Source organism: Phascolarctos cinereus, unplaced genomic scaffold (assembly GCF_003287225.1).
Source record: "Phascolarctos cinereus isolate Bilbo 61053 unplaced genomic scaffold, phaCin_HiC Scaffold_1;HRSCAF=81, whole genome shotgun sequence".
Classification (NCBI taxonomy): domain Eukaryota; kingdom Metazoa; phylum Chordata; class Mammalia; order Diprotodontia; family Phascolarctidae; genus Phascolarctos; species Phascolarctos cinereus.
Genome location: NW_027555514.1, coordinates 266,786,805 through 266,850,776, shown reverse-complemented (window position 1 = coordinate 266,850,776; position 63,972 = coordinate 266,786,805). Strand labels below are relative to the sequence as shown.

General features: G+C 39.1%; 1 long non-coding RNA gene across 1 annotated transcript; it reads right to left on the bottom strand.

Annotated features, from left to right (window-relative positions):
- Positions 1 to 26,560: 26,560 nt before the first annotated feature.
- LOC110221720 (uncharacterized) lies at positions 26,561 to 40,548 on the bottom strand. Its single transcript, XR_002328208.2, has 8 exons — positions 40,330 to 40,548; positions 38,315 to 38,442; positions 31,325 to 31,462; positions 30,822 to 31,038; positions 30,684 to 30,719; positions 28,907 to 29,038; positions 28,644 to 28,728; positions 26,561 to 26,800 (listed from the first exon to the last, which is right to left on the bottom strand). It is a non-coding gene; the product is annotated as an uncharacterized LOC110221720 (long non-coding RNA).
- Between the last annotated feature and the right edge of the window lie 23,424 nt (positions 40,549 to 63,972).

Genomic DNA, 63,972 nt, shown 5'->3' with positions numbered 1-63,972 from the left:
TTAGAAAATGCTGTTACACAAGTATAAATTGATAGGAAGTAAAGTCATTATTGATCCATCTTAGCATTTGTATTTATTTCATAGGATTAACTCTAGAGAATATCTTTATATTTAGTGTTTGTACACAATTCCTTTCATAATTAAGGGAAAAAGACATTAGCTATTTTACTGTCTTACTAAGCAGAAGGAATAATAAAAATATATGAAATAGTTACGTGATTATAATTCTGGAAGTGGAAGGGACCTCAGAGTCGTTTAGAGTTTATATTTGAGGAAACTAAGGCCCGGACAGGCTGTGACATTCCCAAAGTAGTTGGATCAGAGATCTATAATTGAATGAGATTTCAGAGGTCACACACTTTACAGATGAAGGCAATGAGATCTGAGTAGTAACATCGATTTGAGGTCCAAATCTATGATCCTATGGATTGATTTGCCCAAGATCACATGACAGTAAATATCAAGGTGGAATTTAAACCCAGGTCCTCTGACCCCACAGTCAGTGCTTTTTTCATTTAAGAATTTGAAAGTTTAGCCCCATAGTCTCTCAGAACTAGACACATTGTCAGAGGTCCCATAATCTAGCATACATCTGAACATGTACCATAACCCTCCTAATGAGTGATTGACCAGCCAGCCTTCATTGAAGACCTTCAGCAACAGAGAGAGCATTTCCTCCTGAGAAAGCCCGTTCCAATTGTAATCAGTTCTAATAATAGGAAGCTTTTCCGTACTTTGAGCCAAATTATGTATCTGCACCTTCTGTACTCAAATGGATCTATGGTCCAATGCATATCCTAACACATTCATGCCTCCCTTTCCTGTGTGGTTCCTACGCATGTCCTTCCAGAAGTTCTCTATAGGGCCCACATCCAATGCTCTGGAGGTCATCTTTGGTTTCCAAGCTGCCCACTTCTCATCTCTCCATCTTACAACATGACCAACCCACATTCTCTTCTGTCACTCAATTCTTCAATGACATCTTAAGCTCTCCTCTTCTTCAGAATTCCTTGGTTTCATTTCTTCTTCCTGCAACCAAGTAAAACAAGGCTCATCCCTCTTTCACATGACAGCTGTCCATATACTTGAATAACCAATAAGTTAATTTAATTCATTAGCATTTATTAAGTACCTACTATGTGGTAGTCACTGTGCTTGGGCACCTCTCCCAATTTTTCTTCCTTAGGCTGATCATTTCTACTTCCTACAACTGATATTCACAGGGTATGGTTTCTAGTCACCTAAATATCCTTCCTCTGGAGCTGCTCCTATTTATCAATAAAATAGGATGCCCAGAACTGAATATCATATTTCAGATTTTTTCATCAGGACAGAGTGCCCTTGGGATAAATTTAATCTTACATTTAATTAAAAAAAAAACCATCCACTGCCCAAGTACTGAAAGAAGAAGAAACAATGTGAACAAAAATGTCTTGGTGTTGTAATGGGCTGCCAGCTCAAAGGGAGTCAATGGTGACATGACAATCAAAGAAACTAGGGCCATCTGATTCTACATTAAAAGAGGTGTAGCCTCCAGAGTGATGGAGATGATCAGCCCATTGCAGCATTACTGTTCTATGGGTCAGGTGATCGCCTGGAATGTTGGCAAAGCTGAATACCAGGGTAAGAATCTGTAAGTACCGGACAGAATAGTATCCTGTTCTCTCAAAATGTAAGGGGGACTGAAAAATGGCTTGAACTTGTCCCCTTCTTTCTCCAGCTCATTATACAGATGAGGAAACTGAGGCAAATGGGATTAAGTGGTTTGCCCAGGGTCACACAGCTAGTAAGTGTTTGAGGCCAGATTTGAATTCAGGGAAGATGAGTCTGCATGACTTTGGGCCTAGCACTCTGTCCCCTCTGTCACCTCGCTGCCCCATTACTACTACTATCACTGCTGCTGCCACTACCACTACTACCATCGCCGCCACCACCACCATCACCACCCCTACTACTAAATAACAACAACAGCAATAGCTGGAGCGTATAGTATATCCCTCCACTATATTATGGGTTCCATGAGAGTGAGGGACCATAGTTTATTTTATAGAATCACATACTTAAAGAAGAATGAGAGTGGGAAGAGATCTTAGTGGCCATCTATTTCAACTCATACCTGAAAGGAATCCCCACCAAAACATATCCAAGAAGTGGTTGCCCAGCCTCTGCCTGAAGGTCTCTAGGGAGGGGGAACCCAACACCTCTCCAAATGGCCCATTCTACTTTTGGACAGCTCTGATTGTTTTGCTATTTCCTTGATAGCAAACTGAAATTCACCCCTTGACAACCATTCTGACTGCTCCTGGTTCTGAATTCTGGGGCTAAAAGTCTAATCTGTCTTTTGCATGAGAGTCTTTCCAATACATGAACACAGTTATTCCATCTGACCAGAGTTTTCTCTTCTGCAGAGTTAATGCAGTTCCTTCAACCAATTCTTATATGACATGCATTTATTTAACTTTGTATCTCCCTCAATACTGAGCATAATGCAAAGGGGATAGATAGATAGATAGATAGATAGATAGATAGATAGATAGATAGATCGATTGATAGATCGATAGATAGATCGATCGATAGATATATAGATATAGATAGACAGATAGATAGAGGAGTTAGATTAAAGTTTATTGAAATGAATTTGTTAACATTGAAATATGTCTTCTCAAGCTGAATTGAGTAATGAGCCAGGGGTCTATAATTTGGTTCATAAATGTGGGTACCCTCTCAATTGGTGCAGATTCCATTTCATCCCTACTTTCTTACCTGTGTGATTCTTGCCCAGGTCTTTCCAAAAAATCCTCTATGGAGGCTCTTCAGGGCATTTTAGTCTTCGGTAGGTAACAGTGCAATATTTAGGTTATCTGTCAGATATCTCTCTTTGCATATCCTGCTCATTTCCTTTTCCAGGTGCACACATCCTTGAGGCTGTGTTCTGTCTTGTCTCCTGCATACCAGTCATTACTGGTAATATTTGGCAGCCTGCATACACCCATCATGGATCTTTCCATTTGCTCTTTGGCTTATCTTCCATTTTGATCCTTCTGAGACCGTTGTCTTTCTCTACACAATTTTTACCCTGAGATTTGCTCACACTGTAATAATCCAGGGTCACCTCCACACCATGAGGAAGCATTGCAGGGAGATTTTTATGGAGGTTGTGTAGGGTTGAAAGCAGAAAGAATTTACTGACAGTCACTGTTGTTCAATACTCCCAAGAGGTTACTATTGAACTCCATGGCCTCTACTTCTCTGGAGATATTTTCAAAATAGAGTTTCATGTCTCTGGGAATCTTTAAATAACATTCTAGAATGATGCAGGATGATAGATTTTTGAACCATTCAGTGTCTCTTCCAGTGATATATTTTATCCTCCTTTATCTGTTTTCTTTAGAGTTTATCAAATCAAGCTTACAACAGATGAGGCTTGTGTTCTTTTATTCGTGGGAGATGTGGAGCCCAAGGAATAGTGGTGTCTAGGTGACTGAGGAGGGAGGAAGCGTGTTAGAATGGAAAGAACCCTGGCTCTAAATAAAGGTAGAGTGAGTGGGTACAAATCCCACCCTCTGAGGCTTATTACCATTATGATATGCATAAACCCCAGTTTCCTTATGTATAAAATGAAGAGGTTTGATTAGATGATCTCAGACACGGCTTTCAACTTGAAAGTTATGAATCCTATGAAGTGCTTCTCTTAAAAATAAAGCTTGGATGACTCCAGTGGTGGGAACTTCATTTAACAATGAGGATGCTTGAGGCATATAGAGGTTAAAGGAGCTGCCCAGGGTTAGGGAGCTCATAATTCAAGCATTTATTTTAATTTTTTTTTTGGCTAGGCAATGCAGTTAAGTGACTTGCCCAGGGTCACACAGCTAGTACGTGTTATATGTCTGAGGCCAGATTTGAATTCGGGTCCTCCTGAATCCAGGGCTGGGCTCTATTCATTGCACCACCTAGCTGCCCAATTCAAGTATTTATTTAGCAACCTTGCTGCCAAGCACTCCGCCCCATGATGTGTATATATTGATCTAAGACAAACCAAAAAAATAGTCTGTGTCAGAGACTTAATTTCAATCCAGGTGTGACGCCATACCCATCATTCTATTCACTACACAGATACATATCCATAACATTGTTTCTTTAAAAAAAAAAAAAGAGGGTCTGTGTATTGTGTTGTATGAAGGGGTTGAAGTCAGGACTTAGAATTTGGATAATCCCTGATGTGGAAACTCACTTTACTAATGTAGACAGGCAACTTAGTTGCCTAGGAGCAGCAAGAGGTTAAGTGACTTTCCCAGGGTCACTTAACCTGCATGTGTTAGAAGCAGGGCTTGATCTCCAGTCTTCCTGACTGCAAAAGTAGCTTGTCATCCAATGTGACATGATGGTTCTCCACTTTACCAGAGATGAAGCAAATGCTCATTTTGTTCATTGGAGGTAGGAAACTTGTATCCAAAGAATTTCCCCAATTCTTTTGTACCACACCTGTGACTATACTCACAAGAAAACTCCTTCTACCAAAGCATATTGACAACTATTTTTCAATTTATATCTTAGAGAGTTACCTAGAGGTTAACAAACTTTCTCATGGCCACCTGCTCAGTCTATGTCAGAAGCAGAACTTTAATCACTCTGAGGTCAATTCTCTATTTACTATACTTATGGTGTAAACAGCATAAAATCTGCTTGCAAGTCACCATTTTATATGTGCCTGGAGAAAATCTCACATTCAAAGGGTTAAGTAGGCAGCATAGATGTAAGTAAATTTCCATTGACAACCTCTGAATATCTCAGTTCTGAAATCAAACATCAAATGACAGGAATATAAAAGTCTGAGCATGATATGAAAGTCATATCCCATTATGCATCACATTTTAATTACAGAGAATGATATCTGTGTTAATAATATGGGCAATTTTGTAGGAGCTCCTACATTATCAGTAAAATACAAACTTGCAATAAAATTATTGAAGAATGAAGCATCACACCTTTGTTGCAAAAGAATCTACATTAAGCTTGAAGAGAGCAAATAATGAAGAATGAAAGGAGTCTTTGTTACTCAGGGATTTCTATGCACTGCCAAAATGTCAAATAATCCATTTAATCAATCAGAAAATTAAGGGATGTGGCAAATCTCGAGGTAGTTTGAGGTTACAGCTGTGCAAAATTGTTCAGCTAGAGCGCCGAGCTGATGTCACAATAGCAATCACTTAATGATTCACTTTGTGTGACTTTGTTGATGTAAAAATACAATTTATGTTTCAAATTAATTGCAGCTGCATTCCAACTTGAATATCATGTGTTTTATCCATAAGGATGTTTGTATGAATTCTTTCAATTCCAGCTCCAGAAAATTTCTTTTTTTGGGGGGTGATGGGGGAAGTGGGAGGAGGTTGATTTAAAAAAAAAGTACTCAGGATTTCTTAGCCAAAAAAATGGGACACAATAAAAAATGGCCATGTGGTGGGATGGAAACTTGGGAACCCTTGGGAAAGAAATCATAGGAAATTTTCTCTCTGTAGACATGGATTGACGAGCTTCCTAGGACTATAACAGATAAATCCTAAGGAGCTGTCCAAAGTATCTCATCTATCCCCGTTGTCTTGAATATAGCTCCCACAATGGAAGTTATCATGCTTTATTTTTAAGGAAAATACTTCATAGTACGATGGATTAGAGTTGGAAGAGATCTCAGAGACCATCTATCCAAATATCCTCACTTAGGGGCAGCTAGGTGGCACAGTGGATAGAGCACCGGCCCTGGATTCAGGAGGACCCGAGTTCAAATCTGGCCTTAGACACATAATATTTACTAGCTGTGTGACCCTGGGCAAGTCACTTAACCCCATTGCCTAACCAAAACAAAAGAAAACAAATATCCTCACTTAGAAAACAGGATCTCATGGAGGAGAAGTGACTTGTCCAAAATCAGAAAGGTAATGGGTATCAGAGATTGGATTTGAACCTACATCTTCTAGTTGTTCACACAACCAGGGAGAATTGGAGGTTAGATTTGGATCCAGTCTTACTGATATCAAGACCAACATGTGATCTGCCATGTAACACTGCCTCCATAATTTTGGTTAGCAAAGTAATAATAAGCACTATTCTCCAATTTAGTACAGAAGCAGGGCTGCCATAAACCTTGAGAGGGAAGTATTTTGGAAGGGGTTGGAATGGAGAGAGCTCTGCAGCAATAGAAATGACACTTAATTTGGAGTCATTGGACCATGTTTCAAATTCTGGTTCTGCCACTTATGGACTATGCTAGTGCAAAATGAAGGAACTGGACTCAATGTTTTGTCTGGTGCTTTTAATCTTTTGATCTATGATCTTATTAATATAAGAAGTAGAAACATTTATGGTTTATTTAATGAGAAGGATTTTCCCAATTGCAGTTCAAGAGTTATTGAGCTTTTACACATCAAGAAAGGGAAAATAAGCTCACACAAAATCTTTATTTGAGGTAGCAACATCCATCCTGAATTTGATAGCTTTTCACATCATCTTTTTTTATAAGATAGTGAAGTAAATGGAAAGGTATAAAATTATCATAATTTTATAGATGGACAAACAGATTCAGGTAACATAGGCAACTTATACTATAATTGTGCCTTTAGTTAGTTGCTAAGTTAAGGAAAAGCCCCAAGACTCTGACTTTCTGCCTTCTATTTCCTATCCTAATGCTGTTTGTTCCAAATAACTTTGCCTCCATGCTGTTTGTTCCAAATAACTTCATCAGTATTATAATTAAGTAAATGACTGAATAGTAATTTCCACTGTGATGTTGTAGAAAGAACACTGAATGTGATTTTAAAACCTTCTTGTACTATTTACTCCCTTGTTTACCTTGGAAAAGTCACTTAACCTCTTTGTTTCTGAATTTCTTCATCTCTTCACATTCACAAATTTAGATATGGAAGGGTCACCTAGTGTGACTGCTTCCATGTCTAAATTTGTGAATATGTATACACACATAAGTATTTGTAGTCAACAAAACTGACACCTTGATTCATTAAGTATGTTTTCCCAATGCTTATCTAGTTATTTATTGGTTAGGAATTAATACAAATAGTCAAATAAATCTGTGATCCATTCGGAAATTTCCTCCAGTGATGCAGATAATAGCCCATCCATGAATGGCCTTCCTAGGTGACCCTTGTCCATATCTTCCCATAAGTTTGCCACGAGGGTCCACTGAATATTCTGGAGGTCTTCCTCCTTCTCTGTTGGCATTGTGTGGGTACCTATTGAACAGTCTGGCTGTCTATCTGTCATCTCTCACCCTCACCATATAACCAGTCCATTTTCTCTTCCTGTCATACAATTAATTCCTTAAGGACATATTTTCCTTCTCTCGTTCTTCATTGGTTAGGCATTGCAACATGTTCACATCTATCGTGCATGTCTTTCATTTTTAATCCTTAAAGGACTGTTTTCCATGTTTCACTGCTATGTAGCAATAGTGGTAAAATGTTGGTGCTAAAAAAATACAGCTTTGCTTTTGTGGAGATCTTGGGGTCATTAAAGGAGCTTTATAATTTCCCAAAGGCAATTCAGTCTACTCTTCTACTCTTGAAACAAATAGAGGAAAATAATTTTTTTTTCCTATTTGCCATTCATATTTTTCAAAAAGAGACAAATGCCTGCTTGGATCATATAACATATGAGATTCTTCCTCCTTGTCTACTATATTCCTTGTTCTTACTCCACACCTGTCATCAATTAGGTTTCTTCTAAAATATCTTGTGGAAAATGGCAGGCAGTATAGTATTGTGGTTGGGGATGGGATGGGAATGAGATATTAATTTCTTAGGTATAGGGAACTCCAATATGAGAAATTGAGCTCTACCATCTGAAAGTTCACTTCCCAATACTTGCTGCAGGCATGTTTATTATGCTTGCTCAGGGTGGGCAAAAAACCCAATAACAATAATGACAACAATAGAATAACAACACAAGTAATTTCAGCTCTGGTTTGCAAATGCCTTCAATAGAGTTGAAGCTCCTTTCTTTTTGTCCTGTATCCCCAATACCTAGCATAGTGCTTGCAGTGTTGTAGACACTTAGTCAATAGACATTTGCACCAGGAAATGTGGTAAGTGCTGGGGATATAAATTTAAAAAAAAAGACATTCACTGCCCTCAAGAGGCTTACAATCTAGTGAGGGCTAAAGCTCTAAAGATAAAGGTACAGGTGAGGGGGGTAACTGGTAGGAGCAGGGGCATGATGGAAAGCACAAAGAAGTGTATCAAAGTGAGAAATGGAGATATGCCTGGCTTGGGCACCCTCCTTAAATGGAGATTTATGAAGGAGCTCTTACTTTTGCCTTCCAATCAGAGGTGCAACAAATGCTTGTTAAATCGAATTGTTCAATATCCCACCAGGTACTTTTTAGGCATCCCTCACTTGGCCATTTCTGTACTCTTCAGTTTCCCTCAACCATGTACACATTGAGGATTGAGAGAGAAAGGAACTCATTTAGAGTAGAGGACCTGGGCTCAAAATCGAGGCCTTTAACTTTGTAACTATGTGACTTGAGGCAAGTCTCAACCTCTGCAGGCCTCTGTTCTTTCATATATAAAATGGGGTCTTGAACTACATGGCTTTTTCATGTTCATTAAAGCTCTAAAACCATGATCCTCTGATCTTTGCCTTACTCCATTCCTTGTGGTGCCTCAACTATTCAGGTAGAATATAAGCTTGTTGAGAACAGGGCTTATATTTCTTTTCATTTTCATCATTTTATCTCCATCGCCAAGCACAATGCCTGGTATGTATTAGGCTCTTAAAAATGCATGTTTAACCAAATTTAATTGAATCCAAAGAGTCCAAAGTGTACTATGAAGTTGGGGATCCCCTCAGACAAGTATGGTACATGTCAAAGGTGATAGGATATCTCTCTTTCCTCTGCTTTATCTTCCTTACTGTCTCATCTGTCCCAAGCACTAAATTATCCCTGGCAAGATTTTTGGAAGTATATGCCCAGAGCAAAGAGAAAGGTGGGAAGAAGATGAATGACCATTAAGTCTGTTATGTTTGAGGATCAGCTTGTCAAAGACATCCACTCCAATAATAAATTTTCATGATACCTTTCTCTGAGAAACATAAAGCCCTTTATAGACCTTATCTACTCATCTCTGTTCCTGTGAGAAATGTAGGGGTTGCTGTTATTACTGTTAAGGTTAAGTGATTATGGTCACACAGCCTCACACAGCCTATCTCCAGAAAAGTCAGTAAGAGACCAGAACACAGGTTACTTGACTTTTCAATCTAGCCCTATGGCTGTGGGAAGATATTGACACATATGCTTCCTTGTGTTTCTTTAAGCACAATTTCCTTTTTCCAATGAGAAATTCACCTTCCTGTTATCAATTTATTAAAGTTGCACTTGTAAACTCTACTTTCCAGCCAGACTAGACTACTAGCAGGCCCCTGACCCCATGCTCGATTTTCTACCGTTAGTACTTGCCACTAGACATGCCCCCATGGCTGGTCTGCACTTCCTCCTCCTCCTCTACAGTTCTGAGATTCCTTCCCTTCCTTCAATGTTCAGTTGCCACTTCCATTGAAGCCTTTGTTCATGACTCTATATGGTTCCTCCTGCCTTAACTTTCCTAGCTGTTTGCCTCAATTTCCTTATCTGTAAAATGAGCTGGAGAAGGAAATGGCACACCACTCTGGTATCTTTGCTAAGAAAACCCCAAATGGGGTCATGAAGAGTCAGACACAACTGAAAAATGAATGAACAAATAAAAGTGAAACTTCTTGAAGGTGGGGACCATCCATTTAGGTCTTCATATCTCTCCAAAATAGCACAATGCCTTAAATACAATAGTTTTTTTTTAAATAAATGCCTGTCAAATTGAAATATTCCTTCGGCAATGGAAAATAAATCTTGTTTTGAATTATAATTGTTAATAAACAGACCCATATGTAGTAAGCAGGCTACAAGGGAAGGTTAAAAACATCCATCCACCTACAAAAATTTTATTGGCCCTCAAACTCTCTGCTGAGTCTTTCTATTCTTCCCAATGTGAATGAATGAATAAAAAACCACTTATTAACCAGTTAATTTAGACACGGACACAGAATCAAAATGATGATGCATCAATAATCATAATACTAATACATTTACAAAAAGGTGCTTCAAAAGTCAGTGTGTTTTTAAGCTATCAAAGCTTTTTTTAAAATTATTAATGCTTAAAACTGCACTATACTTTTTGCGATATCCTATATAGGACATAATGGTTTGAAAGCACTTTGCTCATAATTCTCTGAACAAGTAGTATAAGTATTATTATTATTATTATCATCATTTTACAGATGGTGAAACTGATACTCAGAGTAGTGAAGGGATTTGACCATGAGCAATTAGCTACAAAAGAGAGGTGAGGGGTAGGACTCAAACCCGAACCAGATTTTCTGATTCCAAGTTCACTATATTACCTTTGGTGCTGGGGCTAGGGAGTGAGTGGAGTCACTCAATGTTTCCATTTTGTATGAAGCCAAGCTCAAAGGCAGCCTTGGATTTAAGTTTGAGCAAAAAGAACCTGGGTTCAAATCTATGTTCTGCCACTTATTACTTGTGTGATCGTGGGCAAGTCACTTAACTTTCCTAGGTCTCAGTTTACTCTCTGTATAATGAAGTGATTGGATTAGATGACCCCTAGACTTCTTTCCAATTCAAAATTTATGATCCTAAAGTCACTTAAGGGATTCTTAGTATTTGAAAAGATTTTATTATGTTCAATAGACATTTTTAAGTATGTGTGTGGGACTCACGTGCCACTCACACATACATACACCACATACTTTTGACATGTTTGGTAGTAGAAAATGAGAATCTAGATAGGATCTTTGTTTATTGGCACACCTGTGTAATTATCTACCTAGATAAAACATGCTAGATATGATGAAGTAAAAAGGATGCTGGATCTGAAGTCAAGGGACATGGGTTCAAATCCCAGCCTTATTACTAGCTACTTGGCTGACCTTGAGGGAGTCATTTCTCATCAATTTCCTCTTCTGTAAACTGGAGTAGTTGGACTAGATGCCTCTTCTGGTTCTACAGCTAGCATCCTAAGACTATTTTTGGAATGAATGTGGGATGTACTTGGTTTTGAACCCTCCCACTGGGTAAATTCTGTCTACCATGCAGACTGATACTCGGTGGGCAACTTCTAGTCTTAGAACATTGACTGGGGCACTGTGAGATTAGACTGGCTAACAGTCACAGACAGTGTGTCAAAGGTGGGATTAGAACCTGCCATCAGTGTTCTTGACTTCAAGTCCAGTTCCCTGCAAACTCTGTATTGTTTTTCTATTCCAAAATTGTTTTCAACAAGATAGCTTTCTTATTTCCAAATTCTTTCTTTCTGATTTCTGGATTTCAAAGCTAACTAGGAGTGTTTTGTTTGTATGTGTTTTAAAGTAACATAAGCCAAATTCCTTTGATAGACTAGAGCTCCCCATACTTCCTGAAAGGGGGAAGACATGTTATATAGTACCTACTATGTGCCAGGCACTGTGCTTTTTACAATGATCTCATTTTATCATCACAACTGCCCTTTGATATAAGTGCTATTATTATCCCCATTTCGTGAGTCAAGGTTAAGTGACTTTTCGAGAGTCATACAGATTTGAATTTGAGTTTTCCTGACTCCAGGCCTAGTGTCCTATGTGCTACATCACCAGCTGCCTCAGAGAGATGGCATGAAAGCAGACAGACAAGGTCAGACAATTCATAAGCTCACGTCAAAAACAGAGTGCATTCTTTTAGATTAGAGAGTAGGAGGCTAGTGACATAGGCAGGTGGGGTCCAGGAGCAGCTACCCACAGGTTCATGTTTTTACTAAAACTGATACTGTAGCCATACCTGAAAGAAACCAAAAGCAAGAACCACCAGGCTAAAGTGAATAAATAGTCTGCATGCCCATGGCCATCATCTCTCTGATATCAAACTCCCTTTAGTTCTGTCTGGACCTAAGGCAAGTTAATGTAGCTGAGAGTAATTTCTACACATACAATACCTATGAGAAACTAGAAAAATTCATTGATAGTGGTTTTGGTTATTTGGTTACCACTATTAATTTAGCTATTTGTTTGCTAGGCAATTCTCCATATTCATTTGTGGTATAGTAGATTGAGTGTTGGCCTTGGAATCAGAAAATGAAGTTAGATTCAAATCCTGCCTAACACATTTATTAGCTGTGCGATCATCAATGAGTCATTTATTAAGCACCTACTGTGGGCCTGAGTGAGTGGGTAGACAACCGGTCTTGGATTCAGGAAAATCTGGATTCCAGACCTGCCTTTGACACATACAGACTATATAATCCCAGGAAAATAATTTAACCTCTTGATACTCTAGACAACGTTTTACTGGAATTCTTAACCATTTTTGTATCATGGACCCTTTTACCTAGCTGGCTAGGCCTATAGACCCCTTCAATAATTTTGAAATGCATAAAATAAAATATATGGGATTACAAAGAAAACCAATTTCATTGAAAGATGGTTATGAAGATATTTTTTAAAAGTGCACAAACCCCAAGTTAAGAACCCCTGAAAGCCAGTAAGCTTGGGAGAAGGTGCTGACTTTGCATTGATAGAAGGATTTTCCTCCTCTAGGAAATCACAGGTTCTGTCCCTATGCCTACTGATCCTACTGGGCTCATGTGAAGCTTGGATGAGGTAATGTCCATAAAGGGATTTGCAACTATTAATGCACTTCATAAATGAGGGGATGGAGCTATTCTCAGAGTCTAACAACACATTAAAATGTTTCTGAGTTTCCCATAAGTGTGCTAGAATTCAAGACCTCTGGCACTTAAGGCAGGGAATTAGCCTTAGCCAAAATGTTCACATGCAGGAAGTGTGATCTATCAAAATGTCAGGTGAAGAGATCATGGAAGGGGATGTGGACGGGGGTGGGGTGGGAATGGGTTGCTGGGTTTTTATCTTTCAGTTGCCACCTCATTTTCTTGAGGCAACTGCTGTGAAGTTCCAGACAGAGCAGGAACCTTGGGCAACCAGGCCACATGTAGTGATCATTTCCTATGTCCCCAGCCCTACATGGCCAAGTAGGGGGTTCTGTTTACCTTCCCATACTTAAAACTGCTTTCCCAGAACATATGTGTACATTTTGTGTGTATGTATATGATACAATATATGTAATATATTAAATATGTAACATTATACATACACACATACATTCACACATATATTGATATAAACATATGTATATATATATATATGTATTCACCATACATCCACTTGGGTATATTTATGTGTGTATATATTTATGTATGTGTGTATAGACATATACACACATTTTGTTGTTCTTTGTTCTCAAAGAGAACCAATGACATCACAATGTTGGGACCAAAGTCCAACGTGTCCCACTATGGCTGACCAGATCCATAGGAGCTTGGAAGGATCCACTACAGGTTGGGCACAGATTTGAAGTGTACATGTCTCTAAATTTACACATCTCATGTTTCTTTTGAACTACCGCAATTCTGCTTTGTTCACAGACACAGACAGGCACACACACACACATACACACACATACGGGATTCCCATCAAGCATATTCTAGGCATAGCGTCCTAATTGAGCTAACATCTTCAAGATGAGCTTTTTAATTGTCTTGAGCTGCTATGAACATGAGTCATTGTTTGGGGTTTAGCAGCAAGAGTCAGTGACCTTCTCTGGTTCACAGTTTCCTCATCCGTAAAATGGCGATAATAATACCACGCAGGGTGGCTATGAAAACCAAATAGGAGAAGGTATTTCAAGTATGATGGAAGCCTTTAAGCTCTGTGCTGTAGGGGATAGAATTCTAGGTTTGGGAACTACAATCTCAGACACTTAGTAGGTGGGTAAATTGGGGTAAATAGCAGTCTCTCTGAACCTTTGTTTCCTCATCTGTAAAATGGGGATAATAGGAAAACCTAGCTTACAAGATTGCTGCAAGTGTCAGAGGAGATAATGTATAAGTACTTTACAAACCATAAAGGTCAAGAAGCATGAGCTGTTAAGGATTTAGAAATAAAGCCTCTGCCCATCAGTGGAGGAATGAATAAACAAGTTATAGCACATGAATATATTATGTCAAGGATGGGGCAAATACAAAGATTTCAGAGAAACATGGGAAGACCTACATGAATTGATGCAGAGTGAAGTGAGTAAAACCAGGAAAACAATATACTTAGTGACAGCTGCGTAAACATGAGGAACAAATCAGAAGTAAATGCCCTATAATTATAATTGCAAAGCTTAGCCCTAAAAATCTGTCAACAAAATGTATCTCTTCTTCTTTGCAAAAATGGGGAGGCGGACTGTCAGTGCTGAATATTGCATATTCTGTCAGATACTTCTGATGCATTGTGTTGCTTTTTTTTTCCTGAACTGCTTCTCTCCCCCTTCATTCTTTGTTTAAAGGAATGGCTTATTGAATAGAGGAGGGAAAGGGATATTGTGCCAAAAGAAGGTTATATAATCAGTCATGAATCAAAAAGTACCCTACTAGGAATTGGGAAGAGAAAGATAAAATGAAACAAATAATTACATTTAAAAATGAAGGTTTTTCCCAAGTATTAAGTCTTTCTTTATTTCTACCTGTCATCTCCCTGCCACACACTAAAATAAATCATTGTAACAAATAACCATAGTCATGCAAAATGAATTCCCGTATTGGGCATGTCTGGAAGCACCTGTCCCATTCTGAGGATCAGTTTATCACCTCTCTGACGGGAGATGGGTAGCATTCTTTATCATCAGTTGGAATCATAGTCAGTCATTGTGTTGATGACAGTTCTTAAGTCTTTCAAAGTCATTTGTCTTTACAATGCACATGGTTGTTATTGTATACATTGTTTTGATTCTCTTCATACAAATACTGTTCTCTTCACTTCATACAAATACTTCCCAGGTTTCCTTGAAACTATCCTTTCCATTTATTTATTACAGCACAATGGTATTTCCATTAGATTTATTTACCAAAATTTGTTTCACCATTCCCCAATTGATAGGCACCCCCTCAGTTTCCAGTCCTTTGCCACCGCAAAAGAGCTGATAGAAAGATTTTTGTTCATATAGGAACTTCTCTATCTTTGATCTCCTTGGAGTACGGACAAGTTAGGGGTATTTTTGGGTAAAGGATAGGCACAGTTTAGTAACTTTGGAGGCATAGTTCCAAATTGCTTTCCAGAATAATTGGACCATTTCACAGCTCCACTAATAGTGCATTAATGCATCTATTTCCCCACAGGCCCTCCATCATTTGTCATTTTCCTTTTTTTTTTTGGTCAATTTTTTCCATTCTGATGGGTATGAGCTGGAATCTCAGAGTTGCCTTGATTTTCATTTCTTTAATTATTAGTGATTTAGAGCACGTTTTCATGTGGCTATGGGTACCTTTGATTTCTTGCCTTGTGAATTGACTGCTCATAACCTCTAAGCTGAATAAGTACATTAAAAAAATTACAGTGGCTATAAAACTTTGTGCTAAGTTTTGAGTGGGAATCCAGAAAAGAGAAGAGGTGCTGTGATAAAGTAGAATGAGAATAGAACTATGTCAGAAGACCCAAGTTCAAGGCTTATCTCTGCTCCTCATTAGCTGTTTGACCTTGAGAAGTAGTTCCCCATCACTGGGCCTTGGTTTCTTTATCAGTAAAACAAGCATTAAATTAGGTAATCTCTCAGGTCCCATCTTAGTGCTAATGTTCTGTCATCCTGATTCACTGAATCACTGGGGATGTTAAACAAGAGTAAAACCATCTTAAGCTTCAAAGGACCTTGTGTAGATATGTATATGAGATAAAAGCAATGAGTAATTTTGTGCTCTTTGTGTGGGGGGAGAGAAAAGCAAAATATATTTTTATTTAAAATACATTTTCATTTATATCATTTGTTTTTAAATACCTATATTTCCTAATCATTTCTCTCTGCCACCCCCTCCCAGAGAATCATCCTTTATAGTAAAGAATAGAAAAATAAGGGAGGGGGAGAGAGTGAACAATTCAGCAACACTAACCTACAAATAAAAAAATTGTCATCAAGAGTCCATAATCTGGCACTTGTGAACTTTTTTAAAAAATACGTGTTTGGATAAGTGTATTTCAGTATAATTGGTTTCTGTTGAAATCATATGCATTTTTATTTTATGCATTTACAATATTATTTTGAGAAGGGAGTCATAGGCTTTATCAGTCTGCCAAACAGGTCTGCAACACAAAAAAGGTTAATAAACTTTCATAACATATAGTGTTGCACATCCATGATCTCCCACTTCTGCAAAGAAGCAAGGGTAGAAGTCTCCCCTTCTTTGGGGACAAATTTGATCACGATGTTGCAATGTTCTCCTTTAATTGTGTTGTTCTTATTTTCTGTCCATTTACATTGCTGTAATCATTGTGTATATACTTTCCCTGGTTCTTCTTACTTCACTTTGCATCAGTTCATATAAATCTTCCCATTCTTCTTATAGCACAGTAATATCCCATTATCTTCATGTACCATGACTTGCTTATCTTCTTCTCAGTAGATAAGCATCTACTTTGTGTCCAGTCCTTTGCTACCTCAGAAAGTGCTGTGATAAATATTTTGGTGTATATAGGACCTTTCTTTTTGTCAATGACCGCCTTGGGGAATATACCTAGCAGGTAAAATACATTTTCATAGTAATCTATATTGCACTCTCCACAAAGAGAAAATGAGGTCTTGTTTGTATGTATCTAGGAAGATGGATATCTGTCCACGTCTGGTGCTGCCCAACCCCAATGATGGGAAGGACACAGAGATAAATGTACACTTTAGGTCCATCTATTCACTCCCATGCATTTTTTTTGGTGACAGCCAATTTGTGTTAGCATTAGGAAATCACAAAATGGAGCTCCCAAGTAAGAGCATCATCAATCTTCATTTTCCTGAAGTTCTAAAAGACAGGGCAAATGTTTCTATGGCCTTCTGTGCCCTGGAATTTTAAGAATTACAATCAGAGGGGAGGGGGGAGGTAGGAGGGACCAGGATGGACAGTTAATGGGGAACATCCAAAGAATTCTTTGAATTAATTTGAATGCTTGGAGTCTGTGGTAAGGAGAGCTGCACCCTGCCTTTCTGTCCTTATATATGATCTCTACCAATTTCAATGCATAGAATTTTGGCAGAGTGGATGGAGGCAAATTCCATGTTCTGGTCACCATTAACCTTGTGGGATCGTTGTCAAATCATTTAATTTCTTGACATGTGAGTTTCCTCATCTGTTAAAAAAAAAAGGTGGGGGAGAATAATAAATCCTGTGGTAATGAATGTGCACTCCTCAGGGTTGTGGTCCATTAGAAAGAGCACTGGATTTGGAATTAGAGGGGATGGATTTGAATCCTGTCTCTGCCACTTATTATCTGTATAATCTCAGCTAAGTCACTTAACCTTTTTTCTTCTCTCTATGCTCTCTCTTGGGGACCTCATCGGCTCCAGCAGGCTCAACTGTTATCTCTATGTTGATGACTCCCCTACCTACCTATGCAGCCCCAGCCTCTCTCCTGAACTCCAGTCTCTCATCACCAACTATCTACAGATTGGAAATTTCAAATTGTAAACATCTCAAGATCAACAGGTCCAAAGCAAGGTTAATCATATCCTCCACTCACCCAAACCTATCTTCTCTTTTATTTCAAGGCATGACTATCTTTCCCTTCACACAAGTTTGCAACCTCAGTGTCATGATCAGTGACCTACATCCCACTTAGCTAATCAGTTGCAAAATCTTTTTCTTCCTTTACAATATCTCTCAATTTGGTCCTCTTCTTTCCATTTACTTAGATACCACCCTAGTTCATGTCACATCACCTGTCACCTGCACTTTTGCAATAGCATGCCAATTAGTCATTTTACACTGACCTTTCTTTCTCCATTATCCACAACCTACCAATTCGATTTTCCTACAACACATCTCTAACCATGTCATCTCCTTACTCAATTCCAATGGCTTCCTATTTCCCCTACAATAGAAACCTAACTCCTCTGTTTAGTTTTTAAAGCTCTTTACAACCTGGTCCCAACCTCTATTTCCTGCCTCATTAGATATTACTCTCCCTCTTGTACTCTGTGATCCAGCCAAACTGGATCTCTATTCCTCAAACCCAACACTCAAGCATCTATGTCCATGCTTTTGCATTGACCATCTCCCATGACCGGAATATACTTTTAGGAGTATGCTCCTAGCCTCATTCTTTTCCTGAGACAGCTCGAGCACCTTCTTCTTGAAGCCCTTCCTGATTCCCCCTTAAATGCTGGTGGTCTTTTCCCCAAACTACCTTGAATTGAACTGTGTTGTATCTATTTGTATTTATTCTTTGTATATCCATACCATATAGATTTACAAACAGGTTGTCTGAAAAGTCTTAGTGCAGTTAAACTCTTGAGGCTTCTAACTGCACTAAAACTTTTTGGACAACCTGTACGTACGTGTAGGCTCTGTTGAAATGAAAGCTGACTGGAAATAAACATTCTTTCATTTGTTGCACTTGTATCTCCAGCACTTAGAACAGTGTTGGGCGCATAGTAGGTATTTGATAAGTGCTTTTTGACTGATCAGTTGTTTGATCTGTATAAAACTTGTCACACTCTGGCCCCGACATAGCCTTTTCTGGACTTAAACATTGCTTGTGGTTCAACCAAATTGTCCTCCTTACTGTTTCTCCCACGTGACACTCCTCATTAGCATTGTCTGTTCTGTATACCTGGAATGCTTTCCCTCCTCTTCTCTGCCTCTTAGGATCTTGAGTTTCCTACAAGGTTTAGTTTAATTGCTACTTACTAAATGAAGTCTTTCCTGATCCCTCCAGCTGCTAATGCCCTTCTCTCAAAATTGTCTGGTACCTATATATGTGCATGTTGTCTCCCCTGGCTATAGACTCCTTGAGGGCAGGGGCTATTTTCACTTGTCCCTTAGCACCTGGCACAGTCCCTTGAACATATACCATAACACATATTTAACAAATAATCTAATTGGCAGATTGACTTTCTGGGCTTCAGTTTCCTAATCTGTAAAGTATAGGGGGTAGAATAAATGGCTTCTAAGGTAACTTCTAGTTATTTTATTTATCTGTCAATCAATTTATTTCTTATTCATTCATTTTATTATTTTTTATATTTATTTGTTATTCATCCATTCATTTGTTTATTCATTGATTCATTTGTTTATTTATTTGAGGCAGCATGATATAGTGGAGAGGCAGGCAGCCTTGGAGTCACAGAGACCTGGATCCAAATCTTGCTCTAAATGTATATGTCCTATAATCCATTTCGCACAGACATATATATATATATATATATATATATATATATATATATATACATAGATGCATATATGTACATATATAAATTAAAATTTATATTTTTTCTATACATATTTATGCACACATATTTTATAATACATGCTTATTATAATATTAATGTTAATATTATTGTTATCATAATTATAATATTAATATTCTATTTAATATTATTTGAGGCAGAATGACATAGTGGAGAGACAGGTTTGGTGTCAGAGAGACCTAGGTTTTGCTGCTGACACAAACTTACTATGGGACCATGAATAAATCACTTAATGCCTTAGTTGCCCAGACAATTTTTGTAAGAACATAAATTGCAGCAGAAATGCCGATCTGCATGGGCAGAGGAGTTTGAACATAGAAATTCCTCTATATTGATGAAATCATGAGTCTGGTCTCCACTTGGGCTATTATCTTCTCCATTCGAAAACTGGACTCCACTTCCACAACCACCATGGGTTCTAATACACTGACTTATGTCTTATCTTGCTTGAATCTGGGCCGCCAATACACTTTCCAGACATCTCTAAGCAATGTGCGCTCTGATCAGGCCATCATCTTGACTTCTTCCTGCTTTCTAGTTTCCATTTATATGTTGTCTTCCACCATTAAATTATTTCCTTTTGACATAGTGCTTGACAGTGTGACATAATACTCTAATGAGTTGACTTAGATCTCAATTCAGGACATGTTTTGTGAGGGGTCATTAGGAGGAATGAATTAAGGCAGCCTTGGCTGGCTAGCTGGAGATCTCACTCTCTTTGGTGAACCGACTCAAATGTACCTGGGTCCTTTTCTCCAAACCTTACAAATTCGAATTCCCATGTTCTTCATGTCCCATTGCCATATAAAATCCTATTAATTATAGGGCCCTTAGCAGGACTTGGGAGAGAAATAAGGTTGGATGGCCTATGCTGCTTCTTCCTGCCTTGCCTACCCATCTGCCCTTGCATTCTTCTGCCATGCCCTCCAGAGCATCAACGGAGGCTTCAGGCTCCACTTGCTTACTGAGAGGTTTCAATTTTTTGTTCCATTGGCCAATGGAACCATTGGCCAGAAATTTATGTGCCATTTATATAGGAACAAATTAGTATATGTATTTCTAATAGATGGCCCTGAAAAATAGCCTAGTGGGAGATACAGTCCCCTAGGCTGCCTGCTGATGTTCATCCACTCATGATGGACTTGAGTCTTACCCAATGGTCCTTAAAGCTACAGTGATCGGTAAGGTATCTCAATGCAGGCATTCACATATGAAGGGGAAAGGAATGAAATGAAATGGTGGGGCAAGCATATGAGGACCCGTGAGAAAGCTTTATGGGCTTATAGATTTAGAGCTGGTGAGGAAAGTGAGGGCCAGGGAGGTAAGTAAGCTCCTTGAAAGTAAAAGCGATTTTATTTTATGGTTTTGTCTTTGTGTCTCTGGTGCATGGCACATAGTAGGTGCTTAAAATGCCTCTTGGTTGATGTGAATGCTTATAGAATGTGAGTGCCTTGAGGGCAGGAACTATCTTTGGCTCCCCAGGGACCAGAACATAAAGAAGGACAGAAGCACAATCAGGACAGTTTTGTAAGTTACGTATTATATACTTAGAAGCAAAGCAAGTTACATAATGAGGATTAGTCATGTCTGAAAATGTTAAGTCTCGTTCTTGAGTCCATCAACTCTCTATCAGGATGTGGGTTACTTTTAAGTTTTCATAAATTCCTTTTTAGACTTTTTATGCCCCTCAAAGGAAGTCATTATATTGAATTAGTAATTATATTAAGGCAGTTAGGTGGCACAGTGGATAGGCTATCAGGTGTAGAGTCAGGAAGATTCATCTTCCTGAGTTCAAATACAGCCTCACACTTACTAGCTGTGTGACCCTGGGCAAGTCACTTAACCCTCAGTTTCCTCATCTGTAAAACGAACTAGGGAAGGAAATGACAAACCACTCTAAGATCTTTGTCAAGAAAACCCCAAGCAGGGTCACAAACAGTCGGACATAATTGGAAAGTGATTGAAAATAGTTGTTAAATTAAAAAAAAAATCATGGACCCTCAAGTTAAGATTCCCTGCATTTAACTGGAGGTCTTTAAAAGCAATGTGGATGACCATTTATTGGGAACGTTGCAGTGGAAATCTTTGTTTTGATACTAGTTGGACTAGATAGACTTTGAATCCCTTCCATCTCTGATATTCTAAGTGTCGACGATTCTGCTTACCTGGTCTATTTGCTGTTCCTCATGTACAGTACTGTGTCCTATCTACAAGTCTTTGCACAAGGCTAGAATGCTCGCTTTCCTCATCCTCTAGGGAATGGTCCCTTGAGGTCTTGCCCCAAATTTCTCGGTTTACTTCCACCCCATTCCCACTATTCACTTTGTATAATGTCTTTTACTTACTTATGTTGGAGCATGTTGTGTGTCTCCTCTACCTCCCCTCCAGTAAAATGTAAGTGCCTTGAGGGCAGGGGCTAGTTCATTTTGATCTTTATATTCCAAGAACCTAACAGTGCCTGGAACTTAATTGGCACTAAATAAATGTTTGCCGATTGGCTTATGGATTGATTCTGTGAAATTCCAGTAGCCTTTCTTAGCAGTGCAGTAGGTATTGTGTCTTAAAAGATTAAGTCTAGTTTCAATCACTCTTACTTTTGAGTTCAACCATTTGTATATCTGCCAAGTGTCCTTTTTTGAACAACTAGCTCACAGTTTTGGAAATCCAAGTCTTCTTAAGGGTGAATTTAGACTGTGTCTATTTAATTAGTCTTTGTATCATGTTACTGAAAACTCTTAGATCACATCAACCTGCTATAGTATAGATAAATGGAAAATGTATTTTTTCTTACTATTCATCCTTGGTCCTCAGTTTCTATAGGAGATGATTTTTTTTCATTTTTTATCAGCTCATTCACTTTCAGGGCTTAGACCTCATTCTTTTTTTGAAAAAAAAAACAACAAAGAAGCAAAAATATTTGTAAAAGTTTTTATTATTGTGCTCTTAGGAAAAAATATACAGAAAGATTGTAGAAGGAATATAGGTGAGAAATCCACAAAGAGTCTCAGAAGGGTTCTTTTTTTTTTTTTAAATCACTATGATAAAAAGAGAAAATATCTTCCATGTATGTACTGTAATGAAACCTTTTGGGTGATGGTATCATTCCAAGTCGTTTTTGTGGCCGTCTTTTCTCTCTCAAAGGTGCAACTTCTGTTGCCTTGTTTTTAGACTAGAACTATGGAAGGAAAACAATTCCAGCTGAACCTACTACTTACTTGTTAACCCACCCATGACCTATTACTCTTTGAGCTTGGAAGTAGAGCAATCTGGACCACGAGCCCAAAGGGGGCAGCTTTGCTTCATTCAGTTTTAATTTCAGGAGAAACACCATGCAAATTGAGAAAGAAGTCAGGAGAGGATTTTAGGTTAGATACAGGGAGAACAAAGTATTGGTTAACAGACAATGAGAAAGGAACAACTCAGAACCAACTGAAAAGTTCGAGCCTTGAACGCAAATGTCAATCAGTGATTGAGACGATGAATCACCTTCCATAACCTAGTTTCCATAATTGTCAGATTCTAAGAGTGAGGGATGAAGAAACTAAACAAAGAACAAAAGAATAAAAAGGAACCAAGCATGGAAGTTAGAAAAGCTCCATACTACATCATTTGCCAATCGTGTGAATAACTCCACAACTAGGATATTTTCTATACTGATGGCCCCATCTTAGGTGATGACATTTCACAATGTATTTCATGGCTTCCATCCCTACATGAGACTTTATTACTATCACATAGGAATAAAAAGCCATAAGACACTAGAGTGAATTTATCTTGACCGGATGCAATAATTATTTTCTTCACATGATTTCACAACCATTTCGAAACTAACCAATAATTTCATGCTACATTACTTAACATTTCAAACTACATTGAAGAGACAGGGAACACACTTAAATTGTGACATCACAAATTAGTGGGACTTGGTCCCTCAGAGACATCCCTAGCTACAAAGACCAGGGGAACAAGGACTAGGGGACACTCAGAAACACATAACCGTTAGATTCACTGAAAACAAGGGACACCAAAGGTGAATGTCACAAGAAAAAGAGATTCATTTCAACATTTATCTCGGAACACACGAGGAAAGACAAGAGACAGACAAGTCACTGGTACAGAGCGATACTGGGAGAATTGTTTTCTAGTCTTTTACTGTGCTTCACATCTTTCCCATCCTCCCTAATATGCCCACTGCCACCGTAGAGACTTGCCCCTGGGGATCGGGGGAGAGGTGAAAGCTCAGCACCCCTATGGCCCTATGCCATGGAAGTGTGAAGCCAGCTTAATATAATTGGGGGGAAGAAAGATACCAAGAATAGAGCTCAACCAGTAGACCAAAGTGGCCAACTACTCCGTGTGTCTACCCTAGGACAAACTGACACATATATATATATATAGCTTTTGTATCCACTGGAGCAAATATTCTAAATAGGTCGGCTAAAGTAATGTATGAGTCCTCCAGTCATCTGTGATACTCCAGGTCCCAAGCCTGGTAGTTCTTTATTCTTTATTAATGTTCTACTGCTGCTGCTATCCTTGCTACTCTTGTAATTGGCCATGCTGAAATACAATTCTCTAGGGTCATTCAAGACTCAATGATATCATTTAAAATGCCTTCTCTGCCCTTTAGAAAATAACATGGTTTGCATATTTACCAACACATTAAAGAGCATTTCAGATTGGAAAAACACAGTTTTTTAAAGGAAAAAATTTCCCATTCCTCCAATTCCAGTAAGATGAATAAGGAACCTGATTTCTCAGACCAAACCAAGTTATTTTCATCTCCTTACTACTATCTTTCCTAACCTGTCAAATATCTCTATTATTGTTATCAATGTTATTATTATTATCATTACCTTGGCTTTGCTTAGGTGGAGAACATAGGAACGAGCAGGAAATAATTAAATGAGAGGAAGTGCATAAATAAATTCAATTATCATGCATGAAACATGCAAATGATTTAAGGACTGCATCTGAAACTCTTAGTTTATATTCATTAATCTCAGGTTGCACTTTTGAGGGAGAAAGAAATGCTAATTGGGTCCAGATTAATGCACTCCCAAACCTTTCAATTTGTTTTTAGGTGAGGGTTAAATGATATGTATTAAAATAAACACAGCTGCTCATCTTCTTGCACCTTTTGCACGCCTCCCCCACATTTCCACCCGCCCAACCATACTTCTCTCTCCTTTGTTGAGGAGAGTTCAGAGAGACCCCACGTTTCCCCTGGGAAGACCCCATTCCACCTTTTGCTTTTGTATCTTTCCTTTCTTCCCATCTACCTCCCTCCCCCAAAAGCCTCTACCAGGGGAATCATGCTTAACTGCTCCCACTACATTTCAAAGGATGTCCAGATGTAGCAGCAGGGATGGATGAAGGGACAAAGGAAGATTTCTTCCTGGGCCAGCAGGTAGGGGGAAGAGCTGAGCTTTGTCTAGGTTCAGGCCTGGGCTGTTCACCACCCACTCTGATGAATGGGTTTCAAAGTATCTGGGGGCATTATTGCTTTCAGCCAAGGTTCTCCTAGGTTGGCATGGTGATCCCATGGTTCAGTAATGTGAGAAACTGGAGGCAAGGGGGAGACCTTGGGGGGGTTTGTTTTTTTGGGGGGAGGTTTTGGTTGTTGTTGCTGGCTCTTTGGACTCAGTCAGCCAAGAGAAACTGGCAAAAAGCAGACCGGACGCTGAGCCAAAGTTCAATCAAAATATCTTTTGAAAGTAGCCCTTTGCTTTCTTTCTTTCTCACTTCCTGTCCAAAAATGATACACTTACAAGAAGGAGGTCTTCAAAAGTTTCCACTAAAGCATTATATACGTTGTATTATGGTTTATATAAAATACATTTTATATACTTTAATACAGCTGAGCTTAACTGGAAAAAAAAAAGTAGCAGTACAATGTTGTGCTAGTATATGGAGGTGGCCAAATGTTCGCCATATTGACGCATATTTGTATATAAGTGTATTTTATATGAAAAAAACTTATTCTAGTTATATAAAATGCTATGAATGCATATATTTTAAACCGGGGCAACGCTTTGGGGGGCAAGCAGACGGCAAATGAAGAATCCTTCTTTTGAGAAAAGTAGACACAGAATCAAGGGCCTGGGAAGAGGGTTTAATAATAGAAAGTGAAAGAAAAACTCTGATCCCAGACCTATCCATTAGAATAAGAAAAAAGAAACAGAAGACAGGCTGCAGGCCGCTAGGGATGACCCTGGGCCTCGGACTGGAACGGAGTTCAAGGGGGCTTCTAAATGAGCACAGGCACAAAGGGGTTAAAGCAGGCAAACAAAAGACAGGCAGTCAAACCAATTTCACACTGAAACTGATGTTTAATTGGAATTATGATCCCCCCAAAGGGAAGGTGGGGCAGGTTAGTGTCCTCAGGGGATGGCCCCCCTCTGTCCTTTAACACGGACTGGAAATTAAGATTGGTCATTAATTATCAAGGTGACATGCATCTTTTCTCTTTCTCCCCCCCCCAAAAAAAAATCACACCTTTGGTCCTTCCCCAACCACTCCTCCACTCCAGGTCAGACAAAACCCACCTGCTATCTAATCCGCCCAAGATATTTCCCTAAGGAGGGGACAAGGACATGAACAAAGATACATACATACACACGGAGACACCAAGTACTAGACAGATACTCAAACAGATAGACAAATACACACAGACAGTGGCAGTCACTGGCTTGGGGTTGTCGCTGAATGAGATTCTGCTTCTTTACAACTTGTCCTGAGTAGAAGAAAACCACAACAGGGCCCCAGAACCTCCATTTCCTACGGAATCAGTCACTATCCCGAGAGATGCTTGGAAAGAGACAGAGCTTTGGTTAGGAAACACACTTGGGATATTCATTGCTCCTAAAAGAGAGAATGATTATACAGTAACTAAACCCTAAGTAAGAGCTAAAGATATTCACCTCATGAAGCCATATCTCAACTAGCCCCTTGGCACTTGCTGGAATTATCTCAGCACGAGGCCCACTTTTTCATTTTCTGCTGACTCCATGTGGGTAATTTCTCTCCCATGATTAAGAGTGAGCTCGGCAAGCCCTTCAAAGCATTTTTTTTAGGTGTGGCAGGGCTCAGGAGCGAATCCTTTGTCTCACAAGATGCTGGCGGAGTGTCTGTGATCATCACCGGACCGACACACACCTAAAATGATTTCATAAGGGGGAAAAATGAACTTTGTGGATCTCTTCATATAAACATGTTTTATACTGATCTGTACAGCTGGTACATGAAATGAACTGTTTACCTTGGAAAGAATAGTCTTTTCTTCTCCCAATAAGCATTCAGGCCTTTCTGAATGTCATCCAAAAGTGATTCCGCCTCCTCCAACTTATCCAGCATCTGGGACTGTGAGATAACCCTCATGGCCCTGGCCCCCTTCCCTCACTCCTCATTATTAGCCTCCTGGTGGGTGAGATAGAATACAGTGAATGTAATAACCATACTTCACACAACAGGCCTGCTCTCTCTTTTAAATTGAAAATCCCCTTATTACAAAACAAGAGGTGGGTTTTTTTTCTTCCACCTTTAAGTAGGAATGCCACATTCATTGCTTTTTACAAAAACGCAGCTGCTTTTTAAGCTACAGATAAATAGAATCTGCTAGGCAGTAATTCTACTGAGTCTGAATGCATTATTTTCTAAGACACTATGGCAAGGGGCTTTTTATTATCAACTGGAATGAACACCAAAGTCCTTTTCTCCTTTAATTATGACTACTCTTTGTTTCCCACTATTAAGCTACAATGTTAGATTGATTTTCTGGGTTTTTGTGGGCTTTTTTTTTAACTGCAGCCAGTTCAATAAATTGATGTATTCCCCCCCCCCCCGGAAATAAAAGGGCTAATGATTAAGATTTCATGGACTCTAATGACAAATCCAGAAATAGCACAAGAGAAATTCTACAGCAATAAATAAAATGAATGAAGAGGTCTTCTGATCTATGGAAAAAGGAATTTTGTTTTGACATCAAAAAGTAAGAAAAAGTGGGCTTTAATTGTTAATCAAAATGTAACTGATTTAAATTCAATTTAAAAACTGATTATATTGTCATAATGAGTTGATCTTACAGTGTCTATTTGGCCAGGAAGCTGTTCAAGAGAAATGGAACCTGAAGAATTCCAAATGTAGTACACTAAGTGCTTCCTGCTGTCCAGTGGTGCCATCATCATTTTAAGGAGCAATTAAACTAGGAATGGGATAAGAGAAGAAGCATTCTGATAACCCTTGTTCATGTGAGGCTAAAGCAGATATAACTTTTTCCCCTCAATTATAACCGGTGAATAAAAGATTGAGTTTCTGAGAATGTCTTTATTTTTATTTTATTTTAGTTTAGTTTTGGTGGGGCAATTGGGGTTAAGTGACTTGCCCAGAGTCACACAGCTAGTAAGTGTTATGTGTCTGAGGCTGGATTTGAACTCATGTCCTCTTGACTCCAGGGCAGGTGCCCTATACAATGCACCACCTAGCTGCCCCAAGTTTCTGAGAATATCAAAGATAAATTCAAGCCTGGAAATTCCCTTTGTTGAGGTTCTCATTTAATTTTTGATTTTTTTTAAGGCAATTGGATTTAAGTGACTTGCCCAGGGCCACACAGCTAGTAAGTGTCAAGTATGTGGCCTGATGCCAGATTTGAACTCAGGTCCTCCTGACTTCAGGGCCGGTGCTCTATCCACTGTGCCATCTAGCTGCCTCAGTCTCGTTTAATTTTTATAAGTCATTATTTTTTCTTTCTGAAACCCTCAAAAAGTCTCCAGTCGTCTTGCTCCATGTACATGGAAACATATAGAGATTTTGTTGTTCAATGCAGGGGTGGAGAAGAGGGACAAAAACCCTACAGGATGTTGGTAGCCTTCCAATTAGGAGAAAATAAATACTGCTTCCGTCTTGATGGTAAGTCAGAATTATCAGAATATCACAGGGGTGTAGGCAGGTTCACCCTGAGAAAATTGAAAGATTTAGAGGTTGTTCTCTCCTAGTTTTCCTCCGTGGAGTGGATGTCTCCAGAATAGGTAGATTCATATCTATTTGTATTATTTAAAATCTCTTTCCAATGGGAGTGACTGTAGATGCCAAAGAAAGCATAGGGAGTCCTCCAAAGTTTCTAGGTGGGTGGATTGTATCAGGTCACAACCACATTCAGAGAAAGAAGGGGAGAAGTTAGGAGAGGAAGAGGAGAGAGAGAAAGATGGAGAGAGACAGAAAGAGAACCCTAATCTTCTCACACTGTATTGAAAATAATACTTACATCTTCACCCATGCCATATAAGACAGTGTATCTGCTATGAGGGAGATGTTGCCGCCATTTCGCTAAGCTCCCAATAAGAGTCAATCTATGAATGCAACAAACAAGGGTTGAGGCACCTTTGGACATTCACACACTAGTTTCAAAGATAGAGCCAGTCTTTGTCGTCCTCTCTCATCTGCCTAGCAAACATGTCTCCCTTAGGTTGCCGGTTTCATTTCAGGAGCCCTCTCAGCTACAGTAGTAATACAAGAAGGCTAACTTACCTAGAATCAACACCCAAGGCCCTTCACCAGGAACTCTGCATATTTAGGACTGCTGGAAGGTGAGCTCCATTATGAAGCTGCCATAGCAATGGAGAGAGTTTGGTTTACTATTTAGCTTTGGTTCACAGGAAGCTTTAAAAAGAAAAAAAACAGCCTCTCAGAAAAACTTGAGGAGGAAGAAGACACAGTGAAAACCCCACTCAACAACAGCTGGCATTTTAAGGTGCTTTATCGGTTTGTGAAGCCATTTAAACATTAACTTTCTTTTGATCCTCACAACACCCCAGAGAGGCAGTTGCTACAGGTATTATCCCCATTTGACAGAAGAGTAAACTGAAGCTGAGAGAGGTTAAGGTTACTTAACCAAAATCACACAGCTAATAAATGCGTAAGGTGGAATTTGAATCCAGGTCTCTGCTAAAGCCAAGGCTAGTATTCCTTTGAATATACCATGCTGTTTTCCACAGGCAGGTATGGTATAGGGTAACATGAAGGAGAAACATATTTAGATTGAGAATTAGGGAAATCAGAGGCAAGCCCTACTTCTGTCACCAAGCCTTGGACAAGTCAACCCCTTTAGACTTCATTTTCCTCATCTATAAAATGAGAAAGCTAAACTAAGACTCTCTTCTACCTCTGACATCCTATGATCCAAATATAATTTGAATGCTGAAGAAGACCTACAAGAATAACACTTTGGCTATAGTCTGTGAAAAATCTATTCAGCCTAGTAGCTGCTTTTCTAGCATTTTTTTAAATTAAAAAAAACACCCAGTTCTCTACAAAGACAATCCTCTTTGTAGGGAGAAGGAAGCTATAGGAAAGCTCTTCACAGATTTTTTTATTCTGTCATCAAGTAGCAACTGTCTATCGACTTTTCTGATTCCTCTTTCCTTTAAACATGCATAAATTACCACTATTCACTGTTTTTGTTTCTGTACACTGACTTCGAAAACTATGACTAGTGACACAAGAAATCATCACACCTATCTCCCCTTATTAAGATTTCATCATTCATTCATTCATTTATTCATTCATTTATGAAGCACCAGCTTGACACAATGTATAGTTCTAGGGGTACTCAAGGACAAATAGCAGATGCTCTCCTGCCCTCAAGGATGTTGATTTTAGATGCAATCATCCCTATCACTGTTTCACTTGAACTCCTTAATCACACACTACAAAGAAAAAAAATCTTGGAAAAGAATCAGGCTAGAGACATCACATGTTTCTCCCTTGTTTTAAATCATTTGTTTCCCCCCAGCTACAGGAAGACTATTTGCTCTCTTCCCTACTCTCCCTAGAAAATGGGTAGTTTGCAGCAAAGAGATCACTGTCTCAAATTGCTATTACCAAAAGTAACTCAGGTGTACCACCGAAGTGGGTGGAATAAATTACCTATGTGACCATATTCATTTTATAGGTGAGCCAAGGGCATCACGGTCGGGTTAAAGCCAATGAAATGATGCTATCTAGTAATTAGAGTTAAGCTGTCCAAGTTTCCAATTTACTACCAAGAAGGAACACAACCATGGACATTGAAATCCATTTCCAATTAGCAATCTTGCCTCCCCATCCCAAACCCCAATGATTAAACTGCACACTTATTATCTAAGTATATATCACATACATCCCGTGCCATTCATTGAGTTAATGAAACAATCGATTTAATTGTGGCCCCTGAAACTTCCAAACTGCCCCATCTGGTATGTAGATACCAAATTGAAGGGCAGATTGATGGAAATATCTGACTTTGCATATTACAGAAACCACTTACCTTTGCTCATCAGAGTACCTGTTCTTCATGTTCACCCTGTCCAAAAAACAAAGCGGTAGATGTTTAGGTTGTGACGATAACAAAGTTTGATGGAATTGTTGGAGATAAACTACCTGTAGGTATTTTTTTTTATCATACCCTCTTTTGCAGAAACATTTTTATCTCTCTGTGTGCATGCTAGAGCATGCATTTTTTTAAAAAAAAATTAATGCCATGAATAGTTTAAGAAACCAAAATAGAGCTTTGTCAAAAAAAAAATTGTAAACAAAGACACAGTCTCAATGAGTTTCTCCAGGTGAACATCTTCTGATGATGCCTTCCCTGTTTCACATTTTTGTTTTCCATGTAGAAAAGTCTGGAGAGGAAAGAAAAAGTGATTTTGCTATAAAAGAAAATGGTTATCTATAGAATAAAAAGTCAAGGTTTGATCAATATATGGTAAGATTTCAATATTTCCATATTTGCAACAAGGAGAAAAAACCCAACTATGACAAATAAAAACTGAGTGAACTGGAATGACATTTTCAACATACAGGGTAATCATTTTCAACGTAATTTACAAGGTTCAGAACAACCTTCAACAGATTCTAATATTATAAGCAGCAGGAACAGTAGCAAACAGCACAACATATAATACTTACTGTTCTTGGGAGTGAATTCCTCAAACTTTTACCCTCCTGGCCTTTGCGTGCACAGCTCTCTAGAGCAAGCCCAGTTTCAATCACAACTAGGTCTTTGGGGACTGGCAATTCAGACTTGACACTCTCTTGTAGGAGCCCCTGTGAAGACAATATCAGCACAGCCTCACAATATAGGATGCTGGAGATGTTAAAACAGAGATATTTTCTCTCTTTCTCTCTCCCTTTTCTTGCTCTCCTCTTCTCTCTCTCTCTCTCTCTCTCTCTCTCTCTCTCTCTCTCTCTCTCTCACACACACCACACACACACACACACACACACACACACACACACACCCTAAAGGTACGAATATGTCCCCAATGTGTAAAAAAAAAATAATAAAATGAGCTTTCCCATGTAGGCCAGCCTTCCTAATGCACCCCCTCCCCTACTTTCACAAGTTTAAGAAATGTGTCCTTAACTTGTGTTTTCTGTTCTACTTCATGGGGCACAGTAAAGAATGGGGCAGTGCAGCTGTCTTTTTGTGTGTGTGTGTGGTACGTCTCACATGGGTGATTCACTCACTTAACAGGGTGAGTGTGTCTATTGCATTTGGACTCACATAATAAAAAAAAAAGGAAGAAAAAAAGGAAGAAAAAGAAAATAAAACACTCAAGTGAAATCAATTTAACATACAGAACTTTACACATTTTTACCCTCTGCTCTTTCATATTCCAGGATGTGTTGGTGGCATAGCTAAGTTTGAAAAGTTTTATATAAATGAAAGTCACTGAAGCATAAATCACATAGGGCAGTGAAAACTGAGATGTAGGATGGAGATGAAATCTAAAAGCTAATTAAATTCAACAAGAGCTTCTCAAAAGGCAACATACCATCTTCGCCTCCCATGCTAATATTTCGTTTTTGGAGGGTGCAATAAATGGAGAGTCTTTCATGGTTGGGGCTTTCACAATGTGATCCTTTCACAAGCCCCGATTGGGGGTGGGGGTGGAGATTAGATGCACGGATTACAGTACTGAATGGATGCCAGGGCCAAGATAAAAAGAAGAGATAAGTCCAGGCTTCCGAAGAGGAACTAAATTTGAAGCCAACTCCTAAAATGGATTGAACCCTATTACCTCTAGTTACCGAGAAATCCCCTAGACAGTTGGATGTAATTTGAAAAGGTCAGAAAAATATTTCCCGCATGGCATTCCTGCTTCATGGTTTAAGGGTGTACATTTGTGAGGTGCCAACTCTAATCATTTTTATTGACTCTGCTATACAGAGACAGACAATCAGGGAGGCAAGACTGATGGGTGAGGGAGATAAACTATCTTGGGTTCTCATTCAGAAACCTCTTTGAATGTTTCCAACTTGCAAATTGGGAAGACTTTACGTCTTTGCATGGGTTGCAGGAGAAAATCTACTGAGTGCATGAATGGTTTATGGAATCACAGAAGGAGAGCAAATCATTGGAAAAATCCAGATATGATGGGTAATTGTCTTTATTGCCACTCCTTGACCACCCAACCACTCTGGGCTACAAATCATTAAGAGAGGAGGCAGAGATGAACAAGTACGTTCTTTGGGGAGAAGTGGAAAGGTTCAAACCAAATACAACAAAGGGAACGGCTTCCATTCACTATTGCAATATTCCAGGTTCACTTAGGGTAGATGCCATTTTTGAATAAAAGAACTAGACTGGCTGTGGCTGGTAGGGGGAAGGGCCCTCTCTGTAATAAGTTTGATCAGTGACTGCGGTGTTAGGTTTTAGCATCCATGGGCTCACTCAAAATATAATGAAAAGGAGTACTTTTGCGTTTAAATGGGATTTGATTTTGAGGAAAACCTCTGTCAGCAATACATTTACAGTTATTTTTTTTGTCATGCAATTAAAATCAAAGCGGATTTAACAATACAGAGTGATGTTATCCATCCAAACACTGCATGGGTTTAATTAACATTTGACTTTCTTTTCACTAAAGAGTCATTTGTTTGTGAGCCAAACACAAGCCTATTTACTCTTCTCTTGCTACACACACACACACACACACACACACACACACACAGAGCTGAAACTTTTTTCTTTCTTTTGATGGACATATGGAGAAAATGCATAAGCTTGTTCTGGGTTCATGGAACTTAAGAGCTTTTCAGAAGCCCAGACAAGCTAGGTGTTTCTACTAGGAAAAGGCTTAGCAATTCTCTGCCTTACAGGATGGCAAGAATTCCAAGTCTGCTAATACGAACCTTGTCCCTTGAAGGATGCTGAAAACCGAAAACCCCTCATATCATGTAGTTCACAACAGCACTGCCACTAAGAAACACAATCCCTACATGATCCATGCAATGTTTTATGATGCCAATACAGGTAAGATTAGTAGAAAAGACATTCAGCCATCTGAATCTTTGGCATTTGAACAATGAGACAATTTTACTTTTGAGAGGGATAGCTTGACAAAAGTAGAGCAAAAATTTATAGAGCACTTAATGTTTGCAAAACACTTGCTATTATCTCCATTTTGTAAATGAGGAAACTGAGGCTGACAGAGGTTAAGGGACTTGCCCAGGTCACTCCGCTAATAAGTACCTGAATTAGGATTCAAACTCACGTCTCCCTGTAGGAGATAATAAATGTTGGAAGATTGGCTGATTTTTCGGGTCTCAGATGTTTGGCACTGGGCTTCCAGTTAAGTGTCTGAAATTTTCTTTTAAAGGAAAATATTGTGAAACATTTTGTTAAGGAATAGGAAAAAATGAATTACTTTACTTTGGTTGTATCTTGTGTTTTTTTTTTCAGTCCATTGGAATACCATATAGACTGGAGTAATTTATTCACTGATGCCTCAGTGACCTGAAAGAATTCATTTAAATTCAACAAATATTTGTTATTTCATTGACGGGTTTTACCATACATATATATATGTATGTATGTATGTATATATATATATATATATATATATATATATATATATATATATATATATATATATATATATATATATATATATGTATGTATGTATGTATATATATATGTACACACACACACACACACACATATATATACATACACATATATGTATATATACACACACATATATACACATACATACATATATATACACACACACTATGTGTGTGTGTGTGTGTGTGTGTGTGTGTGTGTGTGTGTGTGTGTGTGTGCATGCATGTGCCCAGTGCCAACCATCTGGCTGAGACCTGAAGAATCAGCCAGTCGCCAGTATAGCAACATTTATTGTCTCCCACATGTCCAGTGGTATGCTGGCTGTGAGGGATACAGAGACAAAGGATGAAATGATCTATCTCTATTTTCATTGGGAAGTTTACAGAGCACTGGGTCACACAGCAAGGGAGAGCTGAGCTTGAATCCTAATGGCCTCATAGGCAGAAAGATCTGGGTACAACATCTGCTTCTGATATATAATGGCTGTGTAACCTGGGGCAAGACCTGTAAAATAAACAGTATAAGTGACAAATTATGTATTGAGAAACACACACATGGGGTTTTCCACACCAGAAGAGTGCTGGTTCTAGGCTAGGAGGACCTGGATGAAAATCTTGCCTCTGATGCTTACTATTTCTGTGACGTTGGACAAATCATTTAAGCACTCTGAACCTCAGTTTTCTCTTCAGTAGAATAAGAGGATTGGACTGGGTAGCAGCTGTGTTCCCTTCCAGGTCTTGATCTCGGTTCCTAAAGATTGTTGCATTCCTTTACTTTAACACGTGAAGGGATTTGCCCAGACACATAAAGCCAGTGGGTAGATAAAGCCAGGATTTGAAAGTGGGTTTCTGACTTCAAATTCAGCAATTTTCACATTGGATGGTGCAACAGGGTGGCAGTGATGGATTCTCAGTAAAGGATGAACTTTAATAAACCTGTGTGAGTATATAAGGAAGATGAATTTGGCAGCTAAGTTAGACTAAATGGCATCTGATGTCCCAGATCTATGTTCCTATTAATATGATTATTTTGTTCAGTGACCTGTTTGGGTTGGCTTTGTTTGAGGCAGAGAGGAGAGAGATCTCCTAGGAACCTGCTGTATTAGTGCATATAAAAATACCTCAATTAGGGCGGTGGCAGCTAGAATGGTAAGTTGAAGACTAATCTGAAAAACAAAATGAGGAAGACAGAGTAAAAGACATCTAGCTCTTGTTCAGTTCTGTCTGGCTCTTCATGACCCCATTTGGGGTTTTCTTGGCAAAGACACTGGAGTAGTTTTCCATTTCCTTCACTAGCTCATTTTACGGATGAAGAAACTGAGGCAAACAGGGTTAAGGGACTTGCCCAGGATCATACAGCTAGTAAGTGTCTGAAGACAGATTTGAAGTTGTGAAGATAAGTTTTCCTGACTCTAGGACCAATGCTCTATCCATTGTGCTGCTCACATCTTCCTGACTTCTAATTCTGGTCACTATGATCCTGTGGTGATGCAGAGCTCCATTTGAAAGGACTCAGTGATTAATGGGCAATGTTGAATGAATAAGAAAGAGAAAGGAAAGATGGCTCTATGGTTAGAAGCATTGATTCCGGAGGCAATTGTGAGGTCCTTAACTCCCCCTTATTAATAATGGAGAAGACGGGAAGAGGAAAGTCTGAGGGAGAAAGACAAACTTAGTTATAAGAGCTCTAACCTTGACTCCATTAGTGATTTGGGGAACTCTGGACATGTTTGCCATGAGATGCTTAATAATGACCTTAAACTTGAGTGAAATGAGTTTGTTCTCCAGCTGAAGCTAATAAAGTACCTACTTTTCTTTAGTCTGTTAACGTCACTTTTCATTTGGATCTCCATCTCTACCCTAACACTGGACAGAGAATTTCATCTTTTGCCATCATAAATATATCAGTAACCAACCTGAGACCTTTAGTATGTAAGGGAATGTCTTCCAGCCAGGCACATTACAACCTGTGTATTACTTAGATTTAAAAATCTGAGTAGAGCACCAGCCAGGGTGGGGGAGGAGCTGGGTGTTTTAAAAATATTTTTGTAACTGGAAGTTTTTTTTTTCTTTTGGACTAGATCTGTGATTTCACCAATGCAGAGTGGACAGCTTCTTATGAAAAATGGCATTCTATATGGCTCCTGGAAGTCAGGGTCAGTCTCATCATTGTCTTTGTAATCCTAGCATTAGGCACATAGTAGGTCTTTAATAAGTGCTTGCTAATTGATTGTCATATCTACATAAGAGTGTTGATTTTATTTATTCATTTGGAACATACTTCTTATTTCATTGATGAAAGGAACTCCAGGTGAGGGAAATTTCCCTACCAATAAAGGCCGGCAACTCTTCTATAGGGCTTAATCTTAGAGAGTCCCCATAAGGGGTTGAGAAGAGAGAGCCTTGGTCAGTGTGACTCGATGGGTCTTCTTGACTCAGAAAGACAGCCTTTGTATCCAATTCACCACACTACTCCATAGGATTCTTGTGAGGATGAAATGGAGCTTTGCATACCTAAAGGTTATTTAAATTATTATTATGCTGACCAATGTTGACAGCCACAGAGGCTGGGCCATTACCTGCCCTGACTAAATGGACGCGGGGTATGGGGCTCCTTTTGTGTGTTGTCCAGTTTATCCAGGTATTAGAGATTGTCGCAGCGCTCCTGGAACTTCTGCTGCTACGGAGGGGACGGTTTTAGAAAGCTGCTTCTGGCTGCTATGGATTCCTCACCCCCACCTAACACATTTAGCAGCTTAATTGGACACAAAGAAGAACTATTGGAATTGCCATTTAAGTCATTATATCCAGAGAAGGGCTGGGAGAGAAATTAAAGTTCCTTCCCTGGTTGGAGATGCATTGATGCTGAGCACTGACACCATTGTGGGGCACCAATCACAGCGACCACTTTTTGGAGTGGGAGATGTGCAGCTAATTGGTTATTGTCGCAGGCTAATCAGGAGAGTAGAAATAGAGTAATTATATGGGTTACAAAAAATATCGTACACATTCAGCATCATGGTTCTTTTATTTTACCAGATCATGATTTACAAACTAAAATGTTAAGGGTTTTTTTTTGTTTTAAACATAGGCATATATTGATATGTGTACATCTGTATTAGGGGTGGGGGACCTGTGGCCTCAAAGCCACATGTGTCCCTCTAGGTCCTCAAGTGTGGCCCTTTGACTGAATCCAAACTTCACAGAAAAACATCCCCTTCATAAAAGGATTTGTTCTATAAAACGTGGACCCAATCAAAAGGCTGCACCCAAGGATCTAGAAGGCCACAGTTTCCCCCCCTCTGGTCTATACGATATACATATATGATATATCATATATGTATATATCTATATCATATATGTATATATCTAAAACATTTTAAATATATATGTATGCATATCTATATATCTAAAGGTATCTGGAGAAGTAAATATAAACACACACATATATATACATATCCATACATGTTTCACAAATATGTAGTCTGTATATGTATGTGTGAGTGCATACTCATCAACCCGACAACTTAATTGGTAACAATCAGGATCTCCTATTGAGGAGATGTTCACCGATGTAGATTGGTACAAACTCTGCCAAGTGTGGGCTAAGAGAATTGCATAGGACTTTGAGAAATTAAGTGCCTTGTTCAAGGTAGGACAAGGGAAGCAGTCCAGGACTCTGAGGTCCCAGATTCAAATCCTACCTTGAATGGTGACTGCTTGGGCAAATCACATCCTTTCACATTGTTTCCATTTCCACATTGGTAAAATGATGGGCTTGAACTTACACCCTCTATTTTTCAATTAACAAACATTTCTTTTCTCTTCTCTCTCTCTCACACCCCCCCCATAATAGAAAAAAAAACTAATTGTAACAAGCATGCCTAAATCAAGCAAAATAAATTCCTGCATGGGTCCCGCCCTGCAATATGTATCTTGTTCTGAATCCTGAGTGGGCCACCTGTTAGGAGCAACCCTTTCATGATTGAGGGAATGATGAGGGATCTAAATGAGGGAACTAAATCCCATAGAGATGAAAAGACTTACCCAAGGTCACAGAGACAGCATCAGTGGTGGGAAGTAAGCCCAGATCCTCTGACTCCATCCAAAGCCTGGGCCACACCACCATTCCTCAAGCAATACATGTCAGAGGAGAGGCCCAAATCCACATTTTCCTGAGTGTGGGAGGGGCTTTTTAATTTACTATGTCACATTAATAATTAATAACATAATAATATCATTTTCTTGCCTCCTAGCATTATTCAGGCTAACTCTTTTTATCAAAAACCTGCTGCCGCTAGAACCCGTGACATTTCTTCCTTTTCTCTGTAATTACCCCCATTTTCACAGGTTATGGGTTTAAGTGCTGAAATTCTTTTTTGAGGTCTTAACACTCTACAGAGGGCTGTTCCAGCGCAGCGGGGAACTTGGCACACCCTGTACCCATCTTGAGCTGCCACTTGCAGGTTGACTATCAGATGGTCTCATTCTGTCTGCGGGAGAGCCCAGTTGACTTGGCTGGTCCCCTTTCAGGCCGGAAACCTTTTGGTAGACACTAAAAAGAAGCAGTGGCTGGGAGGAGAGCTGTCCCAATGCTCAGGAGGCATTAAAAATGGGCCAGGAGGAGACAGAGCAACAGCTGGCCTGCTCTGCTTTCAGAAAGCAGCTGCTGCCCAGAGGTCTGGAGGTGAAATCTGCTCTTAAAAATAGCAGTGAAATTAGGCTCAGCCTCTGAGAGGAGGAAAGAAGACACAGGGACAGGGAAAGGCAGAGATGGACACAGCACTAAGGCAGGGGTTGAGGAAGGGTGACAGGAGTCTTGTTTGGTCTCAACCTGAACTTTTCTTACCAGGGAACAAGAGAGAAGAAAATGGGGGAGGGGGTAACAATATGGCAGACTTGTCTTTTGCACCCATGGAAAAACCATGGCATTAGCTTAGGTTCGTAGATTTCCAGCTTAGATGGGACTTTAGAAGGTAGAACATGAGCCCATTTTCAATGCCCTTTGCCTTCTAACAAGTTAGAGAGTCATCCAGTGAGAGATTTAAAACATCTTTGGGCCAATCAATGATTTAACAGTGTAAGCTCCTATAATTTAAGCTTTCCGTTTAGGTCCTCAGTACAATTCCTTCATTTTGCAAATGAGGAGACAGAGGCCCAGAAAGATTAAATAGCATAGGCATTGTCAGAGGTGAGATCTGAATCCTGGTCTTTTGAATTCAGAACATTTGCCATTGCTCCACATTGTCTTTCTTTTATATAGGGTGTCCCAAGTGTCTTGCTGCAGTTTTAAGCTACTAAAACCATTTTAGCTTTATTATTAATTAAAACTATTTTAGCTTTATTATTACTTAAGTAACAATAAAGCTAAAACAGCTTTAATAAAATCTATGTCACCCCATACACGGCTCACACTTACATAACATTTTGTGCTTTGAAAAAGTTTTATAATCATTCTCATTTGTTCTTCCAACAATCCTGTAGGGAGCTCTTGTTATGATCCCATTTTACAGATAAAGTTATTAAAGATGGCAACCTTGAAGTGACTTGCTCAGGGTAACATAGGCAGGCAGTGTCTGAGGAGGCATTTGAACCCAGATCTTCCTGACTCCTGATCTAGCACTCTAAAAAGTTAACAAAGTTCCTTGTTAATTTTATATCTGAAAATAGCAACTTGTTTTGGAAATTAGCCAAGCCTCCCCTTGGCCTGTGTAATTTTTTAAAATTAAGAAAACAGCAGCTGAACTTATTATATATGAAAATTTCCTCTTACCTGATCTCTGCTGTGTCTGCCACTGATGCTATTAGAATTAATTTTCTACAAATTATGTTACAGAACGATGAGAAGCAATTAAAATATTGCAATTGCTTCTGAAGAAGCTGATAACACAGCATTAGATACTTTGGCGACTAGAAATCGGAGACATGCTTCTTGTCCTTTCTGGTTGTCATGGGCAGACATATAAGAACTTCTGAAAATCAAATTGTAAAACATAGGGGAGACAAACCCAGACCTCTTTTTCCCACCATTTCAACAGCCTAAAACAAAATGCTTCCTATACCTTGAGTGTTATCCACACTCCAAGCACGGCAGGAGTCCTTGGGCTCCAGAAAGTAACCCCACAAATGCCATTCCAATCAGGATTTCTTCTGTTGAGGGATATTCCCAGGCACTTTCTTTCTTGTTTGGGAAACAACATGGTTTACACTTTCCAAATGATTTTCCAAATCAAATTTTTAAATCTCTAGCAGAAATGATCTTTCCCATGGGTGACGTGAATTTCAACCTAAGAAGCAAAGATGAATGTAGTCAGCCTAGAACTTATTGGTCTAGAATAACAGAGAACAAAAAGTTAGCATTTATATAGCTCTTTAAAGTTTGCAAAGTTGCTTCATAAATAATAGATGATTTTATCTTCACAACAGTCCTGGGAGGTCAAGGCTGTTATTATTATGAATTTGTGTGTGTGTGTGTATGTATGTGGCAATCAGGGTTATGTGACTTTCCCAGAGTCACACAGCTAGTAAGTGTCTGAGGTCACATTTGAACTGAGGTCCTCCTGACTCCAGGGCTGGTGTACTATTCAGTGTGCCATCTAGCTGCCCCTCCCCATTTTATTTATTTTTTATTTTTTTATTTTTGGCTAGGCAATGGGGTTAAGTGACTTGCCTAGGGTCACACAGCTAGTGAGTATTATGTGTCTGAGGTCACATTTGAATTCAGGTCCTCCTGAATCCAGGGCCAGTGCTCTATCTACTGCGCCACCTAGCTGCCCCTGCCCCTCCCCATTTTAGAAATAAGTAAACTGTGCCAGACAAAGGTTAAGTGACTTGTTCACAGTTACCCAGCAAGTAAGTCAAAACATTACTCTGAGATGTCATTGATCCTCTTGGAAAACAAAGAACTAACATGTGTCTGAGCCTGGATTTGACTCAAGTCTTCACGACTCCAGATTCGTCCCTCTATTCAAGGCTCTGTCATATTGCCTTGACATTCTTTAATCATAGGGGTAAGGAGCCAGAGCTAAAAGGGTCCTTGTAGATATTCTAGGACAATCCTTTCATTTGACAGATAAGGAAACTGAGGCACAGAGAAGTCAAGTTACTTCCCCAAGGTTATACTGGTAATAAATATCGCAAGAAAGTCCGAGCCCAGTCCTGACTCCAGAGTGGGGACTCTTTCCATCATTCTTTCCTCACCTCTACTTTTTTGACCCCCTACTTTCCTTCAAGTGAAGCCTAAGTGTTATATTCTACATAGAAACTTTCCAATATTCCCAGCTACTAGGGCCTTCCTGCCAAAATTACAACGAATCAATTTTGTACCTCCTTATGGCTATAGCTGCCAGCTCCTCAAAGGCAAGTATGTTTCACTTCGGTATCTACATCCTACATGCTAAGGTAGTTCTTGCTACATTATGAATGCTTAATAATTGTTTCTTGCTTCATGGACTGCCTTCAAGAAGCTTACATTCTCTTATAGTCCGTAGAAAGCCTGCTTCCCAGACTCGGTAGGAGTACTGTGTGCATTTTATTATGATTTAAGGTCATTTTTAATAGAAAGATCTGTTTTTCTAGAAACCTCTCACAGTGAGAATATGTGACTGACTTCGATTACTTTCCAAACCCCTCTGTGTTTTGGTTTCTCTAAGTGTAAAATTGAGAGGGGAAATATTTGTTTGAAATCCTAAATACCAAGTCAGATTCAGTTCAGCCCTCACCTTCAATTATTCGGTTCTCTGGTAGCACAAAAATAGTCACTGAATTAATCCTTTAAAAATATTTTAAGCTAATAGGTCAAAGCAATGCTATTTCATTTAAATGAAAATGTCTACATCAGCTACAACTTGGATTGCCTGCCTGCATATCTGCTTTTTCTGTGGTAAAATTTTGCTCTATGGCCAGGCTAGTGTATTCGATGGATCCTAAATATGCCAAAATATGGATGAGATTAATAGGGTGAAAGCAGCAACTTTCCTATTTGCCTGTCTCTGAGGGCCCACTGCTTATGAAGAGTTGTAGAGGGTGGGGTGACAGTGGTTTTGTACCAGGATTTCAACATTTAAAGGGGCCTGAGAGCACTTGTATTCCTTAACAAAATAGAATAATTAAACTTTCACACCTAGTTATTAGCAGGAATAATTAGCCCTTCCTTTGGAAGCCCTGGAGAGCTGCTCTGTGTCCAGCCTTCTCTCCATGTCATGGCCTTCCTGTTAGAGTGTACTAGCATCTCTGTTAGCCCATCAAATGGTGGTGGTCAGTTTCTTCCATCACTGGGCCTTATCCCCTGGGTCTGAGACCTCTCCCTGAGCATTCCCCTCTCAGCCCACCTCGAATGATTTTTCATTGTCCAAAGTATATTTTGTGTCTCTTGCTCTAGGCTTAATTGCTAGTTACTTAAGGGCCAGTTAGAAATTTCGCTGGTGCTGAAGAGGCGGATAATTTGAAGGGATATAATTCAGGAAGGGTTGCTTTTTTTTTTTAAATTAAGTTTTCTTTTCACTATTTTAAAATTCCCCTCATTCCCTTGTGCACTCTGAAGACAGGAGAATTCTGATAGATAAAATTACCCAAACTATTCATACCACCAGCACCTAAATGTTTAGAATCTTGACTCACTGTGGTCTGATAGAAGCCCAATTTATCACCTGCCAAGGCTCTAATTGGCAGGGGAGTGGGGGTTGAGGGAGTGGGGAATTTAGGCTGACATAGGCCACTGGATAAATGTCAAATTGGGGCTTCTGTGACTTCTCCGGATTTAAAATTCTTCTGGCTGCCTGCACACCTTGAGAGAATATCTCCCTGAGCTGGGGAGTGAAGGGCCCCCTTCCTCCTGCACAAATCAAATAAATACATATTTATGCCGGAGGTATTCTCAACGCTCTGCTGGTCATATGGCAAGGTAAGACTTGTTCTCTTCTGAAATCCAAAAAGGATTTAAGGATGTACCAATTTGTCTCTTTCAGGATATGGTGCTTTCTTAAAGGGCATCATTTTTATGCTAATGATGCCCAGACTTTATTCTCTGCATTAAAGTCTGGTGTTTATATTCCATCTAAGTGGATATCAAAGAATGGGTGGATGCACCTTACTGCAATCAGAAATACAATCTCGTCTTTCGCATTAAATATTTTTTTCTCTATCCCTGGCTTTCAGACCTTAGAGACTAATCCTTACTGTTGACAAAGTGCCTACTGGTGGGGAGCGGGGAACCTTTAAATTTCCACCTCAGGGATTTCTTATTAACTCGGTTGTTAGATTTAGTCAACTTCATTGTTTTAGGGTTTTAAAAAGCTACTGTTTTTTTCTTTCTCTTCTGTCTAAGCACCAGGAGAACTGCTGGTGTCTCAAAATGTGCTCTGCAAAGAAAAATGTTTTCCTTGGGCAAAGCACAATTAAAGTGCCACCTCCCACCTGAAGCTTTCCCTCCTCCTTCCCCCAAACCAAGCTTCTAATGCCTTTCTCTGGAAAATGTTTTTTTTTAAATTTATTCTATGATCATTCTTTATATGTGTATACATTGTTTCCTCCAACAGAATGTAATCTCCTTGAGGGCAGGTACTATTTCCCTATTTTTGTATCCCCAGCACCTAGTACACTGCTTGGCACATAGTAGGTGCTTTAAAATGCTTGTTGGTTGATTGATTTGATGGTTGATTAAAAGGAAGTGAAGTAGGCATTAGTACCTGGGTCAAAACAAAAACTCCACCTCTTCTCCATCTCACCATTCTCTTCAGAAAAGGAAATAAAACCAAGAGGAAAAGGAAGGAATGACTGAATGAATTATGGTACGTGAATGGGATGGAATATCAACATGTTATAAGAAATGAGCAAAGAAATCTTTTAAAGAAACGTAGGAACATTTATATGAACTGATGGAGAGTTCAGTGAACAAAACAAAGAGAATAATTTATACAATAACAGCATGACAAAAAAAAACTTTGAAAGATGTATGCATTGTAGTCATGCAATAACCAAACAGAGCACAGAAGATGAAGCCTGAATTCCACCTATTTTCTGATCTAGAGGAGATGGACTCAGGATTTAGAACAAAGTATACATTTTTGGACATGGCCAATTTGGGAATTTATTTTGCTCAACTGGGTATATTTTTTTTTACAAGGGTTTTTCTTTTCTCCTAATTCGAAGGTGGAAGGTCAGAGGAAAAATACATACTTGTTCGTTGAAAAATACATTTTAAAGAAAAAAGGGGGACAAGCATATATATCAGTTGAGCTATAAACTCATTAGTGAAAGAATTAAAAAAGCAATTATTTAGTACTACATAAGCCCCAGGGATACTAATATAACAAAAGAGACAGGAATAAAAGTGTCCTAAAGGATTACACTTTCTAGAAGCGTTGGTCAGGAAAGAATGTTTGGATTTTGGAAGCTAAAGGAACAGTGAATAGAAGAATAGGGCCATCCTTCATAATGGGACCATAGATTCAATTATCATCCCCAGCTCAAGACATGGGGTAGGAGTATGTCGTCCTGCCTTCTCAAAGAGGACCATGACATCAGGACAATGATGCCATGACTTGAAAGTGATTGGATTGAAGTGAGGCAGAGCTGTGCAAAATCACCAGCCTCAGTTTCTCCTCTGGAGCCATCTGGGTCCAGTGGTAAGATACAGATCAGGAGGATTGGAGATGGCCCTGTGGTAAGAGTATATTCAGTGGATGTCAAGATGGCCGTGGGTGGATCTGAGATGGCTGTATACACTGAGCTTTCTCCAACTAGGACAATAACCCCAAAGCTGGGGAATTCGAAGGCTGAGGGGCTAAGCTCCCCCAAAACATGATCTCTGGGGGTCTAGTTCAGAGACAATTGCAGCAGGACAAATGGCAAAAAGATAAATGCAAAAGGAAGTAAATGCAGATTGCATACAAAGGATACTTTCTATACATTGTTCTCAACAGACTACATGGATAAGGTTGAAAAAAAGCTATGAAACATTTGGAATATAAAACATCTGGCAAATAAAAATCCTCATGGCCAGAGCCAATTGATTCACCAATCAATGTAATCCAGTGTAAGGGAAGAGGGATGCCAATGAGAGGTCAGTCATGGAATGCTTGTGTTGGCTCTCGAATCCACTTGGGGGATTGTGAGCACGCTCAGAAGGACCAGACAGTAATTGCCCAGTCCTCTGTTACATACAGAAGGGGAAGACAACTGGAGGCTGGAGACAGGATGAAGTTAAACCCTAGGTAAGCAATGCAGCATAATTAATAAGATAATACAACTTTGTTTTACCTAATCCCTAGAAATCACTGGGAGGAAAGAAAAAACGCAAACAAGAAAACATTCTGCTGTCTAAACTACACCAAAGGATCAAAGAAATGGAAAGAAATTTAGAGGCAGTTTAACACAATCCATCATTTTTACAGAAGAAGAAACTAAGGCCCACAGAGGGGGATGGCTCACTCAGTGTCACCAAGGTAGTAATTAGTAAGGCCAAGAAGCAAATATAGATAAAGCTTTCCATGTTCCCTTCTCAATAAGCCATGGTATCTAGCCCTCTGTTTATGTGTTTGCATTCTGAAGCAAGGTGAAATATAGGGTCAAACATCTGTTGCTGGCAGGTACCTCAGAGGCTATCTGGACCCATCTGCTAATTATTTTTGTTGTTCAGTCGTTTTTTCAGTCTCGTCTGACTCTTTGTGCCCCCATTTGGGTTTTTCTTGGCAGATACTGGAATGGTTTAGCATTTCCTTCTCCAGCTCATTTTGAAGATGAGGAAACTGAGGCAAATAGGGTGAAGTGACTTGCCCAGGTTCACATATCTACTAGATAAGTGTCTGAGGCCAGATCTGAACTCAGGGAGATGAATTTTCCTGACTCCAGGCTCAGCGCTCAATATGCATCACCTAGCTGTTCCTAATTTTACAGATGAAGAAACTGAGTCAGAGAAGTTAAGTGATCTGTCCAAAGTCACATAGAGAGTGAGTATCAGCTGTAGGTTAGAGACTGATTCTAGTACTTCTGAATTTAGAACCACTGCTCTTTCCACAGTCCTATGCTGCCTTGTGTCTTACCCTATCAATATATACATCTTACTCAATTGAGTCCAACAACCATTTCTCAAATACGTCCTATGTGCTTTGAGTCTAAAGACAAAAAGAGATGAGGCACTCACCCTCAAGTAGTTTACCTTCCACTGTTCTGCATTCTTATGTTTCAAGGTGTGTTTAAATGCATTTGTACTGGAAGTAACCATAGGGAAGAATAACCTCCCCAGATTTCTGCATATCTAAACAGTACTCCCCACTGAGATTTCCATCTATTGGATATTCTCTGCAGGTAAGGTACACCTATGAGTGGGCCCAGAGTGCCATGAACTGTAGTGATAATAAGCACACCTCTAACATGGTAAGACCAACAGAGTCAGTTAATGATGTCATGTGTTGTCATTCCTTTGGTATAGAATAAAGGCTTCCTGTTTATTTTAGGAATTGTGGTAGAAATGGGATATTCTGGTGAGGAGGTGGAATGCAACAGGACTCTGCAAGACTTGGTGAGAAGTGTAGGAAAATAAATTAATGAGGAATCAGGGAAATGTAGATGTAGAGATACATGAATTTATCAGGAAGCCAAAAGGCCAGTGAACAGCATGGTAATAATATCTAGAAACCAGTGTGGCTGGAATGCTTCAGATTTATATTTAAGTTTTCCTATTAAATAACCAATCAATCAACAAGGATTTCTTAAGCACCATTTATGTGTCAAGCACTGTGCTAGGCACTGGGGATACAAAGACAAAAATGAATCAGTCATTGGCCTCAGAGAACTTACAGTCTAACCCAGGAGCTCGTAAACTTTTTTGTATCATGTGCTAATTTCAGGAGTCTGGTGACCCTTTGCCAAAATAATGTTCTTAAAAGGATAAAATAAAATAGTTTGACAAAAGAAATTGATGACATTAAATACAGATATTTATCTATTTGTCTGTCATCTTTCTGTTTATCTATCTCTCTAGCATCTATCTGTCCACCTGTCTTCTATCATTTTGTCTGTCTCTATCATTTGTCTATCTCTCTGTCTATCCACATAAGTTCACAGAGACCCAGGTTAAGAACCAATGACAATAGATGTTCACTAACATCCCACGTGGCTCCTTCACTATGGTGTGTAGGTAATTCTAGGCTTCCTAACGCGAGGGCAGTTGAACTCAAAGTCTGAATAGTTTCCAAGTTGGAATGCCTTTGAGTTTGGGACCTGTGACAGGCTGTATGTTTTCTGTAGGAGGACCAGCCTAGTCAAGTCCAGAGAGACTCATCAACAAGGGTGCCACAGACGGTGAATTCTTCGATCATAGCAATTCTTGGATACCATTTACAGATCGGTTACAATCAGGGTTAGTGGATGGAGGGCCCACACTGATGAAACCATTTGCCCCAAGGACTCTCATAATTTTGTTCATGATGTACCCTTTCATATAGAGCTTTCATCTTTTATATAGAGTAAATTCCTGATTGTCTAAGTGTGGTTTAAATATACCATGGTAATTGTTCATTTCATCCTGACTTTTCCTGTTTTTTTTTTTAGCCCATACATGGATTACTCCCTTATACTAAAGGAAGAAAGGAAGGGAGGGAGGGTGAAAGAAACAAAGGAAGGAAGGAAGCAGAGAAAGAGGGAAGGGAAGGAGGGAGAAAAAAGGGAGAGAGGGAGGAAGGAGAGGAGGGAGAAAGGAAGGAAAGAAAAGAGGGAGGAAAAGAAGGGAGAGAGGAAGGAACAAAGGAAGGGAGGAAAGAAGGAAGGAAGAAAGGAAGCTAAACATATATGAGGTGCCTATTATGGGTCAGGCACCATGCCAAGGACTTTATAAATATAATCTCATTTAATCCTCAAACAACCCTAGAAGGTAGGTACATTTATTATTCCATTTTATAGTTGAGAAAACTGAGACAGAGGAAAAGTTACTCATCCAGTGTGACATGGCCCAGGAAACAAACAAACAAACAAACAAAAATCCTTAATATTATCATTAGCAAACATATTTAGGAAAGGAGACCTGTTAACTCCTGTCCACCCTCAACAAATTATATGTTATATTCTAAAGCCACACATCAATTATCCACACTAGACAATCTGCAGATGAAAAATCTTTGAGAAATGTGTGAATCTTTCTAATTTCTCTGGAGAATGGTAGTCCAGGGGATAGCTGCATTGCTGATTACATTTGTGAAAGGTGAAAAGCGTCACTTCCCTGTGTCACATAGTAATACCAAGAGCACTGAGTCTTGAAGTGAGAAAACTCAGGTCGTGGCCCTGGTTCTAATGTTTACTACCTGTACAGCTCATGTCAAGGCCCCATCACTCTGATCCTCAGTTTCTCCAACTGTAAAATAGGGAGAATAGGTAATATTTCCACTAGCTTGCCTCCCACAGTGGCTATAAAGCAAGGGTGCTGGCCCACTTAAAAGCACAAGAAAAATGTAAGCTACCGATGTTATTATTTCCATTTTGTGCTTGGATGTCTTAAACTCTGACAGAAAAAGAGATTCATTTATAACTGTGTTACATGAAGCTACTAGAGACCCTCTTCCTTTCCTTAATTCATTCTATTCAATTCAGCAGGCATCATTACCTAGTAGAGAGAGAGAGAGAGCTAGCCTCAGAATTAAGAAGACCTGAGTTCAAGTCCCACCTCAGTTACATCTTCTATATCCTGGCTGTGGGATTCTGGGAAAATCATTTAAATTCTCAGTGCCCCAAGGCAGCTCCCTAGGACTCTAAGTTTCAGAGAAAGTATCCATTGCATTGGTGGAGGGACTTTCTCCACTAGAAGTCCATCAATTTCAGGGCAGAAAATCCACACTTCTCAGATAAGCTAAGGAGACAGGGTGGTACTGTAGAAAGTATGCTGAGTCTGTCATCTCAGGGATCTGAGTGAATCTCAGTGCTACCTTAGTGACCTCAGGCAAGTCACTTAACTTATCTCAGCCTCAGTTTCTTCATCTGTAAAATGAAAGAGTTAAACTGAATGACCTCTGAGGTCCCTTCCAACTCCATTCCTATGAACCCTGTAATCCTCACTGGGGAAGCACTGTGGCATAAGGGATAGAGGGCTGGTATGTGGATTAAGAAGGCCTGGCTTGAAGTCTTGTCTCTCACTTCATACTTGCTATGTGATTCTGGGTAAGTCACCTAACCTCTAGGGTGCCTCTCAAGGACAATAATCATAGATGAGTTGCCCACACACGCACTAGCAGAGGCAGTTTCCACCCTAGTAGTTTCCCCAAATGGATAAAATCAGAGGTCTAGACCCAACAAGAAGCAAGCCAACATTAGTCAGATTCAGCACATTTCTCCCAGTGATGGTCAGTCAGGTTGTAAGCTCCATGCAAGCTCCCATAGTTCCATAGGCAAAGGCTCTTATCCACAGCCTTCCAGCTAAGTACCAATCTCTGTTTAAATTCCAACCAGTTGGTCTCCAAGAAATAATGAAACAAAACACACATTCAGATAGACATATGTACCTTGTTATGTTTGTGCAAGTGTCTTAATGTAATGGGTGTATAATTCCCTGAAAGCCTGGTTGTTCTATCCATCTGCTCTTATTTCCCCAGCACTCAAATGTACAACCAGGATACAAAACTTAAAAGCTCAAAACAAAATTTAAATACACCCAAACACATAAGGAACGCTTCCAAAAAGCCTGCTGCCAATGCCAAAGTCTACTTACTTTGTTGACTTCTCAGTCAGAGTTTCAGGGGGGTGAGATTTTTATTCCCAACATGGGAATGCACCAGATATTCCACAACGGACCTCATTAACGAAGCTTAAGGGGTGCTTGAGAAGCTTAAGACAAAGAAAAAAAATCCAATTTGGATGTGAGGGACATGAGAACACTGAAAAAGTCAAAATGCATGACTATTATTTATGCAGATGGAAAGAACACATCTTTAATTAAGCTGCAGACCTAATGAAGCAGAGACCAGAGATGGGTTTTGTTTTTGTCCTGACCGGTCACATCATTCTTTTCTTTGGAGTTCCAGTTTTTGCTCTTATCCTATTTAAATAACCTTCATGTCAGGGACTGTTAAATCACTTACAAATTCCCATTGGCATGCTTTGAGTATATACTTAGTGAATGAAGTCTGTAACTTCTACTGATTTAGGATACCCTCATGAAAATAACACTGGCCTTCCTGCCACCTCCCAAATTTTGTGGAACAGAGGAAAATCCCCAGCATTTGGGGTCAGGAAATATATGAATTCAAACCCTGATACTTACAACCTACAAGATGTCTTGGGCAAGTGGCATCCCTTCATTAGGCTCTGGTTTCTTCATTTATAAATGTGGGTTTTGAAGGGATCTGTAAATAAACTGATACATGAAGATAATGGAATATTGTTGTTATTCAAGTTATTTCAGTCGTATTTGATTCTTCATGACCCTATTTGGGGTTTTCTTGGCAAAGATGCTGGAGTGGTTTGCCATTTCCTTCTCCAGATCATTTTTCAGAGAAAGAAACTGAGGCCAAGTTCACAAAGCTAGAAAATGTCTGAGGCCGGATTAGAACTCAGAGAGATGAGTCTTCCTGACTCTAGGCCTGGGCACTCTACCCATTGCGCCACTTAGCTGACCCAAATGGGACATTACTGAGCGTTGAGAAACGAAATACACAAGGAATTCAGAGAAACATTGAAAAACTCATATGACCTGATGCAGAATGAAGGAAGGAGAACCAGGGAAATATACTCCATGATTGCAACAATTTAAATGAAAAGAATAAGAAAATCAAAACTGAATATTATATAATTGTAATGACCCAATCTTTGCCCTGGAAAAGAGAGGAGGAAATGAATCTCCCTCTATTCTTTGGAAAAGTGGGTGATTATTGGTGGAGAATGTCATATATGCTGCATAGATCAGACATGATTGATGTGTAGGTTGGCTTTTGTTGAACTGTTTACTGCCTCCCCCTTTCTTTCTTGTAAAGGAATTCCCACTGAGACATGTGAAGGAGAGGGATGTATAAGAAATAATTGGGATATAAAAGCAAAAGAAATCAATGACACATTTTAAAAATAAAATAGGGACTTAAAATTTCAAATGTAGGGGTTGGACTGGATGGTGTCCATAGTCATTTCCAAGTCTAGGTCTCATTAGGTCTGAATTCTGAATTCTTTCAGCCTGGCATATATGATGTCGACCACGAAATCTTATGCTGGTTTAAACAAGACCAATATTTTAGAATTTTCCTCCAGTTGTTTTGTGCATGTGTGTTCCCACCCTCTATTAGATTTAAGCTCCTTCAGTGTAGGACCACATGTTGTCTTTTTTTTTTAGTATCTCCTACAATACCTAGCACAATGCTGGACACCAATCAGGTCAATAGATGTACCTATGTTTTTGTAGCGCTTAGAATGTTTCTACTAAAATCCAGCTCTTGAAAAAATCAGCATATCAAGAGAAGATTATGCTTTTTATTTATATGTAGGAAAAAATACAAGGGGCTATTATGATTTGTGCTCACTCCCTGCCTACCATCAATCCATCTCATTCAGGCAGCTGCACTGATTTGGCCCACTCCTGTGGACTCAGCCTTATCCCACACTCTAAGGTCAATTCCTGTCACTAGGCAAAAGGATAAGAGGATTGGTATGCCAATAGCTAATGGCACAGTATCAAATCTGTCTTCCATTACAGCTGGTTCCACTCTGACCTTGGCATCATTGTGGCTAGACTCTGCTTTACATCATCACTTTCCCATGTACCCTTGCATCCAGTAGTTGAGGTGTTTTTTTTTTTTTTTGCCAAGTCCCTCAATCTTCTGTAACTTCATTCTCATCTCCCCAGCCCAAGTTCCCCATGTCTCACTCAGCTGCTCCCCTCCTCAACTCTACCCCTTAGAATCACAAGCTTCTTTCAAAGCTCAGGTGATACCTTTTGCATGAGGTCTTTCCAGATCTTCCACCCTCCCCTACAGTTAATGCTGTTCACCCAGAAATTGTTTTTTATTTATTCTTTAGATATTTTGTATAGAATGCAGCATGGCATTGTGGGTGGAGAACTGGCCTCAAAGACAGGAAGACCTTGGTTCAGTTTCTGACTCTGGCAAATACTGTCTGTGGGCAAATCACAGACATTCAGCATCATGAGGCAACTCTAAGTTGTGAGTTAACAAGAAGGTGCCAACTTACATTAGTGGAGGCAGTTTTCTCATTGGATTGTAAGCTCCTTGAGGGCAGGAACTGTCCCTTGCCTTTTTTTTAATCTATCCCCAGTGCTTAGCTCAGCACCTGGTATAGAGCTGGCACTTAATAAATGTTTGATTGATTCTACATACCAATGAAATGATGAGTATAGTCCCTATCTATATCCCTATATTTTCTACATAATGTGTATGTAGAAAATCATCTGTGTACATGTTCCCTACTTGCCTGAAGAATAATCTAGTAAAGGGTGAGGACCTCAAAAATACCTTACCCCCTCTATCTAGCCCTCCACAGACTCCACTTTTCCCATCAGGCAGAACCAGGACTAGACATTTTCCCAGCTGTCACACGTATTTTACCCTCTCTTTTCAACTCTTTCTCATGGATCAATCACAAAATCAACAACACCTTTGCTATTAAGCAAGGCAGGACAATCTATTGGCATCCAGCTTCACTGATTCAGACCTTCACTGTTTCCTCATGTCTCTCCATGACAGTCCCATGCCTCCAGCTTTCCTCATCTACTCTTCCCTCTCCTTTCATTGGGCCATCTTGACCACCTGTTATGCTATTAACAAACTGACCTTCAAACTAGACTTGTGCCCTCACCCAGGAAATGATTTCACCTATATTTTATATTTACTTAAATGTATATAAGAAGGTTCTGGAAGGAAACATTGCTTCGTTTTATCTTGGTATCTTCAGGACCTAAGACAGTGGCTGGCATATAGTAGGTCCTTAATAAATGTTTGTTGGAGTAAATTAAAAATAAGTAAAGGTTTCTATTTTGTATCTGTATTACCAGTGCCTAGCAGAGGGCCCAGCAAACAGAAAGTGCTCAATAAATCCTTGCTGAATAAATTAACTAATAATATTTAAAGCTTAAGCAAGGACTTTGAGCACATCAGTTTACTTTGTTTTACAGATAGCTAGTAATTTTATATCCATATTACAATAATTATACAAAAATAAAAAGCCCACAAATTTAAATTATTTGAAATTAGAAATAATTAAGATGTCAAAACGATATCTTCCTTGGGATATTTTTAGTGTTTCATTCCATAGAAATGTGAGCAAATCAAGAGATCTATAATCTTAACATTTTTTCAGTGTGCCTTCACATTCTGCATTCAGCAATTTATTATTATTATTTTACAAAAGCTTTCAGATCTAGGGGGCATTACTATACAATATAAGGCTACTGTGACTTCTTTGTGGTCTGATTCAAATGCCTTCTATAATCTCTCCTGTCCTTATTAAAAAATGAGATTTTCCTCTTCATGCCCCTGATCAGCCCTCCATTTGTACATTTCATAAAGAACAATGGTAGCTGTCATTTATGTTACTTAAAGGTTTTTCAAAGCACTTCAGATACACTTTCTCAATTGCGTCTCCCACCAACCCTGTGCAGTAGGTAGGTACAACAGATTTATACTATCTTGTACATTGTCCCAGCACAAATGGATGATAGCAAAAATCCTTTGCTTGGCACATGGACCCCTCTGATATTGCCCCAGAACACTCACTAACAAAGGACTTAGGTGAAATGATTTATCTCTCCCTTTTAGGGAGTGAACAAGGATTGTTGTAGATGAAAAAACTGTCTCAAAGAGTTTATGTGTTTTGCTTAGAAAAAGGTGGAAAAATGAATAAAGCACTGGGCCTGAAGTCAGAAAGAACTGAGTTCAAATCCACCTCAGACACTAGCTGTGTGACCCTGCTGTAAATTACTTAACCTCTGTTTGCCTCAACTTCCTCAACTGCAAAACAGGAATAATAACTGCACCTACCTCCCAGGGTTATTGTGAGGATCAAATGAGACAATAATGATAAAGTGCTTAGCACAGTGCCTGACACTTAGTAGGTGCTTAATAAATGGTTATTTCCCTACTTATGTTCATAGTCAGTAAGGGTCAAGAGTGGGAGCTAAGTCCAGAGCATTCCTGGCTCTTTCCACTGTAGCATCCTTCTGTCTGGAATTGCATTACAGTAGTCACTGCATTTGCTGTATATTCTTACTTAGATGGGGACAGGGATGTGCCTATCTATCATCCCCCAAGGGGTAAAGCACAGAACTTTGCATACAGTAGGTGCTAAATGAATAGTTGCTGAATGTTAAACTATCATTCCTACCATGTCTATTTCCTTATTATGATCTATTCACTTAATAAATATTATTTACTGTATAAGTGAATAATAAATATTATTTGTTATAATAATAAATTAATAATAATAAAATTATTGTTTTTCACTAAATGTTCTGGGAGTTGCAGAAGAATCCTGGAAACATAACGCAGGCAGGCATAGCCATCAGAGATACATGGAACAACTAGAGAACAAAAGTGATTCATCTAGAATATTGGTATTAGTTGGAAATCATCAAATTACATTTCTTTGAAGTATCCTATGAATAAGAGGGCTTTAATTAATGAGGCTTTAGTCCATATCTATGTTTGTTTGAAGATCTAAAAACCACTTGTAAATGGTGATACACTCTTAACAACTGTTGAGAACACAAGTCTATTGTTAAGATTCACCTAGCTCAGAGAGAGGTTCAAGGATTTGCCTAAAAACACTATTATCTGTAGGTCTTGGAGTGAAGGATGCGGAGGGGACTCCTGACCTCCATTCTCCCTTTCTTGCAGCTGACATCCTTTAAAGCTCAGAAAGAAGGAAAGTCCCGTTAAGATTCCTAAGGCAGTAAAACCTATGTGTCAGGAAACATTACAGAAAAGGGGTGTGGAGCGTGGGCAAAAGGAAAACACTGATACTTAGCCCTCACCAATTAGGAATTCTTTTGCCTAGTCAGTCGCTAAGAGTAAGCATTTGGCAAATTCCATGACTAACAAGGCATACAGAAAGCATCTTCTTGGTAAACATCTTGTTTTACTTGCTAAGATCTGCCCTATGTGAATATGTTGTTTATTTTACCTCTCTGGGCTTCAGTTTCCCAATCAGTAAAATAATGCAGTCAAGACAAGACGTCTGACCTGTGGCCAAGTGGGTCCATTTTCCATCTTTCATTAGATAACATTCTGAGACCTTAAGCTATGAGTGAGAAGAGGTGATAGGGAAAGCCCTGACATTCAATGGAGAGTCTATACCACCCCAGTGGCAAAAAATCTTTTGCTTGGGAGGCACACATGACCCTTTGTTCCATAATGATGGACCCTTCTGGTATCACCCCAGAATACTCAGCAACAAAGGGCTTTGGTAAAATGATTTATCTGTACCGTTTAGGGAATCAACCAGCATTTATTAAGTACTTAGTAGGTGCAAGATGCTACGTGTCCCTCACGGCAGGATACAAAGAAAGACAAAAACACGGACCCGCCCTCAACCAGTTCAGATTCTAATGGGGGAGAGACAAAAAATAAACTGTACGTACAAGATTTACACAGTGTTCTGTTTGTCTATTGTGACAGTTTGGAAAAGTTTAAGATAAAGCATTTCCAAAAGGCCCCATGGATCGCAGAAAGGCAAAATGTCACCTCTCCTATAACAGCTTCTTTCTCCAGCATGGTGTAGTGGATAGAGTATTGGACGTAGAGCCTGAAAGATCTGGGTTTGAATCCTGCCCCAGCTGCTTGCTAGTAGTGTTACCCTGGACAAACCAACAATATTCCCACAGAAGTGCAATGAGCCTGAGTTTTCTCATCAGAAAAAATGAAAGGATTGGATGTGATGCGCTCTAAAGTCTCTTCTTGCTCTGTGTCTATGACTATAATCTACAATGCTTTCATAAGACTTGTTTCTTCACACCAGTAGAACAGTACCACCCTTGAGTATTTGCCACATATTATTTCACATTTACTGGTTTGTATCCATGTTATACCTCAGATTCTTAGCTACATGAGGGCAAAGTCCATTTTATTTATATTCATACTTTCCCCAGTCTAAAACAGGACTCTGAAGAGCGCTGTTGTTCAGTCTTTGATTCTTTGTGACTCCATTCTGGGGTTTTCTTGGCAAAGATACTGGAGTGGTTTGCTATGTCCTTCTCCAGCTCATTTTACAGATGAGGAAACTGAGGTAAGCAGGGTTAAATGACCTACCCAGTGTCACACAGCCAGTAAAGATCTGAAGCCAGATTTGAATCCATAAGGATAGGATGAATCTTCCTGATTTCAAGCCTACTGCTCTATCCACTGTGTTACCTAGCTGCCTTACTATGAAGATACTCAGTGCTTAATAAATATATACTAAACTGATCTGGATTTTCAGTCAGTTAAATGGTGTCCAGGTGAAGACCTTGCTCAAGACCCATCAGTGGCTTCCTATTAATTCTGCACTGAACTATGAATCTCTCTGTTTGGCTTTTAATGTCCTTTCCAGACTGCCTCCAGCACACCTTCTCAGACTTATTTCATTTTACTATATGTTCCAGCTAAATTGGCCAATTTGTTATTTCCTATTATTTCCCCTATCCCTAGAATGTACTCCCCCTCCTCACTTCCCCCTCAAGTCCTTTTTCTTCCTCAATAGTTTAACTGAGCTACCGCCTCCTACAGGAAGTCTTTCTCGATTGATTCTCCCTTTGTCAGTTGTGCTGTCTCTTACCTCCTGTGTTTCTCAAATCAAGCAATCAACAAACATTTGATACTTCTCTGTACAAAGGTGATTTGCCCTGTGTGATGTAAGCTTTTTGAGGACAGGGGGACTGGTTCTTATCTTGTCTCTATGTCCCTGGGAGCCTGTACATAATAGGCATTTAACAAATACTTGTTGAATTAAATTTTCAAGATATCAATCAATGACCTTAATTCTAATCAATGCATTCGCTCTCTGTTCTGAAAAAGCCTGAGGAGTAATACTGACCTCAAGGAAAACAGGGTTTGCTTGTTAAAATTTTACTCAAGAAGACACATGTAAAACCAATGGGCAGTGTAAGGAATGGATAATACACATTTTCACTCTGAGTGAGCACATTTCATGCTTTTCACCTCAATTGGCACCAGATTAATGTCCTTAACATTGTAATATCCCAAATGAATCAAGAGAGAAGGTATTCAAGCCACAACATCCCTTTCAATACTAGATAGACTCCATTCTGTTTTCATTTGGGATGAAACTATCAAGAAAACACAAATTAACCAAAACTTTGGGGACAGAATTTAGTGTAATTGAAATTATTCAATTTAGAGTAATTATATCCTCACTTAAACCTAAATTAAACATGCCAAACTGTAATTATCTTCAAGTTGATGCCTTGGAAAATTATCCCCCCCTTTTGCCCCGACACTGTTGACGATCTTAAACTCTTAAGGCTGAGTCAAGAGGCCTCATCCCTTTCTTTGGACTAGAAGTCTTACACATTGCTGAGCAATTATTTTAAGCCTCTTGAGAAATTGATAAGGGTACCATTATTACCATAACATTATATTCAGAGCTTGTGATGTCAACATGAGATACATTACTTACCATTATTGACAACTAAAGGCAACAATAAATGAGAGAAGACCTGATAGTATTTCAGTTAGAGAGAAGCTTATGAAAAGCAAGTGGTGATGCAGACAAAGGAAAGAAGGCATCCAAAGTTTAAAACTATCAGGTATATTTCTGAACCAGGTGTCAACTAAGCTGTGTTTTTCAACCAGTTTAAAATCGTGAAAGATGCCCAGAAACAAGGAAAGGCAGGTATTGTTCCTTTAGCCTCGTGAAATTTTGGCGATTTGTAGACACCCAACTAAGATAGTCCAGCTGTTTTTATTTTTTGTTAAATCCATGGTGTCAACACTCCTGAAGGATTAGTCCCTGAAAGATTCCTATTTAACTAACCTTTTTGTCATTCGATTTGATTAAATTTAACAGCTGATGTGATTAAACTTGCAAGCTAGTTTATTCATCTTAATCTTTGGGACAGTAGGTGGATATGATTTGCAAATATATTGGTCAAAAACAGATGAGTCGAAATGTGCTGGGCTGGCATATTGTCAAACACACAATGAAAGTCACATGCGCACACACACACACACACACACACACACACACATACACAACATATGAATATGCCTCCAGCCTAAGAAAATATTCACATTAATACTAGAAGCGGTTCAGAGGAACCCTGGCCGACATCCCATCTGTTCCTATGAATTAAATTTAGAAATCATATGTAATATAGACGTTTCTGTCTGAATATCATAAAACCCTGACACATCGAGGCTTTCATTAAAAAGCTCTGAGATGTGACTTGAATACCAATCTGTCTTAGTTAATTAGTATTTTCAGTTTAGCATATTCACTTTCAGACATATTGCTGTTTGCACATGGTAATTTAGGTAAACAGATACCATCCACAGCTGCATCAATTAACACTGCTAATCAAAACTGAATTCAGGTAATTAGGCCCATTTATGTAAAAAATGTGTAATTTTGGGAGGAAAGTGAGATTCTTCAGGATTATGTCAATAAAGAGAAAGTTCTCTTTTTCTCAAATAAGCTGGAAAAAAATGGGGAGAGATCATCATTAATATATACGTCATGCAGACAGATTAAAATATCCAAATTAAATCTCAATATTTAATTGGTCTGTATTTTAAGAAGTCGGGCCATATTTTTAATAAATGTTTGTTGCAGTGTTTTCACATAGAGAAGTTACTTTGGATTTACCTAAGAGTTTAATCAATAGCACATAGGATTCATATGGTTAACAAATTCGAGAGTATATAGAAGTGACCATTGGTCAAACGTTTTCCTCTCTTGTCTAGTATTATCCAGATTTCAGCTACTCCCTCCCTACACCTCATTTCACTGCACACATTTTCCTTCTCTTCTGAAAAGTGCTTTTGTTTATCCTGAGATTAATAAGAACGATTTCATTATTCCTTCCAAGGAAGCACCTTCCACCACAAATCATCTCTTTTTCTTCCAAATCCCACCAAAAGACTAACAGGTTGGCAAATGACTTCCACCATCAAATTCTGGTGTTGTTCAGTCATTTTCAGTCGTATCCAATTTTCCGTTACCCCATTAGGGGTTTTCTTGGTAAAGATACTGGGATGGTCTGCCATTTCCTTCTCCAGTTCATTTTATAGATGAGGAAGCTGAGGCAAACACAGTTAAGTGACTTGCCCAGGGTCACATAACTAGTAAGTGTCTGAGGACAGATTTGAACTCACAAAGATGAGTCTTCCTCACTCTAGGCCTAGCACTCTATCTACTGCACCACCTAGCTGCCCCATCAAATTTTAGGACATGACTAACCAAATTCTAGCAAGCCGGTGCCATATCGGATAGAGTGCTGGACTTAGTATAAGAAAAACCTGAGTTCTATTACTGCCCTAGACATATATTAGTTGTGTGACTCCAGAGCAGTTACTTATCTCCACCTCAGTTTCCTCATCTGTAAAATGAGGATTATAATAGCATCTACCTCAGAGGGTTAGAACATCAAATGAGATATGACTTGCAAAACTCAAAGCACTCTATAAATGCCGACTACTATCATTACACAAAGGAATTGAATTTAATTGTTCAATGAAAAATATTGGTCAATTAATTAAATTATTGGTAATTCCCCATTTAGTTGGCAGCAGGCTACCAATCTGTTGATGATGGTCTGATCAGTTTGATGAAAAGAGGAGAAATGGCTGCTGAATATATGGTTACACCTTAGCAAAGCTCACATAGCATTCACTTTTGAAAAAAAGCTCAGTGATTTTTGTACAAAAGTGAAAAATGGGGGAAATGAAGAGCTACTTATTGCAGCTAATTTCATTATATGGCTTAAGTTGCCAGCCTTCACAGTGGGCCTTTATAAAGGATATGTTTAGCTTAAAGTTCATTAATGACTATGGTATACAAAGTGTGGGCAAATCTACATATTAAAACACCTGTCAGTAGCTTGTTTTCCAAAATGTCTGAGCCTAAAGAGAATATTATACATGGAGAGGTATGGGTTCTAAGACTAATGACCAAACTTAATCTATCATTTTGCCCGTCACGGGCCAGGTCTTGTTCTCAGAATAAACCAATATAACACAGAATTGATTTTTCTGCAAAATAGCATGTTATCTTTTCTCAGATGGCAGTAATTGCTTTTCGCCTGGATACCATTTTTCAAAATTATTTTTTTTTCATCTTCCATAGAGTTTTTGCATAACAAAAACAACTGGACAATTAACTCTGGGATATGCCTAAGAAGAGCTGGCTAATGAAGCCAGAGCTAATTCACCCATTTCAAGAACCCTCATTTTAAAATACCACAACACAATTTTCAATGTTCTAATGAAGCAGTCACTTCAATTAAGCTGTGAGAATTAGAATAGGGTACCCACAACTTTGGAAACTTCTTGGCAGGTAGGTTTGAAGGATTTCCAAAGAAAAACCCATAAGAACAGATTACAATATTTTGCAGAAGCTAGGGGGGAAAGGCCCTTAACAATTTTGCTATTTTCTCATTAATTGAACTGCTATCCTTAATATGCCCCGAGGGCAATGACTAATATCCATGAGAGAAAGGGGAGAAAGGAAATTTCATTACAACATCTGTACTTAATGAGTAATTCCAAACAGCTACATCTTTTACCTCCCCTGCATTGTCTCCAAAGGGAGATCAATCTTGTACTTATCACTGTCCTCAAACCCAATGGCTTCTTGGCCATGTTTTAATATATCCCTTTATTTGGAGAATGATAATAATATTAAAAGTAATAATAAAAGCTGACACACATAATCCTTTGCCATTTACAATGAGCTCCGAAGGCATTTCTTTCAATTCATCTTGGTTGTTCCTTCTGAAACATTCCTCCATTTATTAGCTGTGTGAATTTGGGCAAGCCAGATCTCCCCTCAATGGCCCCGAGTTCCCTCATCTGCAAAATTAAGGTTTTGGATTAGGGGGCTTTTAAGGTTCCTTCCCACTCTAGCTCTATGGACATAGGATGCAATGATTTTACGGTCACCTGGTTTATTCATGCCCAATCCACACAAGTTCCTGGGGTCCTGGCAGTTGGTCCTGGATACCCTCTCCAGTGATAAAATACTCACTCCTTCCCAAAACTACCTGGTATTGATTTTGTATATATTCTATATATTCTCATATATGTATATATTGTCCCCCTGATAGAATGTAAGTTCTTGGGGGGATAGGGACTGTTTGAGTTCTGTCACTGTATCCTTATAGCCTAGCACAGTGCCTGGCATACAGTAGTGGATTAATAAATGCTTGTTGATTGATTATATCTGCCACAAATCATGAGATCGTTGAAGGCAGGGACAGTTTCATTTCAGTCTTTATATTCCTACCACCTATCACAGTACTTGGCACATGGTAGGGAATTTACAAATGCTTAATGATTAAAGTTAAAGCAATTTCTATAAAGCACTCTTATTTATTCTCACAGGACATATAAAAGGGAAAGGAAAATTACAGGGAGATGCAGTAGCGTATTGAAATTTAGAATATTTGGGTTTGAACACTGCCTCAATTACTTGAATAGCTTTGTGACACCATATATGTAATTTAAACTCATTAAGCCTTCGGTTTCTCCTCTGAAAAATGAGGTTATTAGCACTTGGCCTGCCTACTTCACAGGGTTATTCTGAGCAAAGTGCTTGGAAAACTCGACTTGTATTTATCAATTTCCCACTATGTGCCAGGTACTGGATCTACAAAGTCACAAATGAAATGGTCCCTCATCTAAGGGCGCTCTGCATTCTTTAGAATGTAACCTCCTTGCGGGAAGGGATCATTGTTGCCTGGCACGTATGGTTGTTTGGTCATGTCAGATTCTTTGTGACTGGCCCCATTTGGCACACACTAGGTGCTTAATAAATGCATATTGACCTATTGGTAGCACTCAACTTCTATTTCTGCTAAGTGCTGCATTAGATGGTTGCTAACAACTCTTCCAATTCAAATTTTTGTAATTCTGCGGTACTTGCAGGAGGGAGAAGAAAGGAATACATCATCATAAAACCTTATACAAATGTAAATAGAGCACTGGGCCTGGCATCAGGAAGACCGAAGTTGAAATCCAGGCTTAGACACTTTCTAGCCATGTGACCCCTGACCAAGTCATTCACTCCTGTTTGCCTCAGTTTCCTTATTTATAAAATGAGCTGAAGAAAGAAATGGCGAACCACTCCAGTATCTTTGTCAAGTAAACTCCATGGGCAGTACTGACATGCTATGGTTCATGGGAGTCATAAAGAGTCATGACAACAACAACATATAAATGTAGGCCATGATGACTTGTTAGGGACAAGGATAACACATGGGGCTCCCAAATAAGGAAACTCCTTCTACCAGTGCAGGTCGGGACCTACTCTGAAGCTCATAGTCTTAGATAACTGACAACAGCTCAGGAACATTAGGAAACTTGCTGAGGTCACCTAGCCAGCTCTCTAACCACTATCCCATCCTGCCTCTCAATATTACTTCTTATTATGGTACAAGTAATAAGGATAGGACCCTAAGTACCCATACGGCCCAGAGGAACACTTTTGCTACACAACTCTTATAGCCCAATGGAAACTTAGTACTAATATCCTAACCTTTGCAACAAATGTAAGAAAGTTAATGCTAGAGTATTCTTACTGATGGAGAATCAGCACAACATTACTAGAAACAACTTAACTGACCCTTACTCATTAATTGCTACTTCTTAGGAGTTATTCTATCTTTGTAGAATCATAGATTGAGAGCTACAAGGGAGCTCAGAGGTCTTCTGGTCCAACCCCTTCATTTAACAGATGAGCAAACTGAGTTCTGGAAGGGTGAAGTCATTTGCCCAAGGTCATGGAGGTAATGAATAGTATCACAGAAACAACACGGATTTTTTAAAAACTCATTTCTTTCCAGCCCACCACTTTGGAAGTATTGCCTATGAGAAACATTTTGAATACCAGTGAGTTTGTTATTTCAACTGAAATAACAAGCAATTCAAAATCTAATGGCCTCCTTCGTATCTTTTTTTTTTTTAAAGGAAGCCAACTCGACCAAGTGTACCATGAAAATATCAGATCAATTAATTTAAGCTTGTTAATGGCAAAATAAAAATATTTCAAAACAGCAGGATAAAATGTCAGGGCTGAGCTTAGGCAGATCAATGGGGAACAAATTGATGGAAAAAAGCAATATAGAGGAACGAAGTACACACAGGCAAATCAAATAATCAGACTGTGGGCACACACACACATATCTGTATGTATGCTTTTTGAGTTTATGTGTTTTTCCCTTTGCTCTTTTCCAAATCCGTTGAACAGAAAAAAAATATGGAGACTTTCTCTCTCCCCTTCCCACATTATTTCTTTAATGCAAATGAGAGATTTGTGGAAGGACACAAATTGAGAAACCATCCTGCTAGATGTATTGGCCCAGTCTTGAAAATTCTAGAATTTTACTGCAAAAGATGAACATTGCAAGGTTTCATCGATTTGAGACTGGACAGTAAGAACCATTTTATTTTTCAGAAGACAGTATTGAATTTTATCTAAGTAAAAGCTAGATTTCCTTTTTTAAAGGAACTCCTTGTGCTCACATTGGGAATTTAATTTAATAGTAGTGTTTTCACAAACTTATCTCTGGC